Genomic DNA, 72,089 nt, shown 5'->3' with positions numbered 1-72,089 from the left:
AGCCATTTTTGAAGTTTTTAAGGTGGAAAAATGATGGGAAAATGGAAATGAAGGTTGGATCAGGGTGATGAGGTATATAGAACTTGTCAAGGAAGATCAGGGATGAACGTGATGGTTGGAATTGTTCAAATGGCAAGAAGGCAGCTTTATGGAAAAAACGCAGAAATTAGGGCAGATTGGCGAAATGTGGCAAATGAGCTGGGGAATCTATGAGGAGTGAGTTGGTGCTGGCTGTTTTATGGAGGAATGATGAGCTGGGATGTCCTGCAAGAGATCTGCACATTTACTTATCAAAACCGACCAAAGAAAGAACTAAAAAAAAAGAGTTTTGTCTAGCTTGACCTAATTTCTGACCTACAAACAAAAAAATGTTGAACAATACCTTATGAACAGAAAAGCATGTGAGAGAACTATGGTAAAAGAATAGGAAATGATCTAAGAAAGTGAATCTAAACCAATATCAACTTTTCCAAACCAAGTTATCACACTAGCAGTTGCATGGAAGAGCAAAAACTGTGTTTTTGGTGGCAACAGTAGTGCCTTGACCTCAAATCATAGTCCCAGGAAGGGAGAAAGGAGATCAAGACCTGTTGTTGGCCTTTTTGAATCCTTTTCTATCACTACAGCAACTTACTTAAGCAACTTGAAACAAAAACAACTATGCTAACCATCAAAAGCAACCTAATCTAATGAAGTAAAACGAATCTATGCAATAGAAATTAACTCATGAATGGAAGCAAAAACATATAAGTACACAGAGGAGGTGTTGGGAAGCTTGGGTTGGGCCCTAACCCAAGAGATTCAGCCCTCTGAAAGAGATCAGTGCTGGCTCAAAACTTGTTTCATCTTCATTATCAAAAATAGCAGTTACATCACATAAACTATTCTCAAAAAGAGCTCGAAAATGAGCTGAGCACAATGTTGCACAAAAGTGCGAAAATATACTAATAACTAGCTAACCTACTAAGGCTCTAAGCCTTCTTATTTATACAAATGGGGACTTCCAACAGTCCTCCTAAAATCAAGGAACTCGGCTTCTTAGAACTGAAAGTAAACAACAGTCCTACTTGACTTGCTCGGCTGCCCCTTGGAATCATCAATGTGGCCCTTTGTGCTCTGAGTTGCTGATAGAGGATTCAAGGAAAGGGGTCATTAATGAAGTAGACACCCCCCTACAAGTCCTCTTCCCTGTTTTCCTCGATTTTGGCTACCATTTGCTCATCAATTCCTTGTCTTTGTCCAAAAAATCTGCTTAAAACACTCATTAGACTACATGGCAAAGTGACTAACCCAATTCATTCTATTAGCATAAATATATTAAAAAACATGCAACAAACTAATGAGAATGGTGGATTAAGTCGAAATAAGAGGCAGACTAAGCCCATATAGTTACCCATTTCTGGGGCTCATCATCTTTTTCATCATTCCCTCATCAAAATCATAGTCCTCTATCATCTCAAAAAACTGAACATTGCATGGAGTACCTTCATAGCAAATCCCATATTCATTGATCCATCTATTCACAATGTTCAAAGTGTCCCTTCATCATCTCATCCTTCCACCTCCATTCCTCCAGTTCAGCCTATAGATCATTCATCATCATCAGATCAGTCACCTTCACCATCACCTCCACCATCACCATTTCATGAGCATATTGAGTCACCTAGCAGAGATGAGATCAGTGAGCCAGAGTAGATTGAGCAGGTTGAGGTCATCAAGCCTAAAAGGGCAGATTTGGGCACATTGGCACACACTTATCAGAGAGGCCATAGGCAGGTGTTTGCCCCATAGATTGTGGGAGGGGCCTTGCCTTCTTCACCAACAAAGCAGGTACACAAAGGCAAAGAGAAGATGACAGAGACAAAGATTCAGCATGAGGAGGAAGACCTCCATGAGACAGAGTAGGATTTTGACTTGGTTGACCTAGGTGAGCATGATGACAATAAGGACACCAGCACTGTCATCAAGGAAAAATATACACTCATCAGGGAGATCCAAATCAACTTAGAGGGGTCAGAATATATTATTTCATATTATGAACAAGAAAATTAGGATCTTCAAGCTAAACATGATGTCATGGAGATTCAACTCATTGAGGAAAAAATGGAAGTAATGAAATCCAAGGAATTTCTTGATGAGGCCTATGATAGGTATGGTGAACCTGAAGAAGAGAAATAAACAAGAGCAGACCTAGGACTAGAGGGATGAAAAGAGCTCTAGAACTAGAGAAACAAAAGGAGATTGATCTTGCAAATGAGCTCACATGGAATGAGCAGTTTTCCATCTTAATTAATGAGAACTGGGAGCATTGGCTTGATAAGGTCAATCAACATTTAGAGAATCTCATAGAAAAGGCTAATCAGCAAAATGACATTCAGAGGAAGATGGTAAAACACTATGCCAACAGAGAAAGAAATGCAAGGGCAAAGCTCAAGGCTGTAAAGGCAAAAATTGAAGCCCTAACTCACCAAGAAGAGAAGAAGAAGCTTCATGTCCTTGCAGAGGCTTCACTCCGAGCATAGCCACACCAACATCAGTTACTTGACCAATTTTGAAGCCTCTTGTCTCATTTTTGCAAATTTTGTCTTTTCTGTGATTTTTTAGGCAATTTTATATCAGCATCATGGTCAAACGTGCAACACCCTAGGCACTACACACTTTTTTGGGGCACTTTTTGAGAAAATTGAGACCACCACCACTAGATGCATAATGACAAATACATCTAATAAAACCATGTTTCCAGCCTTTTTTTGCAAAACTAGCAGGTGAAAAGGGCAAAAAACAAGCCAAAAATCATGTTCCTGCCTCAATTTTGGCCTAGACACTGCACACAGACTATTATTGGGAGAATCCACTTTTGGAGGGTCAAATCAGGCCCATTTTGGAAATTAAAGGTATATTTGGAAACCAGATAGGACAATCTTTCCAATGCGCTATCTTGGGCTCAATTTGGACACCAGGAAGGCAGTCCAAAGTATCCTGCAAGATGGAGGGCACACATGAAACTATGAGGGCGCACTTGACCATTTGCGTGATTTTTCATTGTTTTTCTCCAAATTTGATTTGCATCTTTGGAAATCAACTTTTTACTGATGTAGTTGATATTATAAATGTACTTATAGTCTTTTACTATTACCTAGGGGTAAATAGATTAGGTAAATAGACTTCATGAAGTCAAATGAATTAGTTTCAATGTAATTAGGGAGGAGTCGCTTAGAGCTCCCTACACTCTAGGTATGAGTTCAGACTTTTGTGGATATCTTCCTCAACTCAGGGATTTGACCCCTGAGGGCATGATAGAAGGTTGTTTTGATGTCTATATCTTCCCTTTCTTCACTTTTTCATAGGTTGGACTCAGCTGGATATTGTACTAGTGATCAGAGACACTATTGTATCAGATTTTGGCCAATTTTAATAGATGAGTTGCAGTTATTTCTTTGGGATACATGTGGTATGGATGTTTAGCATTGTTTCTTCTTTGTTATCATTTGTGTGAATGTTTTGTAAGTTCATAAACCATTTCATGTCTTTTATATGGTAATTTTCAAGTTGATAGGCAGAATACATGTTTGCTCATGCTCTGTTTTGGGAAAGTTATCATAATTTGTCCATTTGTTCTTCAGTTTAGGAAGAATACATCCCCTATGCTCTTCATAACTCCTCAATAAATCTTAAACCATCTCACCAAATCACCTTTAAAGATTTAAGCCTTCTTCCTATCTTGCCCCTTTGAATTTCTGCAATCATATCTGATTTGCCCTGACCTAGCCTCTTTGACCTAATACCCTCAGCCAGCAATAACCAGACCCCTGATCTTGCATGAATAGATGGAATAACTTTCAATGCAGTGCAGGCACGGAGTCTATTTAGCTAAAGCAAATTGAGAGTTATCAAACCTGGTGGATGCATGCCCCCCCTCTCTTCCCATTCCGGAAAGGTTAGCGAAGTAATGTTAGGGGCGAGCGATTTAAGCTCTCTTTGTGAAGTAAGGGGGCGCATTTCATAATGGGAGGCGAGCGGAATGAAGGTCCTTAGTTAGCTATCGTGGGGAAGGTAGAAGCAGCCAGCTAGTATGAGGGTAAAGCGAATGCATGATACTTATTAACTAATCAATATTGCTTTGCAATTAGGTCTACGCAGGTTCCGAGGGCCAGCTTGGGCGTGTCAAGTAGCCGTAAAACGCACGCAAATGGCCTTTCAGACGGGCATAGAGACAGAGATGTGCTTCGGAAGCTTTCTCTTTTCAATTTACTTATTGGGTGGGGGGCGCTGGTCGAGTCACTAACGTACCTGGGCATGGTGGTAGTTAGTTATATATGAGCATGTAGTAGTTTAGGTTCAGTATGGCGTAATGACATATATAATGATAGTGATTTCCTAGCTAGAGAGAGAGAGAAAGACCAGTCATTGTTATATATGAGCATGTGGTAGTTGCGGCTTCATAAAATAGAGATTCAGATCGTAATGGCATATATAATTCAATGTAGACTTACTCGATCTATCTCTCTTTAGCTAGCCTATGTTGCGGTAGTTTTCCAGAGGCATGCATCGAGAGTGGAATCTCGTCTGAAAGGGTGCGTAAGCAGGCTCGACTGACAAACTAAAATAAATTAGTAGGGACGTAGTCGCTTGTCCGCATCGGGCAAGGACCGGTAGGGGCTTGCTTGACGCTAGGAAAGCAAGGGTTTTAACGCTCGACCAGTTTAGTTACTTATTTGATAGGGGCCACCCAATAAGTAAATTAAGGGAGAATGTCCAAAACCTCCGCCAAGGGAGCTGATCAAAAAGAATATGGTCGAGCCTGCTTACGCATTCTTATCAGTTACTACTTGGCTACGGAGCTTGAAACCTTGGGAGTGGATCCAGTCGGTTAAGCGCGAAGCCCTAACCAGTCGGTTCAGAGAGGGAAAAGTGCGGGGAGTGGATCCAGTTGGTTCCGCGCCCTAATCTTATCAGCGCATCGATCAAGTTGGTTCAGAGAGAAAAGCGCGGGGAGTGGATGATCAGCCTCCTGTACGAGCTTGAAATGATGGCCAGCTTCGCTCCGAGGACCTCCCCCGTGTGCTTTCTTCCTCTACCTCCCCCCTAAGTATGGTATACTACATGATTGGTAAATGCTATTGAAATTGGCTCAGATGCTTGCTTTGATGCTTTCTTCGCTGCTAGTGAGACCCGATCAACATAATCTACTGTGGGGTAAACCGCTCCTTCCTCTGTACCCGGATATGGAATTCGGGATGGATCATCAACAGGCTTTGGATCTAGGACTGGTAGTGAGGATGCTACCTTTACCTTCGCTGCGGGGTATCGATTTTGATCTGGGTCACGAATTGACATTTTCACTCTAACTAGCTCTCTAATACTAACTAGCTCGCTAATAGGCTCTGGCTTTGGCTCTGCATCATCAACCGGCTTAAGATCTTTATCTTTACCTTAAACTGCCTCTGCCCCTGCTGGTGGTTATGTAGATAGCCATGGAACTGGGACTGAGCGAGGTGGTGGTTGTAGAGAAGCTGGAACTTTATTAGATGCGGGGTCTCGATCCGGAAGGGATGCAGCTTCCACTGCTTTCTGTGCAGGTTATGAGTAAACTGCTATTGGCTCTGCCTTTACCTCTTATGCTTTACCTGCTGCTTTTATTCCTGTTACCTTTCCCGTTGCTCCTGCCCTTGTCTCTGTCTATGTTTTTGCTCCTGTAGTCTCTGCCTCTCCTGATGGTGATCATCGAACTAAAGGATCTTATGCTGTGTAAACAAGGTAAACTCCTGCTTCTGGGTCATCAAATGAATCAATGGATCATGGGTCATCAACTGAATCTCGAATAGGAAGGGGTGCCGGGCGAAGTGAGGGCTCTTTAATAGGCTATTGAACGGGGATGCCGGCTTTGCCTTTGCTTAAACCGCTTATTCCGCTGATTATGTAGCTGGATCTTTAGACGGTGCTGCTTCACCGACTGGATCATCGACTGGTTCACGAGCAACTGCAGAGGCTGCTACTGAATCCGCCGGTCATTCACTGGTTTTTTCATGTGCACAACAAGGCGGGCTTAACGGATAGGACCATAATAACTAGTTAGCTTATTTACGACCAGAACGAACCAAGCAGGTGCTTAGCTTACCGAGGACATACCTTAGCCACAGGGAGGACGGGGCTTAGACAGACACAGGTCGGAACAGTACTGAGACAGGAGAACAGATAGGGGCATAGGGCACTAGGCGGAGTAGCATTTGGTTGATCTTAACCACTTCGGCTTGGGCAAACAACCAACCTATCAGAAGAAGGAAGGTTAATATATATCTATTTCGGCGTCGCTAGTCCAAACTACTTATGCAAGCAAAGAGGGGGAAACATCACACCAAATCCTTTCCTTTGGTTACACTTTTGGTTCTCTGGCTACACCTTCCTTCGGCCACACCTTTTGGAAGGGAGGGTTACTATGTGTGGGTCACGAATAACAACCAGACCCCTGATCTTGCATCATAACTAGCCTAAAACCCTAATCCATCTAGCCTTCTTGGTTGTGATTCTTTGGAGAGAGCCCTCTTCAGCCTAGTAGGGCTAGCTACCAAGTCAAAAGATTGGTATGTGGTTACCTCAGCTGGATTCTTCCTCAGCCTTGGAGATTCGGTGGAGTGATAACATATTGATGTCGTTGTCGGGGAATGAAAGATTCAGTTTCCCTGGGTGTATGACAAGTTTTCATTGGAATTTGGTCCTCTAGATGATAGGACTAAGTTTCATAAAGGTTGATTCTGTAATTGCAATGTCAAGATTATAGAGCTGGCTTCGAGGAGACAAATAAGATCAAAATCCAGATCTTGATTGTTTATTTGGGGTAGCATCGGATGTGATCTAGCCACAAAAATTGGTGGAGAGGCTAAGGCACATGAGACCTCCAATACCCAGAAACTTAGTCTAACAGTTAGAAAGTTCACTTCAACATTGATCCAGCTAATTTAGTCAAATATTTTTAGAGCTTGTTTGAAAAGCGAAGAAGTTTACAAATCAAAAGTTCAATCAAACCTCATTCCATTGGTAAGCTCTTGATCGTTACCTATTTAAAATTTTCTCTTGAAGACATTCCTTTGTTGTGAAGTTTGAAGCTCTCTTTGTTCCACTCAAGTCTGAAGTCTTTTACCTCACATAGTCTTTGACCCTGTTAAGATTCTGGCTTCGAAAATATATACCAGGTCAAACCCTGACCCAAACCCTCCTTCTCCTGTTGATGATCCTGAAAGATTGTTAAGAAAACCTAAAATCCCTTTCCCCGAGACTGAAAGCAAAAAAATTGGAAAGGACCACTTCCCTGCCAGATTAGATACTAAGTGTTGAGGATATTCCTTTTGATATTAAATTCGAGCTATCCCTATTTCGTTCGAAGTCTGAGTCTTGTCTTACAGAGATAGTGTTTGATCCCATAAAGTTTGATTCATACTTACCCACCTCAAAATCTTTGTTTAATCAACCTTCTGCGACATCTCAGTTTTCAAAACATGAGCATCAGCTTTGGTCTAATTTTGATATACTTCAAAGCCTAGGTGATCAATTACAAATTACTGTAGAAAAAGCCTATATCCAGTATCATCTTGAAAGCTTATCTTCTGCCATACCCTCTACTGCACCTCTGAAAACATTTGTATCCATACCTCCATCTTCATCCCAGCCAACACAACCCATTGAAATTCTCGTACACCCTCCCCCAGTAGTCATGGTGAGATTTGCTCCCTTAGTATTACCTGGCCAGTTGGTAGCTTTACCTTAGACCTATGGCCAGAGACTTCCTCTTTTTGATGGCATCCCGGGAATCACAGCACAACAACATATTGACAAAATGGATGATTTCATTGATTTAGAGGAGGTTGATGAAGATGATGCCAAAATGAGACTAATGGATCAAATTTTTCTGGAGATGTGAAAAAATGGTTCCGTGGTTTGGAAGCTCGCTCCATTGATACTCCTCAGAGGCTAAACAAGTTTTTCTTAGCTAGGTGGTGGGAAAAGAAAAATCCATTGCAGATCTTGGCAGAATACAATATATTGAAAAGGAATTCAAGCGAGACAGTTTAGGATTTTACTATAAGGTTCAATCAAGTCTACAATTCCATTCTAGATAACATGAAACCTCAACCTGATTTGGAAATTCAACATTATCTGGATGCCTTTGATCCAGAGATGGCTTATCAACTAAGGGAAAGAGATCCTAGAACTCTGGAAGAAATGCAGAATAATGCAGTGAGCGTGGAAGCAAATTTGATGATTAAAAAGTCTCAGTTAAAACATGAGAAACCAAAGAAGAAAGTAACAATTAAAGAAGAACCTTCTTCTTCCACCAATCTTAAACTAGAAACACTTATCAGAGCCATGGAGAGGATGGCTAGCCGAATGATAAATTTAGATAGACAGCTGGAGCCATAAGTCAGAAATCTAAATTTCAGAAACCAACAGCAACCTCAGTACAGGATAAAACAAAGATATGATAGAGCTCCTGAGGCATCAACATCTCAGCAGAAAATTCGGACACCTTTGCAGCAAAATTATGCTCAAGGAGAATCAGAGGATGAAACAAACCCAATTTTCGAGGAAAACCACTTCTTCAGGGAAGATTACCATCCCATTTTCTTAACTAAAAATGAAGACTATGTCGAGAAGACATAAGAACGCAAAGATGAAGACTACATACTGGAAAATGACTATGCATTGGAAACCCAATCAGATTATTATCAAAGAGGATACTTGAATGCACTCAGCTCTCAGCAGAAGCAATATTCCTTGAGAGATAGGGATGTCCCAATCACTCCTATTCAGAAAACATCGCAACAGAAGGATACCAACAAAAGACAAATCCTCAAGGTAATCAAAGTAAAGGTAAAGAGCTGGTAGCAGCTAACCAAAACAAAGTAAATCAATCATCTACAAGCAATCCAAACAAGGACCATGACAGTCGGAAGAAGGATCAGACATCAAAAGATCTGGCCAAGAAAAGAAACATCATCCAAAGAGAGGTAGATAAATCTATCTCATTCAATCTAGAAACTGAAATTTCAAAGTTGAAAGTGTCAATCCCTCTTACTGAACTAGTCAAAAATAGCCATTACAAGTCTGATATAGTTAAAATGCTGAAAGTTGATCCTTTGTCCGACATGGTTAATGTTGAAGATAACCAGCCTGAATTCCTTTTTGGTCCAGCCATAGATAGTCAGTCAGAAGATAGTGAGGTTCCTCAATTTTACCTGGGTTTAAGAATCCACTAGTACATTCTTCATAACTCCATGCTTAACTCCAGAGCCTCCCATAATTTAATGACCAAATCCATCATGGACAAGTTGGGTCTAGATATACCTCATGAATACCATGACTTGTACTCTTTTGATTCCGGTAAGGTCTATTGTCTTGGTCTAATCAAAGATTTGGTAGTATCTCTAGACCAAATCCCAGCAAAAGAATGTCTTAATGGATGTGGTGGTAGTTGATATACCACCACAGTTTGGTATGTTATTTTCAAGGTCCTGGGGAGCAAAACTAAGAAGCACACTGTAGTTAGACTTCTCCTATGCCACCATCCCCATTTTCGGGAAATTGAGGAAATTGTACCGAGAAACCAAAATGAAATTCATGATAACTAGCAAGGAGAGGTCAAATAATCATCCTATAAATGTTGTACATACAGATTTAGAATCATTTATTTATATAATTATAGTGGATTGAATGATGTAGACAGTCAGCTTGTAGAAGTAAAAGATGTACCATAGATTTCTGATTGTATAAGAACAATTTTAGATCAAGGAAAAGAAAATCTGTCAAGTTCATCAGAACAACCATCAAACAAGGCAGAGAAAGGCTTAGAATAGCCATCAGAAAAGGTAATGGAAAATTCAGAAAAGCATGAAGAGAAAGTTCAGAAAGTCGAGCCAAAGTAGAAACCAGATTTACAGCCCTTGGAAGAGGAGCATGGTCTTTGGACCATGGACTTTGATGGTGCTCTTGGAAAAGATGGGGCAGACATTGGCATTTGGATCTGAAGTCCACATCATCAGCAAGGTGAGGTCCCTCAGAATGTTAGATTATGCTCGTACAAGTTAGCTTTTGATTGCACTAAAAATGAGGCAGAGTACGAAGCGTTGATCACAAGTTTAAAGATCTTGAAAAAATTGGGTGCACGAAGGATTTTTGTGTATGGCGATTCATAACTTGAGATCAAGCAAGTTAAAGGTGACTATCAAGCTCACCATCCGCGAATGAGACAATATAGAAATGGTGTTGTAGATATTTTGAAAATGTTTCCTGAATATACACTTTCAGTTGTACCGAGTAAGAATCTTATGGCAGATTCATTGACTACAGCTGCAAGCAATTTCAAAATCCTCGTCTTTTTAAACAGGAAATTTGAGATTCATGTAAAGCATCGACCCTCTGTTCTTGATAACTTGCGATATTGGCAAGTATTCTAGGATGACAAGCAGGTAAATAACTTTCTTCAAAGTCAAGGAGAGTTTGAGAATTGTTCCATGGATGAATTTTATGACAAGGATGATCAAGTCATCGAGGCATCTCAAGTTGATATACTACAACTGAAGGACAACAATATTGTGAAAGGTCTTATACCTTTGGAAGACTTAGTTCATCAAGATGATGTAGCAAGGAAGCCCACATTGGTTCCTATAGAGAAAGGTGTCGAAGACGTGAACATTGGAACAACAGACAAACCAAAAATGATCAAGATGTCCAAATCATTATCTCCAGAGGTAAAAGAGAAATATATTCATTTATTGTCTGAATTTTCTGATTTTTTCACGTGGGATTATGCAGACTTAAAGGAGTATGACAAGAAAATAATTTAGCATACTATCCCAATTAAACCTGATCAAAAGCCCTTTAGACAAAAGCTAAGAAGGATTAACCCAAGGTTGCTTCCATCCATAGAGAAAGAAATTAACAGACTTTTCAAGGCGGGCATCATTGTTCCTATCAGATTTTCCGATTGGATATCAAATCTAGTTCCAGCAAGAAAGAAGACCAGGGAAATAAGGCTCTGCATAGACTTCAGAAACTTAAACAAAGTATCTCTGAAAGATAATTATCCACTTCCCAAAATGGACCATATCCTTCAGAGAGTTGTTGGCGCTTCCCAGATGTCACTACTGGATGGCTACTCTAGTTACAATCAGATTTTAGTGCACGAGGATGATCAGGACAAGACAACATTTACCACACCTTGGGGCACGTTCAAATATGCAAAAATGCCATTCGGTCTCAAAAATGCAGGGGCTACTTTTCAGCGTGCCATGGACATAGCCTTTGCCAATGAAAAGGATGTTTTCTTGGTTGTATATTTAGATGATGTGACAGTATTTTCACATTCAGATGATGATAATTTACATCATTTACGAGTTATTTTCCAGAGATGCAGAAATTTCGGGATCTCTCTCAACCCGAAGAAAAGTTTATTTGCTATGGAGGAAGGAAAACTTCTCGGCCACATCATCTCAAAGGACGACATCCAGATTGACCCTTCATGGGTAGAAGCCATTCAGCAAATTGATTTCCCTTGCAGCAAGAAAGAAATCCAATCATTCAATGGTAAGATGAATTTCTTATGCATATTTATTCCTAATTTGGTTGAACATCTTAGAGAGATGAAAAATATGTTGAAAAAAGATAATGATGTAAAGTGGTCCGAAGAAGCCCGCAAGTCCTTTCATGCGGTAAAACTTGCCTTGACCACTGCCCCTGTTTTTGTCAGTCCCGATTACTCCATTGATTTCATAATATTCTCTTTTGCTTCTGAGCATACCATGGTCGCAGTATTGATGCAGAAAAGGGATAAAACTAAGCATCCAATAGCATTTTTCAGTCGCAATATCATAGATGCGTCCCTTAAGTACAACATCATAGCGAAACAAGCTTTGGCTTTGGTAAAAGTAGTGAAAGATTTCAGACTTTACATTTTACATTCGCATACTCTTGCTTATGTGCCTAATGCAGCAGTAAAAGAAGCTTGTGCAGAATGACCCAGAAGGTAGAAGAGGGACATGGATAGCAGCATTATTATAATATGATCTTAATATCAAGCCTACCAAGCTGATCAAGGGTCAAGGCTTAGCCAAACTCATGGTTGAGTCAAATCTCCATGCTCTAGATATCAACCTTGTAGCAGCATTGTTCGACAATCAAGAAGAAGTAGATCTCATTCAGGTATCTGATGTCTTTTTATCATCTCCATGAATTTCAAATATTATTTATGTTTTGCGACATCTAAATCCCCCGCCAGGCATGTCTGAGGCTAAGATCAGGTCATTGAAGCTGAAGGCTTCTAAATATTTCATTATGGACAAGCAACTTTATTGGAAGGATCCTAAAGGTGTGTTGCTGAATTGTCTGACTGAAGATGAGTCTAAAGAGGTGATAAAGGACTTCCACAAAGGAGATTTTGGGGGCCACTTGTACTGGAAGACTATGACCAACAAAGTACTGAGAGTGGGTTACTATTGGCCTAAACTTTTTGTAGATATCTACAAGGTAGTGATGAGTTGTCATGAGTGCCAAGTTTTCCAAGGTAAAAGAAAACTTCTCCCTTTGCCTCTACAACCTATATCAGTTCATGCACCTTTTCAACAGTGGGGCCTAGATTTCATAGGCAATATTAGCCCATCATCATCCACTCAACACAAGTGGATATTGACAGCTACAAACTATTTTACTAAGTGGATCAAAGCGATTCCAACCAGGCAAGCAACAGATTCAGTTATCATTCAGTTTTTAGAAACTAATATCTTGTCCTATTTTGGTTGCCCTAATAAGATCATCACAGACAATGCAGAAGCATTCAAGTCTAAAAACATGACTGATTTTTGTGACAAATATAACATCAAGTTGGGACATTCTACAACATACTATCTGTAAGGAAATGGTTTGGCGAAGTCCTCCAATAAATCCTTAATCAACATCATCAAGAAAATGTTGGAGGCCAACAAAAAGAATTGGCACAAAAAGTTGATCAATGCATTGTGGGAAGATCGAGTGAGTAGTAAGAAATCTCTTGGACTTTCTCCTTTTCAAATAGTGTATGGAGTAGATACTGTTTTTCCTTCATCATTAGCAGTCCCAGTCATGAAATTGTTACAAGAAGCAGGAAGTGAAGAGAATGATATAAAACGCCAGATCAATCAAATGATTCACCTACAACAGACATGAGATGAGGTATTTCAGAACACCTCTAAGCTCCATGACGAGATAAAGAAAATCTATGACCTGAAAACAAAGGAGGATGATTTCAAAATTGGAGATGCGGTGCTCTGTTGGGATACCAGAAATGAGGCCAAGGGTAAGCATGGTAAATTTGAAAATTTATGGAAAGGCCCTTATCAAATTTCATCTTTCCGAGGGAAAAATGCTTTCATTCTAGATGAGATGAATGGAGAACCATGCTTAGGAGGACCAGTCAATGGTATGCTCCTTAAGCACTATCTTTTCTTAAATATGATTCTCAGAAATTTCCTGGTTTCATTGTACATAACATTGTAACTTTCTGCAAGTGTGAAGTAGAGAATCACTGGGGTTCGATGCCCGAAGTGAAGGCCATGGAGCTTCATTGATTTTCTGCCATTTTCAAAGTTCAGTCGTTAGTTAAGTAAGTCAGTTTTGAGTCAATTTTTCAGACAATTTCGAGACTGTTTCGAGTCAGCTTTTGTTATTTGAGTTGACAATATTTAGTCATGCATTTCAGTTTAAGTTTTTGACCGTATTGGCCCATATGGTTAGGCACTTGGTCTACAGTGTTCTTGACACCTCCAAGGACCTACCATCCCCAAATAAGGCTGATGTTAGGGTCAGTATTTGCATGCGGCCATCAGTGATCAAAACTCCTCTTTTTATATCATAGTATGGTCCCATTCTGAAATTTTTGTCATTCCACCAAGGTCCTCATTCAAAAATTTATTCACTGATGGTAGCCCAAGTCAAAAGCCCCACTATCCCTTAAAAAATCAATACTTGCTTGCCCAGCTTCATGTCTTACTGAGCATACATCAATCATAAAAGCTCATTTTATCATGTCTTCATGTCCGTCAAGTCTGTTGTAGCTTATATTGTGATTTAAGCCTTATTTATCAGTTTTATCACAATGTGTGGCCTAAAATCACTGCGGGGGTTCAACCTCAATGAAGCTCCTTTATATTCTTTACCCCCGCAAAGTCTAAAAGTAATGAAGTATTTTGTTTGTTGTAATATATCGAAATCGCAAAAAAGCAATTGTTAAAGAATCGGCCCCCGGTTCAGCCAAGGTTGCGATGCGATCAAATCGCAATCGCAAATCGCAGTGGGGCAGTAGTATGAAGTATCACCTGGGTTCCGCCGATTGCGATTTGCGATAAGGTCCGGAACCGAAAATATATGTATTGTGTTTAATAACTCCGGCGGGTCTGTAGAATGCCTTATATATATGTGTTGGTTCATTCTGCCGATTGCAATTTGTGATGGAGATTCCAGACCCGATATTATATATGCCATGTTTTATACTTCTGGCGGGTCCGCCATATCGCATATTGTTAAGGTTTCGGTTAATACACCATTTGAAAACGTCGATTGCGATTTGCGATGGGTTACAAACCCGATGAATTATTAAATACATATTTATGTCTAATCGAGTCCGTAAGGGAGTTAGAAGACCGTTGAAAAGGCGGAACCAATGGGTTTTAAACAGAGTTAATTCTTTTTTGAGTTCCGCGGTAACCGAAGGTTTGCGTCGATTTCACTGTGTAAAGGGAAAAATCAATGTTAGAGACGAATCCAAAGAAAAGGTGATTGGTCAGGTTTCTTTGTGTTTCCACCAATCAGAACACTCCTGACATATATGTGGACCCCTTCCAAAGCTTTTGGCGCAGTTTTACATATGTTCTGAGTTTCAATATTTTATATGTAATAAAGTTGAATAATTTCAAATAGGAAATAGTTTTATAACTGTTATAAAGCGGTTTATTAGCTGTTTCGAGAAATCAGTTTCCAAAACTGATTTGATAGTTAATCAGAGAGGGAAGAGATAAAAGCCCAAAAATGGAATTGTAATGGGTTCATAATTTTGGGAGAACCCGGAGACTAGGCCACTGTATTCCTGATATAATTGTTGATTAATGAAAGAATCAGAAGTTTCCATGTGTGACTTCTCCGTTATGTGTCATCTTATGTTTTCTTCCTTCAAGTATGGTAATGAAGTTGCAGGTCTTTATTTGCTTATGTAGATAAAGTTAAAGTTCCTTAAAAGAGCGCTCCTATACTTGAAGTTTTCACCTTCCTTTCTAAGTTACAGATAGTAGTTTCTGTGTAAGGCAGCATATTATCTTTAACTTCTCCAAGTGTCACAGATAGTAGATCGTGTGTTAAACAACATATTTTCTATGACTCAGTTCTCACCTTCATAATTATTCTAAGTTACAGATAGTAGTTTATGTGTAAGGCAACATATTATCTTTAACTTTTCCAAGTGTCACAAATAGTAGATCCTATGTTAAACAACATATTGTCTATGACACAATTCTCACCTTCATAATTCTTCTAAGTTACAGATAGTAGTTTATGTGTAAGGCAGCGTATTATCTTTAACTTTTCCAAGTGTCACAGATAGTAGATCCTGTGTTAAATAGCATATTGTCTTTGACTTCTTCAAGCTTTCTTCATTTATCATTCACATTCAGCTATCAAATTCCATTCTAATATTTCCTTGTCACCTAAGTATTGAGAGTTAAAAACCAAGTCTCCTAGGTCCTTCATTTGATAACACAACATATAATTAAGTGACAGTAATTACAAACATTAATGTCTTAAGCACAATTTCTCTACAGCCGGGAATTGGTTTCTTAAGGTACAACATTAATTGGCGCCGTTGTCGAGGAGAGAAGACAAGAACAATTTTCCCTGGGTTTTTAAGATTTTCCTTTGGTTGTTTAGTGAGGAGGAAATACTTGTTTGTTTTGAATAAAAGCAATAAAAGGCGACTCCATAATAGAAAAGAACCACATCCTGCAAAACAATTGAATAAGAACACTTTTCCCTAGGTTTATTAAGTTTGAAGCTGATTCTTGAGAGTGACAAGTTTCAGCAGTTGGTTGTACATTCACACCTGTGATTTTCACTTACAACATTAATTGGCGACTCCACTGCACTTTGAAATTTTCTTTTCTGGGTTTTAATGGCTCTCCCTGCATTCTTAGTCCATAAATTTGATCCATTTGATTTTACTGGGATCATCGGCTATCCTCATGATATGCCTACATTTTATGTATGGAATGAGTATCTTCCAAAATTCAGTAGAAAGGAATATGAAGATCCAGCTCAGCACCTCCAAGAGTTTCATGAATGCATGGAGTAGTAGGGCATCATTCATGAAGATGTTAAGATGAAGTTGTTTATGTTTTCTTTGGACCAAGAAGCTAGGGTTTGGTTCAGGTCTCTGCCTCGTTCAAGCATTTCATCTTTGAAAGATTTCCATTTAGTATTCAATTCTTTTTGTAGAACTTATTATGCACACAAGTTTCTTTTTGAAGGTTGTTGTGAATATTATGATTCTAAAGAAACTTTAAAAGCTCAAGATAATCCTATTGAGGAAACTAATGATCTTGTTGATAATATATCAAGCATTCAGAGAGGTTATAGTTAGATTAATTATGAGCAAGTCTCTGAAAGCAAAGAACTATCATTTTCTCAAAATGATGCGGAGAAGTTTATAAAACATTTTTCTTCAATAATCTCCCAAGCAGAGAATTGGTTGACTCTGTTCCAAGAAAATCAAGAGAGTATTCAGATGGAGGAAAGTTCAAACATGCATCAAGAATTTCTGCTCAGCAGTCGAGAAGAGGGAGAAATAATTAAGTTGCAAATAAATCCCCAGAGATCTTATTTTGTTAAATTTGATGGTCCTCCTATCTATAATGAAAATGGTTTAAATGGGGAACAGGACGAAGCTCTTCAAGTTCATCAGTTGGGTGTTGAACATAGAGGAAGAAACCAGCAAGTGGGATATGTTGGACAACAATATATTGAGCCATTTATCATAGCAAAAGAGGCTATCTTATGTAAAAAGAAAGCTGATAAAGAGATTGTATATCATTGCATTGAAGAACACAATGATGCCCATGGATCAGAGGTAAACAATCTATTTGAAGTTGACCATATGTCATATAGTGATGTGAAAATTTTCTTTTTCTTCCTGAGGTTATAATTACAAATTATTTTCAATCAAAGCTTAGAGATGAAAAGTGGAGACATAAAAGTGACATAGATCATTTTCTTAAAGATGTTGTTGATTGTTCTGTTGAGCATATTATCCCAACAGAAGGTTTATTTGAGCAAGAACCTTCACACATAGAGAATTTCTTTTTTGGAGCTGATCAGGACCATATTTTTTCTTATACTTTTGAAGATCTTGTGGCAGATTACATGGAGGAATTTATCAGTAGTCTACACATACTACTTTGTGGATATATTCCTAACTTTTGTTGTGAGTTTCCCTTATGCATAGTTTATTTTCGGTTCAGGATGAATTGTATTTTCAAGATTCACTGGCAGAATGGTTCTAGATCAGGCACTCAAATGCTAACCTGGTACCATTGGAAGATTGACTTCACCTGATGGAGATCAGTCATGCACATAGGTAGGAACCTGTACATAAATAAGCTCAGGTGTTGAGCATTTGGTTTTCAGTTGCAGTTCTTTAGTTTAATTTTAGTGGATAAATAAGGATGACTGTCCCAGTTGGAAACTAGTTTGCAGAGGTTTCAGACTTCAAGAATGTCAGGTTTCAGTTTGTCAAATTTCAGGGTTTTCACAGTTTTGGACTCCATGCCCAATTAAGGCTACTGATCTACGATTCTCAATATTTTTCTATCAAAGCACAAGCATCCTATCACTGCAGATATCGGCGTGGGTTCACTGTACAAAATTTTCACACAGTTAAGTTTGGCGAAGCAATGTATGACTCCATGCCCGAGGAAAAGGCACTAATCTGCAGTTCTTAGTGCTTCTGTGGCAAAAGCACTATCCCCAGGTGGAGCCAGATGTTGTAGCTTATATTGTGATTTAAGCCTTATTTATTAGTTTTATCAGAATTGTCAAAATTAGCACAACAGAAAACAATATAAATTCACACATACACAGGAAATAGAGACAGTGATTTAACATGGTTCACCCAACCAATCTGGGCTACATCCACCAAATGGAGTTATCGGCTTATCAATTATTCAACAAGAGATTACAACAGCAGATTTCCTCTTCCTTCACACCTCACATATCCATTTGCCTCTACAGGCTTACAATTTTATAAATGTAGAGAAGAAACTGAATAATAAATTTTATCACAACAAAATAGGATAGAATATCTCCTCATCAAGATTTGATGCAATCAGTTTAGGAACAATTCCTATTGTTGGCATTATCCATGAGATTTTAGCCAAATTAATATATACAAAATCTCAACAATCTCCACCTTGGTAACAATTAATCTGATACCTCGTTCCTGTTTATTCTTTTCATTTTCTTTGCAAGCCAAGAGAAGCCAGACACGATTGTAGCTTCTCTAATAAAACTGGTTTTGTGAACATGTCTACACAGTTTTCCTTTGTATGCACTTTTTCAAGAGAAACTCCCCGTTCAGTGATAACCTGTCTTACAAAATGGTACTTTATAGGTATATGCTTTAATTTACTATGATAGGCTGGATTTTTAGCCAAGTGAATTGCACTTTGACTATCACAAAATAACTTAATGTTGTCTTGTAACTTACCAAACTCACCAAAAAAACCTTTCAACCAAACCTCTTCTTTGCAAGCATGTGAAGCAGCTATTTATTCTACTTCTGTAGTGGATAAAGCAACAATGTTTTGTAGCTTTGACATCCAGCTAATAGCTCCACCTGCAAGAGTAAAGACATATCCTGAAGTTGACCTTCTCTTATCCAAATCACCTGCAAAATCGGAGTCAACATATCTGCAAACAAATTCACTACTTCTGTTATAAGTGATACAATAATCACTTGTGCCTTTCAGATACCGAAGCACCCATTTCACTGCTGACTAGTGTTCTTTCCCTGGATTTTCCATATACTCGCTGACAACCCCAATTTCATGTGAAATATCTGGTCGTGTACTAACCATTGCATACATCAAACAACCTACTACATTGGCATATGGAATTCGAGACATATATTCCTTTTCTTCATTTGTGTTAGGACATAAACTTGAAGAAAGCTTAAAATGAGAAGCTAAAGGGACTGGAACTGGCTTCACATTGTTCATACCAAACCTTAAGATTATTTTCTCAATATACTTTTTTTGTGATAACCACAGCTTACCATTGCTCTTGTCTCTGAAAATCTCCATGCCCAAAATATGTCTTGCTGCTCCTAGATCTTTCATATCAAACATCCTAGCCATTTGAGAGTTTAACCTATTGATCTCAATTATGCTTTTGCTTGCTAAAAGCATATCGTCAACATATAATACTAAGATAATGAACATGTCATTACTTAATTTCTTAAAGTAAACACAATGATCATATTCACTTCTTATATAATTTTGGCTCATCATGAAAGAATCAAATTTCTTGTACCATTGTCTCGGCGACTGCTTCAAACCATACAATGATTTCTTAAGCCTGCAGACAAATTTCTTGTTGCGATTTTGAACAAACCCTTCAGGTTGTTCCATATAAATCTCTTCATCTAAATCTCCATGTAAGAATGAAGTCTTAACATCTAGTTGTTGTAATTCTAAATCAAGTAAAGCAACTAATTCTAAGACAATCCAAATTGAAACAATTTTAACAACTGGTGAAAATATCTCATGAAAGTCAATCCCTGCTTTCTAAGAAAAACCTTTTGCAACCAGCCTCGGTTTGTACCTGTCTTCTTTATCATCAACACCCCTTTTTAATTTGTAAACCCATTTACATCCTACAGTTTTTCTGTCATTGGGAAGTTCCATGAGGTCCCATGTGGCATTCTTGTCTATTGCCTTCATTTCTTCCTTCATAGCTTCTTTCCACTTATCACTGTTAGAACCTCTTACAGCTTCCTGATAGCATAAAGGTTCATCATCATTAGCAGTTAAAGCAACTGAAGTAACATAATCATCATACTTTTTAGGACGATATCTGATTCTCATGGACCTTCTTAAAGATGTTTTTGGTTCTTCTACAATTTGTTGATTATTATCTGTAAGAACTTCTTCATGATCTTCATCTAAAACTCATCTTAAACTCATTCTTCTTTACTATCATCAATGTTTGAACTGGTTTCAAACTGAATATGTTGAAACTGAGGTACATTTTCTTGTTTCAATTTAATATCTACATCTGGATTATCGAGTGAAGATTCATTGAATTTAACATCTATGTTAATGATGATCTTGTGAGTAGTAGGATCCCACAACCTGTATCCCTTAATCCCATCTCCATATCCAAAAAAGATATATCTTTTTGATTTAGGATCTAATTTAGAACGCTAATGTTTCAGAATTAGAGCAAATGCATCACAACCAAAAACTTTCAGTTTAGAATAATCACAAGGATGACCTTTCCATACCTCTTGAGGAATTTTGCATCCTATTGCAGTTGATGGTGATCGATTTATCAAATAACAAGCCATAGATATTGCTTCTGTCCATAATTCCTTCTGCAAATTTTCGTTACTTAGCATACTTCTTGCTCTTTCTAAGAGAGTCATGTTCATGTGTTCGACAACTCCATTTTGCTGAGGAGTATAAGCAGTAGTTCTATATCTTTCAATCCCAATTTCCTTGCAATAATTATAACATTCCTTTGAAGTAAACTCACCACCATTGTCAGTTTTTAAACATTTAATGGTTCTTCCAGTGATATTTTCTACTAATGCTCTAAACTGCTTGAAAACTGTGAATACATCAGACTTTCTTTTCAACATGTAGACCCATACTTTCCTAGAGAAATCATCTATAAAAGATACAAAATATGATGATCCTCCATATGAGGTTGTAGGAGATGGACCCCAAACATCAGAATGGATATAATCAAGGATTCCCTTACTAGTATGTTTTCCAGTTTTAAATTTCTGCTTGCATTGTTTCCCATATATACAATGTTTGCAGAAATCTAACATAAAAGACTTTAAACTAGGAAGTAACTTACGATCAAATAAAATTTTTAATCCTATTTTGCTCATATGGCCCAACCGTTGATGCCATAGTCAAATAGAATCATTGTCGTTTTCAAATACAATTGAAGCATGATCTGACTTTGTTCTTCCTTCTAACTGAAAAATATTTCCAACCTTCTTTTCTTTCATTACTAGTAGGATTCCTTTATAAATTTTCATTACTCCACCTTGAATAAAAGTTTTATATCCATTTGTGTCTAGCACTCCTAGAGAAATAAGATTTTTTTCTGAGTTTAGGCACATGTCTTACATTAGTTAATATTTTAATTGCCCCATCAAACATTTTAATCTGGATGCTTCCAATTCCCACAACATTACATGAGACATCATTTCCCATGTAAACTAATCCATCATTGATTGATTTATAAGTTTTAAACCACTATTTATGAATGCACGTGTGATTGGACGCACTAGAATCTAACAACCAATGTTGATCATGATTTAACAAATTAACTGGTAAAACTTCATCACTTATACCTGAACCAGATGCCGAACCTGTATGTGTCATGTTTGCTTCTTTATTTTCTGTTGAAGAGTCATCTTTGGATGTTTGCTATCTCTTCCAACAGTCCTCCTTCAAATGTCCCGATTTGCCGCAAAACCAACATTTTAGCTTACTCTTCTTCCCTTTCAATTTTGACCGAGAGTTGTTCTGCTTACTAAACCGTCTTTCTTTAGATTGACCTCTAACCATCATTGCTTCTGATGTAGAGGTTTCTTGGTTTGACCTTTTTCTAGTTTCTTCAGGCAGCATAGCTCCAAAAACATCATCAAATTCAAGGGTTTCTGATGAAATAATACTTATAGAAGTAACAAAATGATCCCATGACTCAGGAAATGAGCATAATAGAGTTACAGATTTATCTTGTGAATCAAATTTTACTTCTATGCTATCTAACTACACCAAGAGAGTATTAAAGGTATTCAAATGATCAGTTATTTTCGTACCTTCCTTCATGCGCAAGCTATATAGTTGTCTCTTCAGAAGAATCCTATTTGTTAAGGATTTAGTCATGTACAGCTTTTCTAGCTTTCTCCATAGACCAGTAGCAGTTTTCTCTAACACAATGTTAAATAAAACATCATCCGCCAAACACAATCGAATGTCGCTTAGTGCTTTGTCATCGATGTCACTCCATTCGTCATCTATCATGGAGATAGGTTGTTTGGATTTTCCCAAAAGTGCCTTCGCCACACCTTGTTGAATGAGTAAATCGTGCATCTTAACTTTCCAGATTTCGAAGTTATTTCTCCCATTAAATTTCTCAATCTCAAACCGAGCACTTTGAGTTTTTGACATTTTAATTTGCCTTTTTCTCTATGGATCCTTAATTTCCTTTTCAATCAAATTAACAATTTGATCAAATTCCACAAACTGTAAATTGCAAATACCAGCAACTAGCAACAAATGGAATGGCATTTCAATGCAGCTAGCAAGTATCAGGACACAACTCACCTTATAAGCAACAATAAATCACCTCATTCTTAAATTAATAGTGCAGGCTTCCTTTGTGTTACAACCTAATTTGCAGTGTTTTTCTTTTGAACTTGGATTTAACTTTGACATGGTCCACAAGACTTACAGCCGGAGAAAGATCGATGCATTATTAGAGCCTTTGATTGGTCTCTGCTTACAAATAGGCTCCATTAAGCAACAACGAAAGCACCAACTCACGGCGCTCTTCCCACTTGGAATCGTAGAACCACAAGCCACCGTAGAAAGGAACCTTTGCTTGCCCAGATGATTTGATCCGCTATAGAAAACACTAGCCTAAGTCTCCCACGCATACGCAGATTACGCACAAGCCGCATAGCGTTCCTCGCCAAACAGATTTGCACCAGCCTCATAGTGCTTTGATACCAATTGTCAAAATTAGCACAATGGATACACAGAAAATAGAGACAGCGATTTAACGTGGTTCACCCAACCAATCTTGGCTACATCCACCAAACAGAGGCATCGGCTTATCAATTATTCAACAAGAGATTACAACAGCAGATTTCCTCTTCCTTCACACCTCACATATCCATTTGCCTCTACAGGCTTACAATTTTATAGATGTAGAGAAGAAACTGAATAATAAATTCTATCACAACAAAATAGGATAAAATATCTCCTCATCAGGATTTGATGCAATCAGTTTAGGAACAAATCCAATTGTTGGCATTATCCATGAAATTTTAGCCAAATTAATATATACAAAATCTCAACAACAATGTGTGGCCTAAAATCACTACGGGGGTTCAACCTCAATGAAGCTCCTTTATATTCTTTACCCTCGCAAAGTATAAAAGTAATGAAGTATTTTGTTTGTTGTAATATATCGAAATCACAAAAAAGAAATTGTTAAAGAATCGGCCCCTGGTTCAGCCAAGGTTGCGATGTGATCAAATCGCAATCGCAAATCGTAGTGGGGCAGTAGTATGAAGTATCACCCGGGTTCTGCCGATTGCGATTTGCGATAAGGTCCAGAACCGAAAATATATGTATTGCGTTTAATAACTCCGGCGGGTCCGTAGAACGCCTTATGTATATGTGTTGGTTCATTCCACTGATTGTGATTTGTGATGGGGATTCCAGACCCGATATTATATATGCCATGTTTTATACTTCCAGCGGGTCCACCATATCGCAGATTGTTAAGGTTTGGGTTAATACACCAATTGAAAGCGTCGATTGCGATTTGCGATGGGTTTCGGACCTGATGAATTATTAAATATAGATTTATGTCTAATCGAGTCTGTAAGGGAGTCAGAAGACCGTTGAAAAGGCGGAACCAATGGGTTTTAAACAGAGTTAATTCTTTTTTGAGTTCCACGGTAACCGAAGGTTTGCATCGATTTCACTATGTAAAGGGAAAAATCAATGTTAGAGACGAATCCAAAGAAAAGGTGATTGGTCGGGTTTCTTTGTGTTTCCACTAATCAAAACACTCCCGACATATATGTGGACCCCTTCCAAAGCTTTTGGCGCAGTTTTACATATGTTCTGAGTTTCAATATTTTATATGTAATAAAGTTGAATAATTTCAAATAGGAAATAGTTTTATAATTATTATAAAGCAATTTATTAGTTGTTTCGAGAAATCAGTTTCCAAAACTGATTTGATAGTTAATCAGAGAGGGAAGAGATAAAAGCCCAAAAAGGGAATTGTAATGGGTTCGAAATTTTGGGAGAACCCAGAGACTAGGCCACTGTATTCCTGATATAACTATTGATTAATGAAAGAATCAGAAGTTTCCATGTATTGTTGGGTATGATTTTGTGACTTCTCTGTTATGTGTCATCTTATGTTTTCTTCCTTCAAGTATGGTAATGAAGCTACAGGTCTTTATTTTCTTATGTAGATAAAGTTAAAGTTCCTTAAAAGAGCACTCCTATACTTGAAGTTTTCACCTTCCTTTCTAAGTTACAGATAGTAGTTTCTGTGTAAGGCAACATATTATCTTTAACTTCTCCAAGTGTCACAGATAGTAGATCCTGTGTTAAACAGCATATTGTCTATGACTCAGTTCTCACCTTCATAATTCTTCTAAGTTATAGATAGTAGTTTCTGTGTAAGGCAGCATATTATCTTTAACTTTTCCAAGTGTCACAGATAGTAGATCCTGTGTTAAACAACATATTGTCTCTGACTTCTTCAAGCTTTCTTCATTTATCATTCATATTCAGCTATCAAATGGCATTCTGATATTTCCTTGTCACCTAAGTATTGAGAGTTAAAAACCAAGTCTCCCAGGTCCTTCATTTGAGAACACAACATATAATTAAGTGACAAATAAGTGACAGTAATTACAAACATTAATGTCTTAAGCACAATTTCTCTACAGCCAGGAAATTGGTTTCTTAAGGTACAACAAAGTTAACATGGAGTCTAGTCATTCAAGGTCCCATTAGGTCACTAGCTTTCATTTTCCAAGGTTCAATAATACACCATTTCACTGCATAAGGCCAGAAAAAAAGTATGAGAGTAAGCAAAATAATATCCCTTTTACATTCAAGAGGATTTTCAAACATGTAACTACGGTTGCCCAAACTCTAATTTTCATTCCAAAGTATGAGTTTTATTTCAGATTGTAATTTTATTCCCAAAAACATAGATGTAATATTATTTTTTAATTTATGCAATTTTGTTTTCATTATATGTAATAAGTATTATTCCTAAGTTGTTAACTCAAAGTATATGTGCCAACTTCATCCAAGCAAATTCAAATGTAAAGAGTGCCAAACTACAACATCATCAATCTGTAAAGAAGAAAATCAGAGTGTAAAGGGTAATTAGCAAAGTTTTCAAAAAGGTGAATTGAAACATTAGAAAGTGGATTTTAAAGTTGAAAAATCAAATTCACTCAAGTATAAGAGCCTTCATAACATCAAACTCAGCTTCATTTTTCTGCTACCATTGATTGAGCAAACCCCAAGAGAGCATTTCTCAAGATTCTGGGTGAATTTGAAAAGACAGAGTAGGCGCTGCACACTTCCATCAGGCGCTACGCACTCCCTTCAAGCGTTGTGCACTTTCCAGGCACTATGCACTTCCTTCTAGCGCTGCGCACTCCCTTCAGGTGCTACGCTCTTGCCAAGTGCTACGCACTTCCTTTTGGCGCTGCGCTTTTGTCCAAAAAAGCCATAATCACCTCCAAAGCTCCACCAAACTTGTATTCAACCTTCGACAAGTAAGTAACAACTAAAGATAGCATGTTTCTTCCTCCTAAAGTCACTCTTATGGTGCTTTGAAACTTTATTGAAGATTTGGTGTTTTTCTCACATCAAAACCCTAGTATCTCCCTCAAAACCACCATCGCACTCTCAATCCCCAAATTTCAACTCCCCTACCCTTTCATACACTCCCCTACACTTTCATTCCCTTTCCCTAAACCCTTTATTCCAATACTCTATAACCTTTATCTCAAAACCCTAAGCCCTAAGTGCTACAACTACCTAGGCTTGCAACCCCCAACATTGTAAACAATTTCCCCATCCTAAAAATCCATCATATGAATACTTTGTGTCCCCTCCTCCATTACATAAATCCCTAAACCCATCTCCTTCAATTTCCCTTCCCCATTCCTTACTCCTAAAAAACCACATTCCAACAACATCATACCTCCCTAGGGTTTGATATTAAAACACCATGACAGAAGAGGAAAATAAACCATACAATGAGGGAGAAGAAACAGAGGTGAAGAGACCACACAAAGGGGGCAGAGTACTCAAATTTGAGCCAACGGATATCAGGGAACTCTTAGCATCTCCTATGATTGTGACATCTTTCAGATATCTTGGCTGTTATGATTTCTGTGAGCAAATTCAAAAATTCCAACACCATGCTATGTTGACTAGACTCTTCATATCTAAACTCCATGACAACCAAGTTACTCTAGCTGGTGTCATGTTTACTTTATCTACTGCCATTATATTAGCTGCCATCGGGATCCCAGATCTTGGGGAGAAATGGTTTAAACAAGGTGAGTTGGATATGTAGAAATTCTCACAGTAGATCACCTGATAATGCAATGTAACTAAAGCAAAATACTTGATCTACTTCTACAAACTTACTGAAGCTTAATCGATTTTGAGCAAGATCAAATAGAACACATATAACAGATGAAGAAGAAACAATCACACATGAACACAAAAGAATACTCTGGGAAAAACCTCAGCTAAAAACCTCGATCTCTATATTATCATACAAGTGGAAATATCTCAAGATTACACAAAGCTTTAGCTCTCAAGCTATCCAGCTCTCAGTACAATCCCTCAGCTACTGATAGATAGTCAAAGGCTTCTCACAAACCGTCTCCTTTTCCCTCCAAGCCTCCTATTTACTTGCGCAGTTTCTTCTGGGGTCCAATGCTACCACCTGTGTGAATTCACCTCTCACACAACTCACCAAAGTCAGAAGTAACTGCGCAATTCTGAAGGAGATAATTCCTTCTGCATGGATGAGTTCCCTTTATAGGAAAAATCCTCCAACTGATAGTACACTATCCCTTCCTCTGATCTCAATTGGTTATCTGATTGAACTGACATGCATGATTTATTTATGAGAGAATATTTAGTTATCTAAAGTGTAGTAGTTACATGCATGCATGCATTAACTAACTAAACTCACAATCAGTTCCACAAATTGTTGGAACTAATCTAACTGGACTTAACTCAGTTAACTAATTACAACTTAAAGTACAACTCATCCTGATCTCCTTAATCAAGGGATAACTTCCTCAATCAAAGGGGAAACTATTGCATGTCTTCACATAAACTTCATGTTTGATTTTCTACAACTAATTAACTCAAGATGAATTAATTAATTATTTTACAAACAACTGCTAAGATCAAATTCGAATTTTAGTTCAGGGACTAACTAAAATTGGAATATATCCTGAAATGCTATTTATAGCAATGATATTTTTAGCATTTCTATTTTATCATTCCTTGTTGCTATATCCAACACTGGTACCTAAAATGTTATTTATAGCAATGCTATTTATAACATTTCTATTTTTAGTGTTTCTTGTTGCTATTTCCAATAGGATAAACATTTGAATTTAAGCTTTTGTGAATAGGTTACATTAAAATGTTTCCCAGAACCATTATAGATGAAATATTACTATTATAATATTATAATAATAATTTAACAATGTTTAGTTATGATTTAAGGATAATTTAAAGTAATACTATTAATATTGACTCGGATTAATAATTATATTAATGTTATGCATTGATAATACTATTGAGATTACCATTGACATAACTAACTAAAATGAATTAATATTACATTATTATTTAAATAGTAAGTTTATTACTACTATAACATCATAATATTTTAATAATAATAATATTTAAGACTATTATAATATTAAACATTAATGATATACCTTAATAACATTATTATAATTCAAATTGCCTTTGTTATAACTAACTAAATGGGTTAATATCACCCATTATAAGTTTATTATTTAAATTTATAATTTATAATGATAAAAATATTACCACTATTATATAATAGTAATTTGATAAAAATTAATATTATTATATCCACACTTTTAATTTATAACTTAAAAAAGTTTTTAAAACCAATAATTATTAAATGGCATTAAAAAATATTAATGTTGGTTGATAATAATATTATACTAATAATTTTGACCAATCTAACCATTTCTTTATCATTGATGACCTGGGTCCAATTGAGTCCAATATAGCCGTTTTTTCCAGTCAAACCTAACCGTTGGATGATTTGCCATCCCTATTCAACATGGAGCCATGATCTGATTTTTCAACTTGTCCGGATGATGAACCACACTCATTGGTTCGAAACACGTCGACAAAGATTTTATGATGTGATTTTTTTCCGAAAATATTTCTATAAACTAGGATAAACGTTACTATGAGCCTTTCATAAAACCAAGGTACTGAAATGAGAGAAAGAGCTATTTTCCTTTTTCTCACCTCTTGGACAGATATGCCCCAATGATGAAGATTATCATGAAATAATTTTCATGTGAAGGTAGATTTTCTAGGCTTTATTCCTATCATATCTGGCTCTTAATGCATTTCACTAGGGTAAAAATTCTCAACATACCCTACTACCTTTTCTGGAGCATTGATAAGATGGCCTATATTGTCCAGAAAAGGGAGTATGAACATCAAATGAAGAGTCTTTTTCATCATTCCCTCATCAAAATCATAGTCCTCTATCATCTCAAAGAGCTAAACATTGCATGGAGTACCTTCATAGCCAATCCCATATTCACTGATCCATCTATTCAGAATGTTCAAAATGTCCCTTCATCATCTCATCCTTCCACCTCCATTCCTCCAGTTCAGCCTATAGATCATTCATCATCATCATATCAGTCACCTTCACCATCACCTCCACCATCACCATTTCATGAGCATATTGAGTCACCTAGCAGAGATGAGATCAGTGAGCTGGAGTAGATTGAGCAGGTTGAGGTCATCAAGCCTAAAAGGGAAGATTTGGGCACATTGGCACACACTTATTAGAGAGGCCATAGGCAGGTGTTTTCCCCATAAATTGTGGGAGGGGCCTTACCTTCTTCACCAACAAAGCAGGTACCCAAAGGCAAAGAGAAGATGACAGAGGCAGAGATTCAGCATGAGGAGGAAGACCTCCATGAGACAGAGTAGGATTTTGACTTGATTGACCTAGATGAGCATGATGACAATAAGGACACCATCATTGTCATCAAGGAAAAATATGCACTCGTCAGGGAGCTCCAGATAAACTCAGAGAGGTCAAAATATATTATTTCATGTTATGAGCAAGAAAATTAGCAGCTTCAAGCTAAACATGATGTCATGGAGATTCAGCTCATCAAGGTAAAAATGGAAGCAATGAAAGCCAAGGCATTTCTTGATGAGGCCTATGACAGGTATGGTGAACCTGAAGAAGAGCAAGAAATAAAGAACAGAACTAGGACTAGAGGGCTGAAAAGAGCTCTAGAACTAGAGAAACAAAAGGAGGCGAAGCTTGCAAATGAGAACTGGGAGCAGTTTGCCATCTTGATTAATGAGAACTGGGAGCATTGGCTTGATAAGGTAAATAAGCATTTAGAGAAGCTCCCAGACAAGTCTAATCAGCAAAATGAAATTCAGAGGAAGATGGCAAAACACTATGCCAACAGAGAAAGAAATGCAAGGGCAAAGCTCAAGGCTACAAAGGCAAAAATTGAAGCCCTAACTCACCAAGAAGAGAAGGAGAAGCTTGATGTACTTACAAAGGCTTCACTCCAAGCCTAGCCACACCAAAATCAGCTACTTGACCAATTTTGAATCCTCTTGGCTCATTTTTGCAAATTTTGTCTTTTTTGTGATTTTTAGGCAATTTTATATCAACAACATGGTCAAACGTGCAGCACCCTAAGCTACGCACTTTTTTGGGGCACCTTTTTAGCAAATGGAGAGCACCTCTGGATGCATAATGACAAATACATCTAACAAAACCATGTTTCCAACCTTAGTTTGCAAAACTAGAGGGTGAAAAGGGAAAAAAACAAGCAAAAAATAATCTTCTTGCCTCAATTTTGGCCTAGGCGCTGCACACATACCAGTCTTGGGAGAATCAACTTTTGGAGGGTCAAATCAAGCCCATTTTGGAAACTAAAGGCAAATTTGGAAACTATATAGGACAAGCTTTCCAATGAGATATCCTATGCTCCATTTGGACACCGAGAAGGCAGTCAAAAGTAGCCTATAATATGGAGGCCGCACATGACATTGTGAGGGCGCACTTGACAGAAAGATGGCGCACTTGACCATTTGCCTGATTTTTCACTGTTTTTCTCCAGATTTGGTTTTCATCTTTGGAAATCAACTTTTTACTGATGTAATTGATATTGTAAATGTAATTATGGTCTTTTACTATTACCTAGGGGTAAATACGTTAGGTAAATAAACTTCATCAAGTCAAATGAATCAGTTTCGATGTAATTAAGGAGAAGTCACTTAGAGCTCCATACACTCTAGGTATCAATTCAAACTTTTGTGGATCTCTTCCTCAACTCAGTGATTCGACCCCTGAGGATGAGAGAAGGTTGTTTTGATGTCTATATATTCCCTTTCTTCACTTTTTTCAGAGGTTGGACACAGTTGGATATTGTGCTAGTGATCAGAGACATTATTGTATCATATTTTGGCCAATTTTAATAGATGAGTTGCAGCTATTTCTTTGGGATACATGTGGTATGGATGTTTAGCATTGTTTCTTCTTTGTTATCATTTGTATGAATGTTTTGTAAGTTCATAAACCATTTCATGTATGTTATATGGTAATTTTCAAGTTGATAGGAAAAATAAGTTTGCTCATGCTCTGTTTTGGGAAAGTTATCATAATTTGTCCATTTGTTCTTTAGTTTAGGAAGAATACATCCCCTATGCTCTTCCTAACTCCTCGAGTAGTCTTAAACCATCTCACCAAATCACCTTTTAAGTGTTAAGCCTTCTGCCTATCTTTCCCCTTTGAATGTCTACAATCATATATGATTTGCCCTGACCTAGCCTCTTTGACCTAATACCCTCATCCAGCAATAACCCAATCAAAAATCAAATCAAACAACCTCTGCACATCATAACTAGCCTAAAAACCTAATCCAACCAACCCTCTTGGTTGTGATTCTTAGGAGATAACCCTATCTGACATATTAGGGCTAGCTACCAAGTCAAAAGGTTGGTCTGTGGTTACCTCAGCTGGAATCTTCCTCAATCTTGGAGATCCGGAGGAGTGATAACACCCTCAAAGTGAACTTCAGCTGGGAGCAATGGAGTAGTAATTGAATATTTGTTGGAACTGGGGTCTTTGGTCACCTTCTTTTGTCCTATTCATGGAGGCACATATGTCGAAAGCATAGTGATTGGTTCCACGTCCTCGACATATAACTCCTCAATCCCCTATTAGAGTTCCTCGTCATCTAGGTTAGGGACACAAAAGGTTGCTTTTTCCTATCCATTTTTCCCTTCTGTTGCAACTCCTGCGGATGTTTTTGGGGTGAGTGGCACACTGGTTCAACGACCGGCTTCTTTGCTTTGCCTTAGAAGCAGACTCTTTAGGCCTAGGAAACCTTGGCGCCGTAGGTGCTACTAGTGTAGCTTCGACGCCCATAGCTTCCGGAGCTAGGGACTCAGATACTGCGGCCTCAGAACTCATAGGCTTCAATACCTTCTCTACAAAAACTTGGCATAATGTATCAAAATACTGAACTAGCCCGGGATGCTTTAACAAACTCGCCCACTCTTCTCAGTGCATGCAAGAAGTTCCTAAGCAAAAAATTATTTCTTTGTAGACCAATAGGACATATTTATTGCAATTTTTGGATTCAAATCCGATCGTTCCCTCCATAATTTAGTCATAAATGCACCTTTGGCAGCATATTTTCAAATATTTTTACCTTATTTGACGCCTACCCACTCCTCCTAACAATATTTTCTCAGTCCAATTAGCTACAGTGACTCCAACGAATATTTTGAGCTGGGTTGCACGACACCCTCCTCCATGGCGCAACGTTCGGAGTGTAGCTTCAACTAGTGCACTTTCATCAATCTTCACGCAGCCTGCTTGCTGCCATGTCCACCCATTTGGGGAGTGTAGTTTGGAGTCCTGTGCTCCCTTGTAACTGCCTAGAGTGCTAAGACTGTCCTACTACCATATAGTCATTACGCAGGATCCCTCGTATATAGCTTCAATCGGCTCCCATTCGCTCTTCCCGGAAAAGGTTCGTCATTCAGCTTCACGAGCTGAACTGCACCACCCTCTATAATTTCCTTGAAAATATAGGGTCCTAACCAATGCATCTGGAATTTACCCGGAAATTTAGTGAACTTGATATTATTAACAACACAAGATCATTTACCTTGAATGTGCGAAGCTTGATATGGCAATCATGCCATGCTTTTTCACGTTCATTCTGTAATTGTTGGTGGAATCTTGCCAAAAATTGGTCTTCCTCAAACTCCATTAGTTGTGCGAGCCATTCCTCCAAGGCCTCGCGATCTTCCATATCCATCAAAGTCGCTATGCGCAAACTAGGCACAATGTATTCCATATGCATCACTGCTTCGACCCCATAGAATAATTTGAACGACGTTTGCCCTGTCAACTTCTTACAGGTTGTCCTATAGGCTCATAGTACTGCAAGTACTCGCACATCCCAATCATTTTGCTACACATTACAGATATTTGTCAATGTGTTCTCCAAAAAAATTTTAAAAGCTTCAACAGTCCCATTTATCTGTGGGTGCTAGGGTGTGCTCTTCTAATGGTAGACCTGGAATTCATCTGTTAGTAGACTAATTGTTTCATTCAGAAAGTGTGTTCCCCTATCACTCATTAATACTTTCGGGCATCTGAACCATGTTAATACATGTTCAAACAAGAATTTTTCTGTTGTATACCCTGTGCAATCCTTTACTGGCTGTGCTTCCGCCCATGTAGTTAAATATTTCGTCACAGTGATAATGTAGTGAGTGCCCGTCTTCTTTCCTGGTAGTTAAATTGGCCCAATAAAATAGATTGCCCACTTCTCAAATGCCTGTAAATATACCTAAGGATGGAGTGCTATTTCATCCCTTCACGATGGTCTTCCAGTCCTTTGACACACATCGCACGCCTTACAATATGATTTGGAATCCTTATGCAATGTTGGCCACCATAGTCCTATGCACAAAATCTTCTGCGCAGTTTCTTTTCTTGCATAATGACCTCCCGCAGCTCTGCCATGAGCTTTAGCGAGGATACTATCATGCTCAGAATCTGGTACATATCCTCGCAATATTTCATTCACCCCCATTTTGTACAAATGTTCCTCAATGACCGAAAAATCAGCTACGCAAACTACTAAGTCTTCCTTATGTTGATTTGTATATCCTTCAGGCGCCATCCCTGTAGTTAAGAAGTGAATAATTTCAGCAAAATGGTCATCAGCTACACATACCACAAAGAGTTGTGCATCGGTAAATCCTTCCTCCAAATTACTATGTTCTTCACCTATTCCAATTCTAGATAGATGGTCAGGTCCAGCATTCAACTTCCCCAGCTTCACAATTACTTCAAAATCGTACTCCTGAAATAATAACAACCACCTGCAAATATTTCCCCCAAAACAGACTTGTTGACCAGGTACTTTAAAGAAGAATGATCTCTATACATCTTGAAATGTCCTCCTCACATGTAATGCTTGAATTTTCGCAGTGTGTAGACCATGGCCAACCCCTTGCACTCTGTCGTTGAATAATTCTTCTCGACCTTTGATCACTTACTACTTGCGAAGGATATAGGATGGTCCAATTCTCCTTCGCCTACCTATGTTAGTACTACACCTAGCTCAATGCAAGAAGCATCCACATGTACATGAAAATCCTTTTTTCAATAAGGAAGTACCAGGATTGGCGCAGTCACCATCTTTTCCTTTAACACATCCAAGCTGCACTGACATTTTTCATCCCAACAAAATGTCACATCCTTCTTTAGCATTTTTTCCATGGTCGCAGTAATTTGGGGATAAGATTTAATGAATTTTCTATAGTATCCCATGTGTCCCAGTGTCGCGCGCAACTGCTTGACGTTCTTGGGGGCCTCCAAATTCACTATCACCGCAATCTTTGCAGGGTCCACCATCAATCCTTGTTTACACATGACATGACCCAACAAGATCCCAAAAGGAACACAGAATATACATATTTTCAAATTCAGCGCAATCCGGTGTCTTAGACATGTATCCAACATGAGGCGCAGACTTGCTACATGGTGTTTGACCAATCCAAACACAGTCCAGTCATCAAAGTATACTTCCAAAAACTTATGAATGAATTATTTGAACACTGCTATGACTACGTGAGAAAATATTGCAGACATGTTCTTTAAACCAAAAGGCATAACAGTGTACTGAAAGCAACCCCACTCCATCATGAAGGTTTTTTTGCTTCTATCCTCTGGCGCGATATTAATTTGATGATATCCAGAAAACCCATCAGTAAAGGAATAGGCCTCCTGCCCTCCCATGTTGTCTAACACTTCATATGTAAACGATGTCGGAAATGGATCATGAATAGATGCATCATTAAGCTTGCGCAGATCTATGCAGATCCATATGTCTACCTTTTGTTTCTTCTCTTGGACTACCATCGGGCTCACCCAATCAGACTCTTCAATAGGTTCTATAATGCCTACCTCCAACATTTTGTCTAGCTCTTGGCAAACCTTTTCCTTATACTTTGGATTAAGGCGATAAGGCCTTTGTTTTACAGGCTTCACGTCCAGCTTCAATGTGATCCTCATAACGCCCAAATCACCAAGTATGCCCTTTAAATCCGAAAACTTAGTGGGGACGAGATCCCAGTATTCGTGAAGTAATTCAACAACTTTGTCTACTGTAGCATTGTCCCAGTAGTCTCCAATATTTGCGAACTTTGGTTCTTCTTCAATGCCAATGTTTACTTATCTTGTGTTTAAAGGTGTGGAGATGTTTGGGTTCGCTACTTAAGGTCCTTCTACCTCGTGATGCCCTTCTGTTTCCAAAATATTGATATTTCTTGGGTCTTCTTCCTGGACCTCTTCGACGATCACATTATAGCATTCCAATGGGTGGCACAGCTGGGTGCTCCAATTTGGTTGGGTCCATTCCATAGGTTCCTTCAGTGTCCTGAAGATAACTGCTTTAATTTCTTGAAGTGCTTCATCGATGCTTGCAAACCCATCCTCGAAGTTGAAATTCAATAAGAACCCTTCTTTCAATACATCCCATTCTGCAGTGTTGTGGCGAAGCTCTATTTCAAGGTACCAGCTCATGGGGATTGTCTCCAAGGTATGAAAAAATATATGTACCCATTCTAGCTGCAGTTTCATCCCCATGCCTTAGTCCACTCTTCTAGGTGATAAGTGCAGATCATTCTTCCCATTATAATTTTAGTCAGTCTTATATTAGCATGCCCAAATCGTAACTTCATCATTCTCCTATAACCTCAACATCCAGAAAAACTATCCTTATGTGTACCCCACCACTGTTCGGGCGTAGTGCGCAACGCCAACTCCAATTCTTGAAAATGGTGGTCTTCAAGGACTTCATGCTCGAATTCATCGAAAAACATATCTACGTCATTCAAGCCATCATAATAAGGCAACTTTCTTACCTCCGACGAAATGCAGCGTAGTGACTTCATCATCATATTGCATCGAAATGTGGATAATTCATGTAAGCGGTTTTGCCAATGCTCTAATTCCTCATTCGAGTCAAAAGTGCAAGAACTCTCCCAGCCCCATGCGATCTATCCATCCGCCGTTGGATTGATACAATCCTGATCTCGCATTGTTATCTTGTAGATTTGATCTAGCTCATCATCACTTTCTACATAATCGCAAACTGGTATCGTATAGCACACCCCTTCTGCAGGATTTAATGGCACTATAACCCTTAGTGACTTTCTTTCAAATGACATTGTCCTCTTCTTCAAATTAATGACCCCATTCATATCAATAGCCCAGTCAATTCCTAGGAGTGTGGGGCAGGGATTACTATCATCGACAATTTCTATAACTTCAAAGTTGGCTAATGTACTTGCACCTTCGATATTATCCTTTACTCCATATAATCATTCCATGGGGATGATTTTCTACTGATTCGTCATCTTGAACTGAATTGGAGACCACTGCAGTGCAGATCTTCCCATCCTTTTCCATGTCCGTTTCGGTAGAACATTCACATCAGATCCCAGATCAAAAATGACCTGGTCCATTTCGTAATCGCCTATCTGTGCTATTAGCCGCATCTCACATCCTGTTCGTGCCTTATGTTACAAATATTTCTAACTATGTGTTTCTCTGAAGAAGTATTTCCTTATTGGCGCACTTGTCTATTAAGTATTGCAATCCTTCCACATCCTTCCTGTCGCATAGTAACTTCATACAGGTCTCCAAAAATGTAGTGAGTACGGAAGGATCAACCTCTTGTGTCGCACTTGGTCCTAGTGTTTTTCCCTGGCTTCCTGAGGTGGAGGCCTCAGCAAATCTCTTCTTTGCCTCGATGAATGTTTCCTTGGCACGATTAAGGTCAAAGGAGGACTCTTCCTGAGGAGGTTTTTGGACCCATCCGTCTTCTTCATGCTACTTACCTTTATATGTGCCAGTCTTCATACCACTTCTTAGTACAATATTAATGCTTTGATCCTACTCACGGGGCTCAGCCCTCATCATTTGTAAATTTTTTGTAGGTTGATGAGGTTGGGTTTTATTCTCTTGCATTTTATCTATTAGCACCAGACATTCTTCTATGGCATGGTCGAATTGCCTATAGTACTAACACGAATGGTGTGTAGGACTCAGGCAGTCTCGCACGAAGTGCCCTGACTGTCCGCAATCGTAGTAGATAATCTGACCACAACCTCTACCAAGTCCTCGTCCTCGTCCTCGGCCTCGGCCTTGAAAACCACCGTGCTCTCCTCTTGTGCCTTGATCTGGAGGCCGAGTTTCTACTTGCATATGGTAAGTAGGGGTTCTTTACATCATCATCTCATAGCTTTGACAGTGGCACTCATCATGGCCCACAGATTTACAGAAATTACAGAACAGCTGCTGGGGTGTCTAAACGAACTTCTAAAATAAGTGGCAATTATCTGTCACATGTTGCCCAGTGAATTGAAAAATGGCATAGCTCCCATGCTTATCTCGGCTGGGGCTTCTGGCTTCAGGGGCGATAGCCCTCCCCCTATAAGATAGTTCGTGTATATTGACAATGATCTTTATCATGCCCATGGCCCTTTCACTTCAAGCACCAAACCATTGCGCGCACTTCTAGCTTAGTCTCCTTTTCTTTCTTCAAACTCTGTAATTCTAGGTGTAGGCTCGCTAACTGTGATTGGATCTATTGTACCCTAGGTTCATATCCTGAATAGGTGATGCGTGCAACCTCATCGCGATCTCCAAGGCTTCTTCCTGTGTTGCTATCTTCTGTTGTGATAGAGCAATTATTAAATGAGGCAAAAGAGATGTGATAAACCAGTTGCGATGCTGGCTATCTGAGATTTTCATGTTAGCCTATATGATCTGGCACTTCAACCTCTGATCAAAGTCCCAAGGTGTCTCCTTGACTCTCATTAGGATCTACTTAAATTCAATAATTGACTACCTCAGATTTAGGCTTACTAAATTCTTTGTTCAAAGTTGTATGAGTCTCTTCTAACGATGCATGAGGATTGTTAGCACAATACTTAATGTACCAAGTTAGTGTGCGATCCTGCAAGGTGGTAACCAACTGCACCTTCTTTATATTATCATCGATGATTTGTTGCGACGTCCATACAATGTTCACAACAAATCAGAACTACTCTGGACCTTCACTTCCTATGCCCTTGAAAATCGATATCTTCATTGCGTTCGCCATGTTGAATAGTGGCGGTGGAGGTGGAGGTGGAAGTGGAGTGGATGGATGATGTGTTCTAGGAATACCCTGAGTTATTAGCTAAACAATGCTTCACAGCGTAGTCTGCGCCGCCCCTTTGTCATCACTTGAAGGAGGTCCAATCAATGGGCTATACTCTAGTCCTAATTCTTCACGATTTCTAAAGAATATTCCACTTCGCATAGCTCCGAACATCAAGGTAATGGAATTATTCGCTTTTCACACAACAACATCTTAATCCAAGTGTTCAATGACCTGATGTACCTACCTCGCGGTCCTTTGAAGAATTTTTGTTCCTCCTCGCTATAGCTAACTGATGTGTCTACTGCAAATTCAGTAACAAATCCTCCTAGAATTTGATCAAGCCATCGACAGCCCACATGATATTGTTATCGAATGTCTATAGTATTCACACCAATTCTGGCGTCCACACTATAGGATTGTTGAGATTCCACTTCCTTGATTGTCTGCCAATTTAGCTAACCATTCATATAATTAAATTGGAAAAATGCTAAAGAAAATTTTGTGTACCTCTATATACAGATACTTATTCAACCAATTCTCCTTCGACAGGTGCAGATTCCTGTTTTCTTGAGCTGAAAACTTGTGGATCTTCCAATATAACCACTTTTCAATCTCTTTCTTAGTCGTATTCCAATGATGCGACATCACACATCTCTTTAAGCAGATCTTGGTCCCGACAACGGAACCATTTGTTCGCTTAGGGGGTTATGACCCAGGTTCAGAGTTAGTTGCACCAACCAACAAAACCCTACGCTACTGGCCCTTTCGGCAACAACCCACATAGCGGAGGCTGCAATCTCACTCGAAGCAGTATTGGGGGATGCAAGAACCAAGTTTCTGCATCTGGAGGCTAGTGTGATGTCTTCCAGTGCCTTAGATCTGCCTCCGTGCAAATCGATAGACTTCTAAGGCTCGTTACTATAACTAGGTTAAAGATGCCTTCAGACCTTCGTGAAGGTCCACAATCAGTCTTTCTGAACCTTAAACAGTTGATTCTCCTACTTTAGTGCATCAAAAATCAACCCTAGATCGGAGTTCGCGTAGATCTACTTAAGTCGTCAAAAAACATAAGAGAAATAGCTTCTAACTTTGCGGAAGTGGATAACCATTCATTTCATATATTATTAAGACAGATTCAGTGAATTCGCGTAGCATTCATTCAATATTTCAAAATACATATCATTAATCGACAAAATATAACATAAACAGATTCAATGGAAATATTTAGTAATTCTTCAAAAAGTAGTCTTTATTGATCTTCAATTCACTGATTGCAGACTCTTCTTACCCTGCGAATACAGTTGCAGGGGTCCATGCACTCAGCTGCGGACTCTACCCAGGCCTCCTACACACTCAGCTGTAGGAGCCTCCCTTTCTCCACATAAGTTCAGGAAGAAGAGACTTCCTGCCTTAGCTCTTGCTCAAGACAAAAAAAACTCTTCAACATATCCAAATTTCTATCAAATTTCTCTCTAAGACTCACTAAGACTCAACTATTTATAGCTTTCCTAATACAATACCATGGGCCCCGGCTCATGGGTGAGTCTTCAAAACCGACCAAAACAAGGGGCTAAGAACCCTTTGACTCCTATCTATTTGAGCGCTCCACATCCACATTTTGCGGAGACTTTACATCTTTTACAAAATTCTTTACAAAAATTGACTAAGTTAATTTAATTCTACCCCTAGGGACCCCATGCCAACAACATACATCACTCCCCTCTGCTCATTATAACCTATGTTAACATATTTCTTATCCAGGTCCACATTTTTCCATTGGGTCCAAAAGGCGTTAGCCTCCCCCTCCCCTTGTCCACACTTTGGGTCGAGCCTAGAATGATGCCGCAGAGGTTGATGCAACTGAAAAGAAAGTTTAAAGCATAATTTGGCCAATCTCAATAGAAAAATAACCATAAAGTGAAAAATATGGCCGAACATACAAATTTAGCACGTGGGCAAAAGCCATCATGAGCTATACCCCTATCATCATGTCCATCGCCCTGGTTCCTAGGGACCCTGATATTGTCCCCCTATATATTTAAGGAACCCATGATTGTCCCAATCCCTGATGGGTGGTAAAATTCCCAAACTAAATGGGGTATTAACTACTATATCATGCACATCATGCTCTCATCCCTTGGAGCCCCGAGCAATTATAAAAGAGAAAAATCAATAAAAGGGAAAAGGCATATGAAGAAGGGTGGAAAAACAAAGGTCGGGGTAACTCATGTACCACAATTTCTCCCTCCTACATTTATACACACAAATGTGGGCTTCCCCTATCATAGCTACCCATGTACTATGGCTTGTGGCTTGGACCCTTTCCCTGATACCCCATTATCTTCCATCATCATATCACATGTCACTTGCCATTTGATGGATGTACCATGGACCATCACTCCCCTTAGGGGCTGAAACCACATAATAGGGTCCTTGGTTAACCTTCTTCTTGAAATTGAAGACTCTTGTACATTCTAAAGCTCATTATGGAAGGGTGTACCACTATGAAGTGTCCACTTGGTTACACGATTTGTAAGCTCATTTACTCATATACACTAATGATTTGTTGTACTGGAAGTTGAGGAGATGCATTGGATATTATCTAGGATTGCAGGTGGGTCTTCATTTTCGGGTTTGGTCTCCCTATACGGGGTCTAAGCCCTCTGAAGGGTCATATTGGAATTTGTAGGGTGAGCGTAGAGATCCATGGGCCTCCTCTATAGCAATGAGAAAACAACCACATCATGGGATCTTTCAGCTCCACTTAATGCCCACTCGTGTTCCATTTATTTGACGATGATGATGTACCTAGACCATCTTGCCCAACCAGCTACACACTTGCACCACACACTTGGGAGTTGTTCCAGGGCCCAGATGAGGATGTGTCTCACCATGGGAGATAAAGGGAGGGCTTGCATCATTGTTCCAACCCTTACATATGGGATACAGGCTTGTTCGATCCACTTGGAGACCCATGAGGATGTTTTTATGCCTCCAAAACCACTTGGGACCATCACAGGTCATTTTCTTGGAGATCAAGGGGCCACCCCCTTCATCACTATTTTTTGGAACCCTTCCATCCATTTTGGCACATGTTGGACTTCACTAGGCCTTCCAATGAACCTCCTAGCTATTGTATTATCATTTTGACCCTCCTTAGAGGCTTATTTTTCATGTTATATAGCTATTTGTTGGGCTTGTCACCAACTAGGGTGTTATTTTGCAAATTAGAGACAATTTTAGGGGTTTTTTAGGCTAATTAGACCCACTGAATTAATAGAGGCTCATATAAATACAAGTGAGGCATCATTTGTAACTCATCATCACTTGGATTTGGATCATTGTTTCTTCTGGGATTTTGCTATAGCTATTGAAGGATGAATTGAAGATTCTTTAATATATTTTGATTTTTGGGTTAATGTTATTATATTTTGGAGCTTCTCTATTGCAAATGTGATGGATGGATATACATTTTCTGCCATGTTAGTTTCTCTTTTATGCAAAAAATTTCATTATATGTTTAATAAATGGAATATTGCATCATGATGTTCCTTGTGCTCTAAATTATGTGAAAGTCTTGAATAATTATGGTAGTCTTGATCTATTGCATGTGTTATTTATTGGGCAAGAAAAAGTGAATGTTCCTAGGGGTTGTCTTTGAAAATCTAACCCTAAAACTCCATTATTTGACAAGTCAAAGTATAAATCCTTGTTGTAGCTGGGTAACTGCTTCATTAGGGCATACAAAATTGCAATTAGGCTCCTTGATAGAATTAAACCTTAATTAAATCACATTCTCAACTCCATTCTCCCAATAGTCCAGGCACTAGTCTTAGATCCTTGGTGATCACATTAACTTAACAAAATATGATTTTTTTCACCTCTTTTCTTTGTCCCCTAAGGATAAGGAGATTTTCTAGGGCTTGGTGCAAAATTTTAGGGAGGAGGAATTTTAGGGTTTCGTCCTAATAATTTTATTCATTTATGTCTCCTCTAGGAATCCTCTAGATTTGAACGAATTTCGACAGTGGAATTTCAAATAAATTGATGCCATAACTATCACACCAAGAGGTAACCCTTGAATCTCCTTTGACTTGGGGATTTCTTGAAGTTTTTCACTTCGTAGTTCATCATTCAAAATATTTTCTCTTAACTGTAGGTGATCATTGGATGATCCTTTGCCATGGTATATCTCTCAACCCTTTGTCTCTTATAGTATTTCTCTCAGGGGTTTTTTCATGGAAAGTCACCCAAGCTTCTCCCAAAGCTCACACTTTAGTTGAATCTTTCCATTGATTGAGTTATCCTTGCCTCACTTTGAACCCTAGTATAAACACATCAATCACAAGTGAGGGATTTTGGAAGTTTTTATCTTAGGAATTTTTCATTTTTGAATATTCCTAAACCCGAGGTTATCCTTCCCTCAAGCCTCTCTTGGAGAGACCTTCTTTTGCTTTTAAAACAAGAAACCTATTATTTGAGCCTCTCCTTTGAATGGGCATTGGAAATCACATTGTGCTTCCTTGTTGACCTCATCATTCTAGTGATTTCCTTGTACCAGGACTCCTCCCATCGATGAAATTCCATAAAGAGCGGGGGGCATTGACTGAGGTGACAGTGGGTCCTTGTCCTATTATTGCTACTTGATCTAGTAGTAGTCCCTTTGGAACCCATCCTAAGACCCCTACTAAATTAAGAGGTAACATTTTTGGTGTCGTTTCTTGGGAAACGAGACATTTGTCTTGTTCCCCATAGGACACATTGACATATCATTCTTGGTGACTCCATTGGAAGAACGAAGCCCTAGTTCTTCATTGAACTTTAAGGTTAATTCTTGTAGGGTGAGGCAAGCATTTATTTAGAAATCTATAAATTCACCCTTACGATTCCCACATAATTTTCATGTATGTCTTAATAAGATGTCTTTATTTGATGAATTACCTGCCTTGGACATCGTTCACATTCTTGGATGCCCTTAGTGTCTTACCTGGACTATCATATGTGGGGTTACCAAGTTTCATGGTGATCCACTATCTATAATTGATCATGTGGCAAGATTTGCCACATATGCCTCACAAGTTAAGTTGGTTCATAACGATGTCCTCATGATGTTGTTCATGAGATCCCTCCATGGTCATAATTCATGGTTGCATAATTGCAAACCTCAGAGCATCTCATTTATTGAGGAATTATTTGATAGATTCCTTGAGCATTTCCAAGTTTGCGAAGTAATTGACATTCAAGAGGAAGCCTTCAATAAGCATGAGGAGAATCATGAAGAAGGGGATTCCCTTGAGGGAAATGGTCTTGCTAAACCCCCAGGCGTTGACATCAATGAGTACTTACATATTGAAGAGGGGAAATGGGAAGTTCATGAGCATTGTTTTGACAAGGAGCCTATCTATGACACCGATGATGATGATATCAATAGGATCCTTATATTTCCTCACAATCCTGGGGTTATAGTTGAGTCTTATGTGGACCTTTTCTCAACCCTCCATGCACTATTACTAATGAAGAGGAATTCTCTCTCTCCCCTAAGTGTAGTCATCATGAGAAACTTGCTTGTTGTATCTCTCACTGTCACTGGTCTCCCTTTCCTTCCGATCATGACCATGTGGTGGCCAAAAAGCCCAATATAAATGATAAGGACCACAACAAACATGATATTCCTTAGGTATCCATTAATCAAAGATTTATAACTTGACTGTTGATATCTCTATCTTTTGGTTAAAGAAAAGGATCATATAGAGTAGGTTGCATCCCATCATTCCCTTTTCACCCATGATTACCTGTGTGTGGTCATTTTGTTTTCCCACCTCCTGCCATTGTGACCTTCCATATGGCCATTCCTGCCATTACATTTGGATCTATTGCATGAGTAAGCAAAGGAGCAGGTGTTCTCATATTGATTGGATGATATGTTGGTTGCATTGGGTCTATGATTACACTTAGTACTTGCGTAATATCATATGCATGTTAGAATAGGATGCATTGAATGTCTACTTCCGCATCAAAACTAATATCATATGATATTATCAGGCTAAATTAGATGCATTTAGATTAGAATTATATTTCACAATAAATTTGATTTCTTGTTGATTTTTTGGCCTAGTATAATCATGGGCGATCACGAGATGCCGCAAAAAAATGCTACCCTGTGTGCTCGAATCTTTGATGAGTAGGTAACATGTCTATGGTCCCAAGAGATTGTTTGAGTTCTCAGGACCTCCCAATTCAAGTACTTTCATGCATTCTTCTGAGAGATCATGTCCCAGTTGGAGGTAGATGTTACCCACCACCTGAGGGTGATAGCCATATGAGAATTTTTTTCTCCTAGATGGTCCTTAGCTAATAGCCATCAGCCCCTTGTAGCCACCAGATAGCTTGATGTGCCACCATCTCCGCCACCTGAGCTAGCCATTATGCTCCCTCACCCATTCATTATGATTATATGTTTGAAGGTGGGTCTTCCAACCCCGAAGGTATAGCCTTTCTTTATGTAGTTGGGTATTTTTGGATTACTTATCATGGATACTTTTGGGCATGGATTAGTGGGGAGATTCAACGGAAATAATGGGCTTGGTTTATACTCTTGTCTCCATGATCCAACTTGGTGATTAACCTTGTATCCTTTTCCGGTGGGATCTCCTTTATTGTCTACTAGATTTAGGAGTGCCACTACATTGAAAACCACGATTTTGATTTCATGGTCCCACTTCCCGACACCACATACATCACTCCCCTCCACTCATTATAACCCCTTTTAACATATTTCCTATCCAGGTCAACATTTTTCCATTGGGTCCACAAGGAATTAACCTCCCCCTCTTGTTGTCCACACTTTGGGTCAGGTCTGGAACAATTCCCCAGAGGGTGATGCAGCTAAAAATAAAGTTAAAAGTATAATTTGGCCACTCTCTGTAGAAATTTCTCTATAGATCAACTAGCTCTGATACCGTGTAGAAATACTGCAAATTCTCTACAAATCCCTCTCTGAGACCATATAGAAAATATGACTGTAGATTAACTCGATAATGAAATATACCAAAGAAAAATACTATAAGCTACTTCTACTATCAATTTGCAGAAGCTTAAAGATTGAACAAGATCGAGCTGAACACATATAACCAGAAGAAGAAGAATCAATGCACATGAAACACAGAAAATACTCAGGGGAAGCCTCAGCTAAAAACCCCACTATTTGTATTATCATACAAGGTGGAAATACATTAGAATTATACAAAGCCTTAACTCTCACAGCTAGCCAACTCTCAGTAAAATCCTCCTGGATGCTCACAGGCAATCAAGGCTTCTCACAAGCCTTCTCCTCTGCCCTCCAAGCTCCTATTTCCTTGTGTTGTTCCTAGTGGATGATTCTCACCTCACCAAGTGGAACACTGCTCTTACACACTGTAAAATTGCACAATCCTGAAGGAACCTTCTTCCTTTTGCATGCATGAGTTTCCTTTATAGGAAAACACATGCAACTGATAGTACGTTGTCCTTGTCTTTAATCTCAACTAGGTCTTTCTCAGAATAGACATGCATGAGTTTCTGATGAGGGAATCTTCAGTTATCTGGAGTACACTGGTTGAGTGCATGCATGCATCAATTGACTGATAACTCACAATTAGTTCCTTAAACAGTTTGGAACTAATTTAACTAGACTTAACTCAGTGAACTGAGTTAACTAATTACAACTCAAATATAACTCAATCTTATCTCCTTAATTAAAGGATAATCTCCATAATTTAAGGGATAACTATGTCGTGACTTCAAAAAGACTTCTAACTTGAATTCTCCAACTAATTAATCCATAATGAATTAATTAATTATTCTTCAAGCAGCTGGTGAGACTAAAATCGAATTTAATTCACAATTTTAATTCAAGGACAAATTAAAATTGGAATATACTGGATTCTATTTTTATCATTTCTTGTTGCTATTTTCAACACTCTCAATAGGAAAAGTACCATAAAATGCAAAAGATGGTTGGGACATACAAATTTAGCATGTGGGAAAAATCCATCATGAGCTCTACTCCTATCATCATGGCCATCACCCTGGTTCCTAGGATCCCTCATATTGGCCCCTTACATAATTAAGGAACCTGTGATTGTCCCAACCCCTGGTGGGAAATGAGATGCCCAACCTTAAGGGGGTATTCACTGCTATATCATGCACCTCATGCTCTCATCCCCTGGAGCCCCGAGTAGTTATAAAAGAGAAAAATCAATAAAAGGCAAAAGGCACGTGAAGGAGGGTGGAAAAATAAAGGTCGAGGTAACTCATGTACCACTATTTCTCCCTACTACATTCATACACCCAAATGTGGGCTTCCCCTATCATAGTGATGGGTCCCATCAATAGGTATATTTTGAGGTGCATTATGTTATCCTCCAGCTCTTAAAACTCTCTTTTTCTCACATTAATTTGCATTTTTAACCATAATATGCCTAGTAGGAAGAATAAAGGGTGATTTTCGTATTTCATGGCCTAATGTGATTATTATGCAGGGAAAAGGAGCATTTTCGATGATATTTACAATGCAGGGGCTTATTGGAGACATCTAGAGAGAATATAGGGGGGATTTTCCACTGCATTAACTCCCCAACTCGGCTTTAGATCAAATATTCCTCACCAACAAATCGAATTCACTAGCAACCAAGGAAATCAAGTGCATGTGAAGATCCAAGGGAACCAGATCCACCAATCTCAATATTTTCAAGGGAATCACTCATCTTTTCAAGCGAATGGCCCCTCAGCTACTTTTGTATAAACCAGCCAAAAGGCTCATTGGGATTCAAATTTTTGTTGTAGCTAGGAGTAGCTACTAAGAGCCTAGTGCTTGACATTGTTATTCTCATCCTTCATATGAGGTATGTAACTCTTATTTTCTGTTAATGATAAGTTCACTATTGTTGTGCATTTGAGTTAGTTTTAGAGGGCTGAAACCCTTGGGTTTGGGCTCAACCCAAAGGATTTAGTCCCTCTCTTGTATTTCTTCCTTGTTCTTGTTCAATTCATTGCAATTCCTTTTTTTTATTTCAGTACGTATTATATCATAAAAACTTGTAGTTTTAGGTTTGTGTATCACCTCTCTTGTGGGAAGAGTGATTGGAAGATCTACAATAGCAACCCAAAAATATGTGTTTATCATTTCTTGGAAATTATTAAGTATTGGATAGTAATCCTTCTACATGTTTAGTTTCTGCAACTTAGAATTTAGCAAATTAGTTTGGCAATTTGAGTTGTGTTGTAGGGTAGATTATATTTTAATAAAATTCAACTCATCCTTTCCATGTTAATTTATTTTGTTGTAATAGTGATTATTTGATGCATGTGTTTGACTAGTTTGCAGGGATTGTGTTGACATGCAGGGGTGGGAACACCTTTCTACATCCACCTAGGCCACTCCATCTCCCTCATAAACACCACACATTGCCTCCAAGCTCTACCAACAAGATCACTCTACTAAGGTAAATGGAGGACACCGTGGGCACAATAATTGGTGCAAGATAGACCTTCGAAAGGTACTAGGATTGGCTAAGGGGCTCCCACACCCTTCATTCACATTATTCTACCTTCATCCACATTATTCTACCTGAAAGACACCATTCTTGTCCTCAAAAATCTCTTGAATCCCTCTTATAGCAATACAGGGCCTTATCTAGCACTTCCTGTAGCATTGCTTTCTTCAACCAGATTCGCTCTAGATTTCGACCCTTGGTTATTGAAGTTTAATAATGGCCCATAAGCCTTGATTTCATGACCAGGGAATATTGTAAGACCAGTCCAACCCCATCCTCTCCTCACTACAAACATAAGAGAAAAAATAGAATTAGAATTAGCATTTTTTTTCATAATTGTGTTGAAGGTTGAATTTCTCATTTTTAAGAAAGTTGCAAATAGATATATGATTAATGAAAATAGGTGTTTAATTTGATTATGAAAATAGAATAGCATGGTTTACTTTTGCAACTAGACTAGCCTTTTTCCTTTCATGTAATATGAATTCATCATTTACATTGAATGAATGGCATTTACGCTTTTGTAGTTAGAATCATGTCCATCTCCTTGCAATTATGACATGCTTTTTTCTTTGTAGTTAGTTGAAAGAGTGGTATATGAACACCTTGATTTGATATGATGACTGAGGGTGACATGAGTAGAACCTTATCTATTGTGTATAGCACTGTCACCTCTAAGTTTATACAAACCCCGGGTTAATAATTAAAGTTAAGAAGCCTTTGGGGGTTGCAACCATCTTGGTGAAATACTAGGGCTCATCATTTTTTGGTGTTGTTTCCGGGGAGGTGTCTAAGTAGGTGTTGTTTCGACATAGGAGTTACTTTCTTTTCTTTTTTTTCTTTTTTTTTGCACCAGTCTTATTGTTTTTGAAAAAAATGAAAAATTCAAAAAAAAAATCTAGTTCTTTCATGCCTCGTAGGAGTAGATACAATCAAGGGAAATTCTTACCAAAACCCCCCACCCCTTCAAGTAGTCAACCTTCATTATTCTTTGGTGACTGTGAACTTCCCTCCCTGACTATACGGGAGTTAGAAGACCCTCTAGGTGAGAAACCTGAAATTTTTGAGGAACCCATATGGGAAGATAAACCTATCTCACCTACCCAAACCATGACTGAAAATATGCACAATGAGATTTTCCCTATCAGAGAAACCAATGGAGATGCCATAATGAAGAATGTAAGCCCTACTTCCCTTCCACATTTCCATGGACTAAGCTCTGAGGATCTTGACACCTTTATGTTTGAATTTGTTGTTGTCTATAGGATCTATGACTATGGCTTGGATGAACATAAGCTAACGTTATTTCCATCTACTCTCAAATATGTAGCCTTGCGTTGGTTTATGAGTTTACTTGGAGGCAACATCAATACGTGGGCCCAAATGCAATAAGCCTTCAATGAAAAGTACATGGATTAATATAGGTCCAAAGAAACAAAGGAGGAGATATTTAGGATGAACCTTGGACCTGATGAATCCTTAGAAGACTATGAGTAAAGATTCCAACTCAATTATAGGAGGGATAAATATACCCTTGATCCCGAGTCACTCAAGTTAGTTCTTCTCTGCAAGATCATGGAGGATGTAATGGAGACCCTCAACATGCTATCTGGAGGAGATATCTACCAATTACCTTATGTTGACATCAAAACTATATTCAGGAATTACTCTAGGGCTATTAGGAAAAAGGGTAGGTCTAGCCAAATCTTGGTCAATTCCTCTCCCTCTACAACAACCATCAAGCATGTGATACGAAGTATGTTGGAGGATTTTAAGAGTTAAATGTTGCATACATTTTCCCTCCAAATGGATACTATGCAAATCAAAAGGAAGCAAGAAGAAGCAGAAAGGGAATTAGATATTGTATTCCCTAGATGCACCAAGAGACATCCTAAGAATGAGTTCCCACTGAATGTCATAGAAGTCTGCTCAATCTGTGAAGAAAACCATGCAACAAACAAATGTCCCTCTCTGCGAGGCCTAAAGGTTGTATACCAAGGGGTAGAGGAGGCCTCTAGGCCCTCGAACATATCAACAGAGCATGCAAAGGTGCGCACTATCCTCATTACAATCCAAATTAGAAAGCACATTTTCATGCTTGGTACCCTTCCACTCATCCATCATGGTCCACACTGTCTCCTTGGTCTTATGCTCCTCAATATCCTCCTCAGCCTATCAACCCTTCTTTTTAGCCATATCCATCCCAATATTCCCAATGGGGCAACCCCTCACCAAGGTGGAGGCATCAAACAACCCAACCTCCTGCTTTATTGCCTCCACCTCAAACTCAACCACAACTTCCTCAACATACTCCACCTAAGCAATCTCAAATGCTTATGCAACCCAATATGAAACCAAACAATAAGCGGACACAACAAGTTTACAGTGGGGAGAGACATTATCTTGCTTATGTTGTGGAAATCCAAGAGATCAACCTTCGATATGGGAAGGTGCTCCCAGATAATCACCCACATTATCCACCTGGAGAGATTGAAGAGGATAAGGAAGATACTTCCCCTCAATTCAATGCACCCCCTTACCTTGAAAGGTTGGATCACCCTAAACAACACACTCATAAGAGGTTCAACTTTTAGGAGTTGAAGAACTTGTGTGTCAAAATACCCCTTCTCCAAGCCATCAAGGATGTTCCCATTTAAAACATTCTTATCAAGGAAGAATGTTTCAAAGGACCTAGCAGAAGAAGAAGAGATACCCCCATTATCAATGTTGTTGGACAACTATATGATATGATGTTTGGGAGGGTGATCTCCCCAAAGTACTGGGATCCTGGTAGCCCAATGGCGAATGTGCACATCGATGGAATTATGGTCTTTAATAACTTGATCAACCTTGGGGTTGCAATCAATGTGATGACCAGGGAAACCATGCTCAAGCTCAACCTCCAAGGGGCCTTGAGGAAGACAACTACAATATTGCAACTTGCAGATAGGTCCATAATAGCTCCTAAGGAAGTTATTGAGGATGTAATGGTCTCCATTGAATATTGGGAGTATCCCACAAATTTCCTTGTCCTCGAGCCCAAAGCTAGGTTTAATGTCTATCCTCTCATCCTAGGAAGACCTTGGTTGGCCACTGCTAATGCCTACATTAGTTGCACGGTTGGGAACATGATCGTAAAAAATGGGCATCTATTAAAACAACTTGTATTGTATCCTCTTGCTCAACCTTCTATTGAGTATGAATTTCCCTTGTGGTTAGAGAATGAGGAAGAGGGAGAACTTTATCAAACAACTCCCTAACCAGTCTACACACTAGACATTGTTGTAGGGGGAGGGAAACTTTATGAAGATGGCCTTATTGACTATATCTTATAGAATCAGCCTCCCACTTCCATGCCAGTTGATTAACTAATAAAGGAACCTGAAGATAGTCCTTTGACTGATTTGTGCTCTACTGACTCTGGCCCAGAACATGCCAAGGTTGTGTAGATTAGCCTATCAATAACTCTAAAGAAAAACCCCTCTCTATCAACCAAACAGAAGGAGAAATTATGTAGTATGCTGAGGAAACACCTGGATGATTTTACTTGGGATTATAAGGAGATGAAGGGTGTACATCCCTCATTCTGTACTCATCATATCTACATCAAAGAGGGATGAAAGCCCGTACGCCAACCCCAAAAAAGGATGAACCCATCTCTTAAGGACATTGTGAAAGAGGAATTACAAAAGCTACTGGATTCAGGGTTCATATATCCCATTTCAAATATTGAGTGGGTGTCCTCTCTTGTTTTAGTCCCCAAGAAAAATGGGAAGTGGAGGATTTGTGTTGACTACCGAGAGCTTAACAAGGCTACAAAGAAGGACCATTTTCCTTTTCCCTTCATTGACCAAGTCCTATATGGCCTTGCAGGGAAGAAATTATTCTCTTTCTTGGATGGATTTAGTGGGTACAACCAAATACAAATCATCCCTGAAGACCAAGATAATACCACATATGTCCCTAAAAAAAAAGAGATGTCTGGAGCTTCCTTGGATTAGCTGGGTATTATAGAAGGTTCATTAAATACTTTAGTAAACTCGCTTCACCTTTGTTTGAACTATTGGCTGAATATTCAAATTGTTTTTGGACAAACAATTGTCCAAAAACCTTTGAAGTGCTAAAAGAAAAGTTAACCACTGCACCCATCCTTAAGGGTCTCAATTGGGCATTACCTTTCCATATATACACATATGCCTCAAATAAAGTTCTACGGGCTGCCTTAGGACAAGTGGAAGATACATTGCCTTATGCTATCTATTTCATTAGTAAGAACCTTTCTAAAGCTAAGTTAAATTATACAGTCACTGAAAAGGAACTCTTGGATGTGGTACATTCTTTGAACAAGTTTAGGCATTACATCATTGGTTATCAAATTTTTCTTCACAATGACCATGCAACCATTAAGTATTTAGTGAATAAACCTAATATCAATGCTGAGATAATTACATGGTTGTTGTTATTGCAACAATTTGATTTGACTATTATTGACAAACTAGGAAAAGAGAATGTGGTTGCAGATTTCTTATCAAGACTAACCTTACCTGCAGAAAAGGAAGAAATGGTAGATGATCAGCTCCCAGATGAACACCTTTTTACCATCTTGACGCTCTCTCCTTGGTTTTCTGATATAGCCAACTACTAGGGAAAATTTTAAGAACTGCCCTAAATTTATATGTATAATAAATGGGTGAATCCCCATGATACATAGGAAAAATTGGAGGCAATTTTATCAATAATATAATATGTATATATAATTTTTTTGGTGAATCTCTCACCAAATTATATTATCTTGTAAAGTCATAGCGAACCTTTCATTGAATTATAAAAACTTGTAATATCTTGCAAATCTTTCACTGAAAAATCAAACATTGTGAAGTGTTGGTGAATGTTTTGTTAAAGTATGAAACAATATAGGATAATAGGAAAAAATATTCATTAAACTATAATATAGTAACATACATTTTTGGAAAAAAGAAACATAATTTTCTCTTCCTACAAACAATGTTGCAAGTTTCAGTGGCTCGTGTTTGTCAAGGTTCTTACTATACACTCTTTCGTATCCTTCTATTAGTTTTGATAATATTCCACAACAAAGTTCTTGTAGGTGTTGATCTTGACCACCAGTTTTGTTAAGGTAGGAGAGATTAATTTTTTCTCTACCACTTTTGTCAAGCTATCAAATTTCTTTCTTATTCCAAAGACTCCAACTGCGAAAAAAAAAAAAACAACAAAAAAAACAACAAAAAACAAAAAAAACAAAACAAAAAAACAAAAAAAACAAAACAAAAAAAACAAAAACAAAAAAAAAAAAAAAAATTGTTAAACACACATGGACAGCGAGACAGATGGAAAGATAAATCATTGAGTTCATTTTTTATTAACATAAGATACACATTTATAGTACAATACGTGACTCTTGGGATTCAGATCCCAAGGTCTCTTGGACTGCTTTTGTCCATTCGAATTTCACACTAACCCTTTAGGATTAGGTGTCCAACATTCCCCCCCTTAATCCGAAGGGTTATGTATGAGTCCAAGAAGAGAGCTGTAATACAAAATATGCAAAAAATGCATGGCAGCACTAGGCTGAATGTGCTCTATGAAAAGTTGGTAAAAAGGGCGGTGGTTTAAGGATGACCACCAACACTGGAACGCTTAGTGCAGTTCCCGGAACTCTTCCAAAACTGGCAAGAAACTGAAATTTTCTGCTAGAGGAAGTGTTCTCAATCTGTGATGGTTTAAGGATGACCAACAACTCTGGAATGCTTAATGCAATTCCTGGAACTCTTCCAATACTGGCAAGAAGCTGGTGTCTTCTGCTAGAGGAAGTGTTCTCAATCTGTGATGGTTTAAGGATGACCAACAACTCTGGAACTCTTCCAAAACTGGCAAGAAGCTGGAGTCTTCTGCTAGAGGAAGTGTTCTCAATCTGTGTTCACGGGCATCTTTGTCTCTAGCTGCAACTCTGAAACTGGTGTGGCAGGTTGTGGCTCAGGCTCGCTTGATGTGACTTTGAAGCTTGTAGATGACCATCATTTCCCCCCCTGTCAGGTACAAGGTGAGAAGATGGAGAAAACTCAACTGCAAGACTGTTTAATACTCTGTAACAAGTTCTGACATGTGTTTGGAATATCTTCTTGGCTGTTGATGCCCATTGCCAAGAAGCGATCCATCCAAGATGAATCTTTGTTCTTGCAGGACGTTTGTTTCTGAAGCATCTGTGTGAAGAATGATTGGTTTTATGACAGTGCTTACATGGATGAAGATCAAAACAGTGATCTTTCAAATGGCCAACTCGTTCACAGTGTTGGCATTTCACGATCTGTTGTTGTTGTTGTTGTTGTTGCTGTGGAAGAGGGGCAGAGTCTGGAACAGCTGAAGCTGAACTGTCATGAGAAGCAGGTGAACTGTCATGAATGAATCCAGCACTCTGAAACTGAATGGGCTTGGCATAGTCTGGAATATGAAAGGACAAGTCCTTGTCATATCCAAGACCAGTTATGTGCTTGTTGTGGACAAGCTGTTCCCAAGGTCTGATGATGGGCTTGGGAAGTGCAGACTGAGTTTCTGCATCTGCATGTACAACTGTTGCTTTATTTGAATGAACATTATTAACATGCTGCTGATGGGTGGTTGTCTCAATGTTCTGAACAAAAACAGGTTCAGAATGGTGTCTATTTTGATGTAGCTCTTCTTGCTGTAGCTGTGATTCAAGCTGCAAAAAATCGATCTTTTCTTGTACATTTTGCAAACAACTATGAATATCGGTGAGAAAATCCTTGCTGATTTTGACTATATTATTCATACTAGAGAGTATTAGATTGTCCACTAACTCTAATATTGCACCGATTGGAGCCATTTCTTTCCTCAAAAGATAGTAAAACAATGAGGAAAAGATGGACACCAAATAAACTTATGGCAACAACTTCAAATCGATCAGCTTGCAATAGATTCAACATACAAAGAATGGTGATATCCAGAAAACAGACTCCTCATTCAAAAAAATGAATTTTCTTCAATTCACCTGAGAGTTTAACTTCCAACAAAGCATGCTCCACTCTTCAGCAGGATCCAACTGGGCACTTTCTGTCACTATAAAGATCTGAGTTTATAGTCCTCCTTTTATAGTATCAGCAGCAAGCTTTTGGAGTTATATCCAGGAAGCTATAAAAGAAAACAGCTGATACATAACCATAGACAGAAAAATGTCCTTACAAGCCTGTCTGTGGAACACTCATTAATCTTTGTATCTAAAATGATTGCTCTATAGGGATTCTCAAAAGATATACACTTTTGGCTGCAAATGACACTTCCTCATGAAACAATTACTGATTTGATTCGGTGTACAACTGTGAGCCGATACAGGCACTCGTTACCCTCCAATCTAAACAACAAATACAGTGCTCTTGCTAGCCACAAGATCTTATTACGAGGCTACACATTCAATACTTGATTTTACACGGCAATAAAAAGAAAATAATCTACAGTCTACAAAATGTGGCACACTGATGAGAACGTTGGGTGCCAGAGCTGTATTCTATAAAACCACGAGTCTCCAAAATGACATGTATACAGGTTACTTTTTCAAATTGTTACGTGAAAGAATTCGCTTGCCAAAAGGACTACTGTGCAAAGTTGGTAAATGTGGCCGAATTGCATCAACCAATGTAGAATGAAGAGAACCCTTTGAAGCCAAACCTGCTTCGCTTATGCAAAGCCACTGTCAGCAAATCTATAAACTTTAGCAGCCACACAAAAGCCTCTTAATTGAAATAGTGGATCTCATGATACATCTGGTCTCAAAAATGAAGCAAAGACGTTTTCTTCTAAATTTGAATGGAGACGTATTACATCCAGCAGCTTGAACAAATTATAATTAATTCGAATGTATCTGAGATATTAAGCTTAATGAATTCAAAGTTATAGATTTGATGTGAGACTGTCACCCGTCTTCGTTGCTACTGCGGATGTCTCTTGGACTTCAAGACCGAGGTTGTCCCTGTGCCTCTTCGTTGCCGCCGCAGATGTCTCTTGGAGTTCCCGACTTCTTATGCTTGAGATGATCCATTTTCCTTACACGTTGCAGTTGCGTATTTACTTTCATGCGCTATACCACAGTTCTTTATAATAAAAAAACGATACCACTGTTCTTACCACAGTTTACAGTCTTCGATAAAAAAACGCAGTCACAAAAAACGCAGTCGGCTACTATACTATAGGCAGTGTTTAATCCGCTTCAGGCTTCAACGTTTCTGTCAGGCACGTTCGAGCAAGCTTCAGGCTTCAAAAAGAAATGCATTAAAAGGAAATGCATCAACGCAGTCTTCAACGCAATCTTCATGTACCATGTCAGGCCTTAGTCATATTTCAAAAAGAAATGCATCAACGCAGTCTTCCATACATCAATACAACGCACTCTATAATACATCAACGCAGTCGCAGTAATAAAAACGCAGTCAAAAAACTCAGTTGCCAGAATGAAGATATTTGGAAATATGGGCTGCGTCTCCATTATTATCTGAACAACGATCAGGAGGAAGATCCTGCATTGAAGAAATTCAAGTCGCACAAGAATAGTATTCGGCGAATGCAGAGAGCTAGAGACATTCTCACAATAGTTGTTATCAGTGGATGCTGCTATGAGATCTACTATAAGACAATGATGAAGAAGGCGGAACGGGAACAGCGGCAAGCTAGTAGTGAATGACTGCGGAACTGAACTTAGCCTTGGATTTTATCTATAATTGTTGATGCAGATTGAAGGTTTTTGTGGCAACAACAATAAATGTAATGGCAGGGTATTGTTAATTCCAATTGGCATTGCCTATACTTGGGGATGTATAACTTTCGACAGTTGAAACTTGAAAACTATCCATATCCCTTAAACTGCATGCTAGCTATTTTGATTTCTTGTATGCAACCATCAGTAGATTCTTTTACCGATGTGTATCATCGATTCACGCAGGGAGAGCAGCGAATCACGCAGGGAGAGCAGCGAATCACGCAGGGAGAGCAGCGAATCACGCAGACGACAGAGCGCTGGCAGTGGACAGAGCGCTAGGAGGTGCAGAGAATCACGCAGAGGACAGAGCGCTGGCAGAGGTAGAGGACAGAGCGCTGGGAGGTGCAGAGAATCACGCAGAGGACAGAGCGCTGGCTTCTGAAGAAATGGCAGAGGGATAATTTTCTGAAACCGCTGGGTGCATGTAGGAAGTAGACCTGATAGACAGGGGTGGCAGCGAATAGCAGACAACCGTTATGGCAGAAAGCGCACAAAGCTTATTTTGGACAGCGCTGGTCAGGCAGACAAAACGCAGAGAAAGGAATATGGAGGAGCAGCGCAGGTATATGCAAGAGGTGGCAGCTAAATTCTAGCTGAGAAAATATTCCTTAATAAGTGATGGCAGAAACCATAAAACAAATGGTTATTATGCAGGGCAGAGGTGCAGAACTGACATGCACATAACAGGCCACAGAAAAACAAGTGGCTCTGATACCATGTTAAACACACATGGACAGCGAGACAGATGGAAAGATAAATCATTGAGTTCATTTTTTATTAACATAAGATACACATTTATAGTACAATACGTGACTCTTGGGATTCAGATCCCAAGGTCTCTTGGACTGCTTTTGTCCATTCGAATTTCACACTAACCCTTTAGGATTAGGTGTCCAACAAAAACAAAAAAAACAAAAAAACAAAAACAAAAACAAAAAACAAAAAAAAACAAAAACAAAAAACAAAAAACAAAAAAAACAAACAAAAAAAACAAACAAACAAAACAAACAAACAAAAAAAACAAACAAAACAAAACAAAAACAAAACAAAACAAAACAAAACAAAAAAAACAAACAAACAAACAAACAAAAAACACAAAAAAAAACAAAAAAAAAAACAAAAAACCATCAAGTTTGTTTACACCAACACGCCAACAAGTAGCAAGCCCCAACTATATAATATATAAGAAATTAGTAGGTATCCCAAAGGCCTGGAGGGGATCTAATGGAAAGAAGTAACAATTGTTAGAAGCCTTCCAATCAATATATAAATATATAATTGTAGATTTATTATTATTTTAATTGTAAATCTTCAATTAAATAATAAAATGTAATTACATCTCTCCCAATCTAAATTGATTATTAACATAATTCACTACCTTCATACGTCTTGCATTTTTTAACAGTGTTGCAACATGTGGATTAATTTCCTTTTTGGTGCACAATCTCCACTTTTTAGGACAATATGGTGCAGTGGCCCAACCCCTACAGATCATTACCACAAACTAAGAATAACAAAGAAGATGAAAGGTTGTACAAACCAACATCTTTTTCAAACAACTAATCCAACATCAGTGCCTTAATTTTTCCATGAAGATATTATATTGAGAACATTTGAAAAATGGTGGGAAATCTGGGCTTCTGCGAGGATGATGTGCAAAGAGTGATAAGATTTCACTCTTTTGATTTTTTTTGTTTATTAAATCAGAAAAACCAATATTAATGGAGATATTAGTACTTTTTGACTAAATTTTGTGAAGTGAATAAATGTAGCTTTAACCATTCACCTTAAGATGTTTTTTACAATATAATTTCCTAATTCTATTTAATATCTTCATTATCATCCCGGATGCGGGTGTTTGACTGCATTGAAGGCTGGCAGGTGGTGTGTCACATGGGCAGGTGTCCGCCCACGCATGCCACCGGGTTCAGCGCAGGACAAGCGAGCTGGCCTCGCACAAGGTTATTAATGCGGGCTCTTAACTCCTCCACCCGCCTCATGGTGAACTGTGCAATGGCGCACCATATACGCCTTATTCTTGCGGCTCCATCGCTCATTTCTACTGCTTCATGGATAACAGTGGTCTGTGTCATTCTCAACTGCTCCACTAGCATGTCTGAGCCCGACCCCTCTCCAGGTTCAAGCGCGTTATTCAAACGCCGAGCTCGGGTTCCAGGGGCCTGCAACTTAGGGGGAGTTCAGTCTCAATCTGATTTGGGTTCCAAGGGCCTGCGACAGAGTTGGAGTTCGGTTGAAATGCCGCAAGAACGGCTCAGGATGTTAAGCAGGCGAGGAGGCTCCAGAGGACGTGCCATCTCTCAGCGGTCAACCCCTCAGACACACTCTGTCACGGAAGTGTTGGAACCAGGGCACAGCAGTCCCCCTGCTACCAGATCTGGTCGAGGCAGAGGACGCGAGCGTGGTAGGAGGGATGATTGCGAGCACGCGGACCACCCCACGGTTCGCTATCGCATCCCATGTACTCTTGCTAATTCCACCTTTATTGTCTCCGTTACGATTGAAAAATGTGAAGATCTCAGAGGCCAAGGAGAAGCACTTCCTGAAGTTCTGGTTGATTAGAGGAGGGCGCCTCCAATTGACAGTCAGCGTCCAGTAACAGGAAGCTCCTCTATGGCGAATCAGTCTATCTCTGTAGGTCCAAGCGTGTCAGCTCAGAGAGAACCAACAGGCTTCGTGATTCTTCACTCCGACTCGGATGACTCATTACAGTTTGGCTACAGGGTCATTGAGGAACCCTATACCAGTGACGATGATTGACCTTGTCCGGTTTTCCGCTCTCGGCAGCTTCAAAAGTAGGAACACTACTCTGTTTTGTGTCTTGAATTATGCCAGTGTCAAGTCTATGCATGTCTTTGTGTCGTTTATGCATCGTTTTACTTTTTCTATGTTCAGCAATGTTTCAAGTGCTACATTGTCTAGGTTCAACAATGTTTCGGGTCTTATAAGAGGCCAAATCTCAGATAGCGGTCCACTAAGAACTGAGAATATGAACATTTGTGCAAATTGCCAACTTCCTGGCAAGATTTTCAAGGCCAAGGCCTTGCTGTAACTTTTTGCTCCTTTTTGTATAGTAATAGAAGTAGACAGATTGAGAAAAAAAATATCTTCATTATCATAAAAACCAACCTATATCCATCTTAACTCCACCTCTACCACTCTTAAAGAGATGAAATCTATTTATCCCTCTCAGCACTTGGTAGACCCGGAATTAAGATGGATCTAAGCTGATAAGAAATTTCCCCTTTAAATAGTCTAAGCTCATATGAATACCATGGGTTATCATAAACCTGGAGCTTAAAAACTACTATTAGTACTTTATAAAAAATAATAAAATTAATAATTGATTTTTATTTTATTTTTTTTATTTTAACCAAGTTAAAATGTTAAAGTGACATTAATTTACAAGATCCATTTTTACTCTTGATCTACCAAGCCCCGAGAGGGATCAAATATTTTTTCACACTATACTAGTTTGCATATTACAATATTTGATCCCTCTAGATGTTTAGTAGACCCAGAGTAAAGATGGATCTATCCTGGTTTAATTTCCCCCCTTTAAATAGGCTACATTCCATGTGAATACCATGGGTCAATACTATGTGCCATATTTATTTTTATTAATACTAATATTAGGGTTAATAATGTTTTTTTGCATGGTATTAATAATAATTTGGCCCATGGTATTTGACCCATAGTATTTAGCCCATAAGCTTCACCTAAATATAACGCATTTTTTTAGTGTTCCTAAATATAAGGTGCCTTATGGAGTAAATATTAAAAAAAAAAGTTTTATTTATTTACCATACCTCTAGTATATTTATATTTTTATTAATTTACCATACCTCTTTTATAAATATGGTATTTGGCCCATAGGATTCACTTAAATAAAGCCTCTTTTTTTAGCCTTCTTAAATAGAAATAGGGTTATGGACTAAATATAAGAAGAGGTTTTATTTATTTACCATACCTCCACTTTATTTATATTTTTATTTATTTACACCCTTGCGTGTTCGTAAATATAAGGTGACTTATGGAGTAAATATAAAAAAATGTTTTATTTATTTACCATACCTCTCGTTTATTTATATTTTTATTAATTTAGCATACGTATTTAATAAATATGGTATTTGGCCCATATGATTCACTTAAATAAAACCTAGCCTTCTTAAATAGAAAGAGGGTTATGGACTAAATATAAAAAGAGGTTTTATTTATTTACCATACCTCTAGTTTATTTATATTGTTATTTATTTACCATACCTTTGGAGTAAGTATAAAAAGAGGATTTATTTATTTACCATACCTCCACTTTATTTATATTTTTATTTTTTGAGACCAAATACAACCTCCCAAACCAGAAAGTGGGCAATTTGCAAATGAATTTAACATTGCAAAGCAAAAAATAGGGCAATTGTAATGGAATATAACCTTCCAAACTAGGGGAATGTAGTCAAATGTGTATTTTCATAGTTTATCCGCCCCTTGTTTTTGGGCTAAAATGAAAAAAATAATTATTTTTTAAATAAAAGTTGGGCTAAATCTATGAAATGGGTGTTTTATAAAAATTTCACCCCTCTAAAATGAAAAACCCCTTAAATATCGCCCTTGGGCTAAAATTCGCCCCTAAAATTTACCATGCCAACTACCTGGTTGCTAGAAGGTTCCCTCCTAGTCTATCCTTCAAGGAGAAAAGCAATATTGTTAGAAAAAGTGCCCCATTCACTTGGATTAGGGGAAATCTCTTCAAGCTGGGGACATATCAGATATTGAGGAGATGTGTCAGGGAAGAGTATGTCTTTGACATACTCTCAAAATGCCATGATAGACCTTGTGGAGGCGACTTTGCTGCTAAAAGGACAACCTTCAAAGTTTTACAAGCAGGTTACTATTGGCCCACTTTTCATCACGATGCAAGGAGGTAAACCACCAAGTGTGATCAATACCAAAGGATGGGTATGCCCACACCTAAGGATGAAATTCCCATACAACCTCTAGTGATTCTAGACCCATTTAATAAGTGGGGCATGGATTTCATTGGACCCATTGATCCCCCATCTGGACAAAATAAGTATATCATTGTGTGCACTGATTATCTGGCTAAATGGGCTGAAACAAAGGCAGTCAAGGGAGAAATTGAGAAAAAGGTGGTTGAGTTTCCGCACGAGAAAATATTCTACTATTTTGGTTTTCCAAGAGAGTTAGTCATTGATCAAAGTGCACAGTTTGCATTAAATTTGATCGAAAATCTCATGAGGAAGCACCACATCAAGCACAAAAAATCCACTCCCTATCACCCTCAGAAAAATGGGAAAGTGGAGGTCACAAATAGAGCATTGGATAACATTCTAACCAAGGTTGTTAGCAGTAGCAGAAAATATTGAGCAGATAGACTTGTAGAAGCCACTTGGGCCTACAACACAACTTGGAATATCGCCACTAGATTTACTCCATTCGAACTAGTCTATAGGAAGAAGGTCCTATTGTCCATTAAATTTGAATACAACACCTTAAGGATGGAAACTAAGTTAGACTTGGACCTCATTAAAACACAACAAGAGAGGCTTCTCCAACTCAATGGCTTAGATGAATTTAGGTTGCAATCTCTCGTGCACACTGAGGTAATCCATCTACAAAGGAATATTTTCCATGCAAACACATTAGGGAGAATATTTTTCAAGAAGGTGAGTGGACCCTACTGTATGATTTCATATTCAAGGATTTTATGTGGAAGTTAATGAAAAGATGGTTGGATCCCTATCTAGTGGAAAGATGTCCTAAGAATGGGTTTGTCCAAATCAGAACAATTGATAAGGAAGGAATTCTCTTACTTGTCAAAGGTTATAGGTTGAAGTTGTATAAAAGGCCTTTGTCCAAGGAAGAGTTTATTAGTTCAATCAGCAGAGAATTGAATCTGATTGGGAGGCTCAAAACCCTCAGTCCACAAAGCTTCTAAAAAAGGAAAAAAGAAAAATAGAATGCCTAGATGAAAACCTCTATGAGTCATATAAAGCCAACTCTAGGGTTGAAAACCTTTATGAGGCTACCCAAGAGCAAAAAAGAAGAAGAAAAAACAAAAAGAAAAAGAAAATGGAAAGATCCCCAGGTGAAAACCTCCTCTGAGGTGCCTAGGGCAGGCATGCAGCCTGAAAACCTCCATAGAGGCAATCTTCATGTCTCAAAAAAACAAAATTATAAACAAAAAAAAAAAGAGAGAGAGAAAACAAAATAAGGCACAAGGGAGGAGTCCTTACACCAATTTGGCTAACATCTCTCTTTTGCAAGACTCCAGAAAATAAAAAGAATAGTGGTTACAGAACAGGTTCCACAGATTCATTTCTCCATTCTTCCCATCTATCCTTTGCATTCACCTCCCTACCTCTCTCCATCATATAGCCAGCAGTTGAATCATGTTTTGCCTCCTTTTTGAAGTGCTACAAGACTATCCTAAACTACTATAGGATTGTCTTGAATTGATATAGGAGAAACCTAAAATGCTATAAGAGGTGGATCCAATTGAAAAAAAGGGGGAAAAAATGTCATGTTTTCGTAAGGAAATATTGAGAGAGGTCCACCAAAATTTGTTCATCACTCATCCACTCCATCTAGCCAAAATTCATCCTAAAAAATTCCACTCCGCCATACATAAAAAAACCCAGAAAAAGAACTATGCCTTCAAAATTTGCACCACATACACCACCATCTCACGATTCTAATCATGTCCCTATACCTCCTATGATTTTTCTTAGTTCCTGAATGCAATGTGAAGCATTGAGGAGGACCAAATTCACTGCTACAAGAAGGGGATCCCTCCTATTGCAGCTTGCGCAATTACAACAAAATCCTGAACCAATTTTTTTCAGCTTCATGTAGAAGATCCAGTCACCCTAAGCATCATGAGGCCACCTCTGAAGCTGACAAGGGACACACAATACCTAGAAAGCACATGCTTGGTCGTCCATCCATTTACAACAACAGGATGAGCACAGTAAAGAGGTATGCAAAAAAAAAGGATTTCAACAGTCAAGGATCATCATGCTATGATGGCCTGTGTAGAAGCAAACAAAGGAAATCAACACCTTCAAAATAATCCTATTATGAAGCCCAACAACAACATGCATGTATCTGTAACAATTCGACATCACAAGTAAGCTTAAGTATGATACACCTCACCTCTTCCCTATGCACATAATGGAAAAAATGTGTTTAGTGATCGAGAATGGAATTTTTATGGGCTAGAGGTGGCCATAAACTTGGCCACCTTCGATTAGTTAGCTATAGTTTACTCAGCCACCATGCAACGTGGAAAAATCAATTTAAGTGGGGTGATGATTATGAGGAGTGGGGACAATGATTCAAAAAAGGAAACTCGTGCAAGAGCCAAGTCACCAAAGTGCTCTAAGCCTTTACCCCAAAAAGGAATAAAAAGTACAAGGTTTGACTCCATTTGCATAATCACTCATTTCTAGAAAATAGTTGGAGAAGGACAAGCTAGATGCTACCAGAGACTGCCTATGGTGCCACCAAGTTGCTACAGACTAAGTTTTTAGGTTTACAGGAATTGCTACAGGGGGAGCTATAGGAGGGTATGAATTGCTACAAGAAGCACAAAGAGGAAGATATAGGGAGAATTAAGGGGAGAAAATGAGCCAAAACCACCAGAGATTGTCTTCAAACCCTCATGCACATAAGAGAGTCATCTTGAAAAGAGTAAGTGGCCTCCTCCCTCTCTAATTCCCATACACTTGCATGAGGAATTATGTTTGAATCGAGTATCCTATAGCAAACAATTGTGTAATAGTTTCCTTTGAAATTTATTATATGAGAAGGAAAGATAGGGATAGAGTAAAGTTTTTTTTATAGAAAAATTAGCATCCTTATCCTCTTTTGTTAAAAAAAAAAAAAGGAAATTTTGTCACTACCTCTGCACCTAAGACTTATCTAAGGCCAATATTAAGAATACACCCAAAACAACCTCAAGAAGGAGCAGTGGGAGAAATTGGGAGAGGTTTCAACAAAAAACAACCCACAGACAAAAAAATAATCCATCAACATCCCCCTGTTTTGGACATTTTCGTGAGACATCAGTGGATCGGATTCTTTGAGCAATTAAAGGGATATGATAATGAGATAACTCAATAATTTTCCCTGGCCCTCGTCTCTTAGGGAAAAAATAGTGCCACTACTATTGTTAGAGGACTTGCAATCCATTTGAGCGCATAACTTAAGTATAGTGACCACCATACCCTTAGGAGTTCGATGGAGCAAGGAAGATAAGGCAAAAAGTTTAAGCCAGGAAAAAAATGTTCCTTCATAGAGAAAAACCTATGGAAGAAAAAAATGGAGTAATAAGGGAGAGCCTCCCTTACCCTTGGGATGAAATGGGCTATCACATCCTAAAATACATATTCTATGAGGGGAGGTTGAGCATTGTGTATGCCTATCAATTTAGGTTGCTCTATGAGGTAAGGTTCCAAACAGACTTTCCCATTCTAAACAGACTCAGTATCCCAAATTTCCTCTTACATTCCATCATTGAAATGAGCCAAAAGGTGAGGGAAGGGAAGCACCGACACATTTCCCATCATGGCCTCATTAAGCTAATTGTCATGGATGCATTGAGCCACCAAAGGAACCTTGTGTTGTGGAATGAGTTCATAGACATGGAAAGGGATATTTTCATTGAAACACAAGCCCTCACCTTCACATAGAAAGAAGAAACACCAACCACTAGTATTGGGGGTAGGGAAGAGAAGGAAGAAGAAAAGGAAGAAGAGAAGGAAGAAGCAGAAACATAGGAGAAAGAGGAAGAGGAACAAAAGGTATAGGAAGAAGACCTTGAGGAGCCCTCCAAACCTAAAGGAACAGAGAGACAAGGGGATCAAATAAGATTCTCACCAAGAAACAAAGAGCAAGAAGTGGTTGCCACATTGGCCGCATTGGGCACACCAGTCAAGTCCAAAAGGAGGAAGCCAATACAAGGCCCCTTGCACTTTAAGACAAGGAAGAGCACTAGGATAAGGCAAGGGAAACCTCATCCTCCTTCAAAAACCCCTATCACCAATGATGAGTCGGCAAGTAAAAGGGAAGAGGTGGGACTTGTTATCCACCATTTTGTGGGTGATATTCCTAGGAGAATTTTTTCTCCAAGATGACCCTCAACTGGCAGCCAACAACCCCTTGCATCCACCAACTAGCTCATTGTGCCATTTCTCCGCCACCTGAGCCAGCCATATGGTCCTATGCCCATCTGCCATGATCATATGTTTGAAGGTGGGCCTCACAAAATCTAAAGGTATGCCTTGTAATTTGGAAATTGAGTATTGTAGTTTGCTTATCATGGAAACTTCTGGGCATGGATTAATGGGGAGATTTGGCGGAAAGAATGGGCTAGTTCTGTGATTTTTTCCCCTAGACCCCTTTTAGGTATTAACCTTGGATTCTAGTCCCATGGAGTCTATTTTACTGACCATTTGTACCTATGGATGGTATTTCATGGGAAACCTCAATTTTGGTTGTGTGGTCTCTCTCCCTTATCCACTTATATTACCCTCTTTCCATTTATTATTACCCCATTCATCATTTATCCCACCTGGGTCCACATTCCTCCACTGGGTCCACATAGGCTTCGCATGCCCCTTCCCCTTGCCCACACCTTGGGTCATGGCCTAGAATGAAGCTCAGAGGTTGATGTAGTTAAAACGAAAGATAAAATCATATATGACCACATTCAACAGGAAAATGTACCACAAAATGCAAAAGATGGATGGGACAAACACATTAGCATGTGGGAAAAATCCAATACATGATCTCTACTCCATCATCATGGCCATCACCCTGGTTCCTACAGGTTCTATGAACCTCCTTCATCATATAGGAACCCATGATTGTCCCAACTCCAAGTGGGAAATGAACGCCCCACTTTAAAAGGGGGTATTCACTGCTATATCTTATACATCATGCTCTTACCCCTTGAGCCCCAAGCAATTAATAAAATAAAATCATAAAAATTGAAAAGGCGAAGGGTGGAAAAATCAAGGTTAGGGCACCTCATGTACCACAATTTCTCCCTCCTATACATTATAAACACAAGTGTGGCCTTCCCTCTTATTAGCTACCCTTGTGCCCCAACATGTGACCCAGGGTTGCCCCTTCTTATTCCCTACTTCATTCACCTATCTACCATATGCCACCACCTTTTGAAGGATGTACCTTGACTATATTATCCCATTTAGAAGTAGAAACCACCTAATAGGATTATTGGTTAACCCCATTTGGAGTTTAGGAGACATTGGCACATATTGAAGCCCATTATGAAAAGGCATGCCATTATGAAGTCCCTAGTTGTGGTCCATGATTTGGTAAGCTCATTTACTTGATTTCTCTAATGAATTATTGTACTGGAAGGCCAGGGGACGCATTGGATTTTATGCAGGATTGCAGATGGTCTCCATTTTGAGTTTGTTCTCACTATACGAGGTCCTAATCCTTCAGAGGGATACAATGGCACTTGTAGGATGTGCATTGAGAGCCATGGGCCTCCACAATAGCAAACAACACTCCATGGATCCCCACATCCATTTAGAGATTTCTCATGGTTCACTTATGATCCAGATCCGGGTGTGACAAAGGACCTTTCCAAGACCTTTTACTTTCATGATGTGTTAAAATTGCTTTTTAAAAGAACATTAATGAATACATCTATATGTGGAAAAGAGTAGGAACATAACAATCATTAGCACATGAAAACAAAAGTCGTTGATAACGGAGTTCGTCCAGGAGGGACTCCATCTCCGGGCCCCAGTGTCAAGATAGTGTAGGCTGCTACATTATGTGTTTTCAATAAAGATGATGTACACAAAGATGATGTCTCGATCATACAAGGAAGAATGCCCTCATGCAGTGGCTCTAAGAGATGTTCCACAGCTAGAACTCTCAATCAATAGCCTCCGATTAGTATGACACAAAAACAAGCATGGTGTGCATCCCGCCAACATGGCACAAAAGGGATGTCACAGCAAAACACATGCATGACGACAACAAGAGTATCCCAACAACATACTGTTGGGTGTGGAGCCTGTTTATCTTCTGTATTCAAAGGTCTCAGCCAGATGTATATCCCAGGAAGATTGTACACCCCTCCACGCGGGGGGGATTTGTCCCCCCCGTGGGGATCCAGGGGGGCCGATCCTCCCCGGCTGGGGTGTCTAGGGGCCAGCGGTCCCCCGGCGGGGGTTCGGGGGCAGCACCCCCGAAGCTAAAAATAGATGTAAAATTTCCTTGTAAAAGTCTAGTAATTTCTAGTCAATCTAGGCTATTCTTTAAGAAAATGATCTTACAGTAGAAGTTATGTTTAGTTTAGGGTTTTTTGACCTAGAAGACAACCCCTCACTATATATGAGGGAATTGTATTGCATCTATATATCTCAGTATTCTGAGTGAGGAAGAGAGAGGAGATTGAGAGCGAAGAGGGTGTTACAGTGATCTGTTGTAGGTTGTATCCCTTCAGTTTGCTGGATAATATAAAAGGAAGGACTGGTTGTTTCTCCATGGATGTAGCCCAAACTGGGTGAACCACATATATCTGTCTCTCTTGTTTTATGCGTTTTCTGTGTTTATATTTCTGCAATATTTTATGTGTTCCATTACTCTGTAATATATAATTTCCTAACAACTGGTATCAGAGCCGAAGGTCTATTTGGCTGATAAACTCGCAGGAGAGAAGGGTTCCTAGTTCGAGTGGGAGCAATGGCAGAAGATGGTAGGTTTAGGGTCGAAAAATTCAACGGCCAAAACTACCAGCTGTGGAAGATGCAGATGGAAGATTATCTGTATCAGAGAGATCTGTACCTACCATTGAGCAGAAAGACAAAGAAGCCAACGAGTATGACAGACACAGAATGGGATATTCTTGACAGAAAAGCACTTGGAACAATACGACTGTGCTTAGCGGCGTCGGTAGCGTTTAATATTTCAAAGGAAACGACAACAGAGGGTTTAATGTCGGCATTAGCCAAACTATATGAAAAACCCTCGGCCTCAAATAAGGTATTTCTTATGAAGCATTTATTTAATATGAAGATGTCAGAAGGTGGATCTGTTGTTGATCATTTAAATGATTTAGATACAGTTACTAGTCAATTAAGTTTTGTAGGGGTAACTTTTGATGATGAAGTTAGGGCTTTGTTATTTCTGTGCTCATTGCCAGAAAGTTGGAATGGTTTAGTTATGGCCATTAGTAACTCTGTCTCTGGATCTAGTACTTTAAAGTTTGATGATGTTTTCGGTGCAATCCTTAGCGAGAAAATGCGACGGAAAAACTCTGGTGAGACATCAGGTAATGCTTTGACTGTAGAGACTAGGGGAAGAAAAATGGAAAGAGGAAAGAGCCCAGGATATCGCAGCAAGTCAAGAAAAGGTAGATCCAAGTCTAGATCGGGGATAGTGTGCTGGAAATGCGGGAAGAAAGGACACCTGAAGAAAGACTGCAAGTCTCGGAAGGGAAAAGAAGGAGACGCGCAACAAGAAACTAATCATGAAGTGAATGTAATAGGTGATGTGTTGCAAGATGCTTTGATTCTTTAATTAGAAAATATTATTGATGCCTGGGTGGTAGATTCAAGGGCCTCATTCCATGCCACACCTAATAGGAAACATTTTCATGATTATGTTCAAGGAGATTTTGGACAGGTTCGATTGGGTGATGATAAACCCTATAAAATCATTGGAATAGGTACAGTTTTCATAAAATAGCTAAATGGAAATCAGTGGCTATTGAAGGAGGTAAGGCATGTTCCAGATCTGAAGAAAAATCTGATTTCAATAGGGCAGTTGGGAGGTGAAGGTTGTGTAACTACTTTCACAGATAAAACCTGGAAGGTCACTAAAGGATCCTTGATAATAGCGAAAGGAGGAAAGGTTGGTACATTGTATCTATGCAATGGTATTTCTAATTCTGTTAATTATTTAACCACTACAGGAGAAGATATGACATTGTGGCATCATAGGCTCGAGCACATGAGTGAGAAGGGGATGCAGATTCTTCACTCAAGAAATTTGTTGCCAGGTTTGAAGCATGTTGATTTAAAATTTTGTGAGAATTGTGTTTATGGAAAACAGAAGAGAGTCAGATTCCTTAGAGTTGGGAAAGAAAAGAAGATCGAAAAATTAGAGCTTGTGAATACAGATGTATGGGGACCTACTCAGGTATCATCTCTTGGTGGCTCCCGTTATTATGTTACTTCTATTGATGATTCAACACGAAAAACCTGGATTTATTTTATTCGAAATAAATCTGATGTATTTGATACTTTCAAGAAATAGAAAGCTTTGGTTGAAAATGAGACAAGAAAAAGGTTGAAGTGTCTCAGATCAGACAATGGAAGTGAATATTGCAGCAAAGAGTTTGATAGGTACTGTTATGAGAATGGAATTCGCAGAGAGAAGACAGTTCCAGGAACACCACAAGAAAATGGTGTATCAGAAAGGATGAACAGGACAATCATGGAGCGTGCAAGGTGCATGAGATTGCATGCAGGATTGCCTTTACAATTTTGGGCAGATGTTGTAGATACTGTTGTTTATCTAATAAACAGAGGACCTTAAAGTTCCTTGGATGGTGGTATTCCACAGGGGGCATGGACTGGTAAAAAGGTAAACTACTCTTTTTTAAAGACTTTTGGTTGTGAAGCCTTTGTCCACATTAATAAAGAAAATAGAACAAAGCTTGAGGCAAAATCAAAGAAATGTACCTTTATTGGATATGGTGTTAATGATTTTGGTTATCGCTTTTATGATTATGAAAAACACAAAATCATAGGAGCAGAGATGTCATATTCAATGAAAAGCTTTTGTATAAGGATCAGCTATAGGAAAAGAAACAGGAAAAAGAAAATAGAGAATACACAGTTCTTGACGAGATCACAGAAAAAGTGATGGTGCCTGAAAATCATAATGATCAACAGCCAGAACAACAACCACAACAGCAACAAGCACTTCAAACACCTGAGAGTGGTGTTAGAAGATCTACCAGGATAAGTAGACCCCCTGAACGATACTCTCCTTCGTTATATTATTTATTATTGACTGATTCTGGTGAACCAAAATGTTATGAAGAAGCAGTGTAGGTAGAAACCAGGAAGAAGTGGGAGCAAGCCATGAAAGAAGAGATGGACTCCTTAGCACATAACTAGACTTGGGACTTAGTCAGGTTGCATGCAGGTAAAACAGCATTATAGAATAAATGGGTTTACAAGTTGAAGGAAGAAGATGGAGGTAGAAAAAGGTATAAAGCTAGACTTGTGGTGAAAGGGTTTGCACAAAAAAAGGGTATAGACTTTGATGCGATATTTTCTCCTGTTGTGAAAATGACTTTAATCAGAACTATTCTATGTCTAGTAGCAGCTGAAGATTTGCATCTTGAGCAGTTAATTTAAAGACGACCTTTCTGCATGGGGATTTGGAGGAAGAGATATATATGCAACAGCCACAAGGATATGAGGTAAAAGGGAAGGAGAAACTAGTGTGCAGGTTGAAGAAGAGCTTGTATGGCTCAAAGTAGGCTCCAAGGCAGTGGTATCTAAAATTTGACAGGTTTATGTTTGAACAAGGTTATACTAGATGTCACTCTGATCATTGTGTTTATCTCAAAAGGAAAAATGATGGCAGCTATATTATATTGTTATTGTATGTAGATGACATGCTTGTTGCAGGTTCTAACATGCAGGAAATAAATGTGCTCAAAAGAAAATTGGAAAACTCATTTGCAATGAAGGATTTGGGTGCTACAAAACAAATCCTTGGTATGAGAATAACTAGAGATAGGAAGAATCACAAATTAACATTGTCTCAAAGTAAGTACATAGAAAAGGTGTTGAAAAGGTTTAATATGCAGAATGAAAAACCAGTTGGTATACCTTTGGCTAGCCATTTCAAATTAACTAAGGAGGCATGTCCTGAGACTCAGGAAGAAATGACTCATATGTCTAAAGTTCCATATGCATCAGTAGTTGGAAGTTTAATGTATGCAATGGTCTACACAAGGCCTGATATTGCACATGCAGTGGGAGTTGTAAGCAGGTACATGAACAATCTAGGAAAAGAACATTGGATGGTGATGAAGTGGATTCTCAGGTATTTGAGAGGTACCACAAATCAAGCATTATGCTTTGGTGGTTCAAACATTTTTCTACAGGGATATGTTGATGCAGATAAGGCAGGTGACAGAGATAACAGGAGGAGCACTACAGGATATGTATTTACTGTAGGTGGAACAACTGTCAGTTGGGTTTCAAAACTGCAAAGTGTTGTTGCACTCTCAACAACAGAAGCAGAGTATGTTGCTGCTACAAAGGCTAGTAACGAAATGATTTGGTTACAAAGGTTTTTGGATGAATTGGGTAAGAAGCAGGAGTTGGGCAGGTTATACAGTGACAGCCAGAGTGTCATACATCTTGCAAATAACTTTGCATTTCATTCCAAGACTAAGCACATACCGCTCAAGTACCATTTCATATGGTCAGCATTGGAAGATGGACAGTTGAAGCTGGAAATGATACACGCTAGCCAGAATCCTGCAGATATGTTAACAAAAGTTGTACCCGGGGAGAAACTGAGAATATGCTCAGTTTCAATTAGTCTTCAAGTA

Source organism: Pinus tabuliformis, chromosome 5_2 (assembly GCF_031772625.1).
Source record: "Pinus tabuliformis cultivar Carrire ecotype Pingquan chromosome 5_2, CPIR1, whole genome shotgun sequence".
Taxonomy (NCBI): Eukaryota; Viridiplantae; Streptophyta; class Pinopsida; order Pinales; family Pinaceae; genus Pinus; species Pinus tabuliformis.
Note: the sequence above shows the minus strand (reverse complement) of the source record.